This window comes from Loxodonta africana, chromosome 3 (genome assembly GCF_030014295.1).
Source record: "Loxodonta africana isolate mLoxAfr1 chromosome 3, mLoxAfr1.hap2, whole genome shotgun sequence".
NCBI classification, from domain to species: Eukaryota; Metazoa; Chordata; class Mammalia; order Proboscidea; family Elephantidae; genus Loxodonta; species Loxodonta africana.
Window position 1 is genome coordinate 152,484,496 of NC_087344.1, and position 72,089 is coordinate 152,556,584.

A 72,089-nucleotide genomic window follows, 5' to 3' on the forward strand; every position below is an offset into this window, starting at 1 on the left:
GACTACTGTGGTGGTATAATACGTTCTAAAATCAGGTAGCGTGAGGCCTCCTACTTTGTTCTTCTTTTTCAGTAATGTTTTACTTATCTGGGGCCTCTTTCCCTTCCATATGAGGTTGGTAATTTGTCTCTCCGTCTCATTAAAAAATGACATGGGTATTTGGATTGGGATCGCATTGTATCTGTAGATCGCTTTGGGTAGAATAGACATTTTAACAATATTGATAGGATAGTCTTCCTATCCATGAGCAAGGTGTGTTTTTCCACTTAGGTAGGTCTCTTTTGGTTTCTTGCAGTAGTATTTTGCAGTTTTCTTTGTATAGGTCTTTTACGTCTCTGGTTAGATTTATTCCTAAGTATTTTATCTTCTTGGGGGCTATTGTAAATGGTATTGATTTGGTGATTTCCTCTTCAACATTCTCTTTGTTGGTGTAGAGGCATCCAACTGATTTAGGTATGTTTATCTTGTATCCTGATACTTTGCCAAACTCTTCTATTAGTTTTAGTAGTTTTCTTGAGGATTCTTTAGGTTTGTATGTGTATAAGATCATGTCATCAGCAAAAAGAGATCCCTTACTTCTTCTTTGCCAATTTGGATGCCCTTTATTTCGTTAGTAGCCTAATAGCTCTGGCTGGGACCTCCAGTAAAATGTTGACTAGGAGTGACGACAAAGGGCATTCTTGTCTTGTTCCCGATTTAAAGGCAAATGCTTTCAGACTCTGTCCATTTAGGATGATGTTGGCTGTTGGCTTTGTATAAATGCCCTTTATAATGTTTAGGAATTTTCCTTCTATTGCTATTTTGCTGAGAGTTTTTATTATGAATGGATGTTGGACTTTGTCTAATACCTTTTCTGCACCAATTGATAAGATCATGTGGTTCTTGTCTTTTGTTTTATTTAAGTAATGGATTACATTAATTGTTTTTCTAATGTGTTGCACCATCCCTGCATACCTGCTATGAATCCCACTTGGTCATGATGAATTACTTTTTTGATATGTTGTTGAATTCTATTGACTAGAATTTTGTTGAGGGTTTTTGTGTCTAAGTTCATGAGGAATATTGGTCTGTAATTTTCTTTCTTTTTTTCTTTTGTGGTGTCTTCACCTGGTTTTTGGTATCATGTTTATGCTTGCTTCATAGAATGAGTTTGGGAGTATTCCATCCTTTTCTAGTGGTAACTACTGATGTTTTGGTTAGCAGCTGTACCTCTTAGCCACTTTGCCACCAGAGTTTGTTGCCCACTCTTAGTTAATCACTATTCTGATTTCTGTCACCAGGAATTAGTGTTGCCTGCTCTTGGAGTTCACATTAACGAATGTGTATCTTGTAGTGTTTTGTTTTTTTTTTAATCTTGTGGTATCTTACTTTTTAAATTTTGGGGGGGGCAGGGTCAAGCAGCATAGTGTTTTTAAAATATATCCATCCACTAGTCAATTTTCACAATATTAAGGCAAGTTATTCCAAAGTGCGAATACACCAGTATTGACGGGCAATCAGGTTATTTCCAGATTTTCTTTCTGAACAAGGCTGCTATGGATATTCTTGGATGAGTCTTTTGTGGAAGTGTGCATCCGTTTCTCTTAAGGACTTAAGTACTGTTGTCCTGTGTGAGTGGCCGTGATCGTATAGTGGTTAGTACTCTGCGTTGTGGCCGCAGCAACCTCGGTTCGAATCCGAGTCACGGCAAGCAGCTGTAACTTGCTTTGGCAGCCCTAAATTTTAAACGTTGTTACTCTGCCTTTTTTTTTTTTTTTTTTTTTTGGAGCTGAAAGCAGCCTCTCAGGAGTGCAGACAAAGAATTGGTGAATAATAGTTTCCGCCATCCACACACGGAGAGGTGCTTGGGGGCAGGATGAAAATCCTCGAGGGCTGTAACTAAGGCGGCAACGGCAGACTCCTTCGACCTTTCCGTGAGTAGCGGGGAGGACCCTTCTAGAGGATGACCCTGGAGCTCACCATCTCTTTCATAGGTTGGAGGTCTGAACACTTTGGGGAGAGGAGTCAAGGATTCTGCCAGCAAGTACCCTGAGGCTCTGAATCCGACCTGAGTTTAACTCTCGGTAGGACCTTCACACGCAAAGAATATGCTATTTTATTCAAAATTTTAGTATTTAAAAACCAAATTTGTGCTCCCACATAAACAGCGAATAGGACCTATTTTCCAATAACGCATCACCATCTCCCCGCTGCCCCACCCCACTCCCCCCAACCCCGGGTTATGGTTTAGGGGAGAAAAGGGTTTGGGACTGGGAAGTAGGGAGCTTCCGCTGCAGCTCCAAGATCCCAGAAGCAAGCTTTTCCTGTCTCCTGCTGCTCCTCGCGGTTGTTTGCCGCTCTCATCCCCTTCCTCTCACGCTCTTCCTGGGCCAGAGTCAACGGAACCGGGTTCTCAGAGTGACCTGGTCCAGAAGGAATTTGCGGAAATACCCGGGTTTCAGGATTCTTGATTCCCACTTCCGGTGAGTCCTCCCGACCCTGCGCAGGCCCTGTCATTGAAACTCTAGTTTTTTCAGTGGTAAACGTTAGAGACTGCGTCCATAAAATTCTAGACCCAGAGATTACTTTCACACTAAGCCTATAATTAGACCATTAACGCTATCTCCCTAAAGAAAATGATAAAAATATAAGAAAAATAAGAGTTCCAGTGCACGGCTAGCTCAGTTGGTAGAGCATGAGACTCTTAATCTCAAGGTCGTGGGTTCGAGCCCCACGTTGAACGTGTACATTTATCTGTCTACTGTTGCCAACAACTCGATTCTGACTCAGTGACCCTATAGGACAAAGTAAACTGCCCCACAGAGTTTCCAAGGAGCCCTTGTTGAATTCAAATAGCATTGAAGCTCCTAACCACTGCACCACCAGGGCTCCCCCAACACAATTAAACCAAAATTAAACCTGTTGTCCTCCAGTCGATTCCAACTCATAGCAACCCTATGAATTATGAGCTTCTAAATTGCTGTTGCTGACAATGTTGTTGTAAACTTTGGTGAATTATTCCAGGAATTGCTTCCCAATCTGTTTTGAAAGAAGTACAACCAGAACGATCCTTAGAAGAAGGATGGCAAGACTTTGGCTCAATTAGTTTGGACATGTTATTAGAAAGGACTGGTCCCTACAGAAGGAGAGACCAGTCCCTGGAGAAGGACATCATGCTTGGGGAAGGGTCAGTGAAAGAGAGGAAGACCCTCGATAAAATGGGTTGACACAGTGTCTACAACAAAGGGCTCAAACACAGTAATGACTGTGAGGATGGCCCAGGACCCAGCAGTGTGTCCTTCTGTTGTACATACCATAGCCATGAGTGGGAACCCAAGTGACGTGCCTTACAACAGCAACAACATATTTTTGACACACCAGAAATATATGTATGTGTGTGTTAAAAATATACATAACCAAACATATGCTACTCAACAATTTCTACATGTGCTGTTCAGTGACATTGATTACATTCAAGTTGTGCAACCGTTGTCACCATCTTTTTCCAAATCGCTTTGGTGGGAAATGATTTATCATTAAACATAAAAAGTGATTCTCCCGGAACGAGAAACATTGCAGGCAAGTAAAAAACTGTCACGAGGCTTGCAAAGAACTGCCATGAGACCATCTCTCACTTGCCTCCCTGTCTTCCCTGCGAGGCAGTCATGGGTCAGTTCCTCAAAGCCTTCCAGGTCCTCATGAGATACTAGGTTTTATGGTCTCTTCTCCCTCAGGCCATAGCTGCCGACTTTAAAACTGCTTAGCTTTGGTCAGAATTGGTTCCTCAGCAATGGGTTTCCCATATGTCTTGTTGCAGTCAGCAGGCCATCTTTCTTTCCCATGTTTTCCTTTTTGTGTGTGGGATGAAAAGCCAGGCACATTTGGCTACTCATCTTTTTGTTGTCTATGTAAGTAATGCAGAACACCTGGCACGGAGAGCATATTCATTCCTAAGACTTTTGTTGTGATTAATTTTGTCCTTGGCAGCATTTATGTCAAATAGGTTATGTTTTGTTTATTTTCCAAGTTTGTTTTTCCTGATTCCTTTCATTTATGAGAATGAGTTTGCTGTCTGTAGACCTACATCATATTTTGACTGCAAAGCTGCCTATCTGTATATTCACTTGATTCACTCTTTCTTTCACTCAGATCTTTATAAGCACTGAGATAAATTTTCCACCAATCATTGTCATAACCTTTATATTCTTGTCAGAGCCTTCCTATTTCATTAAAATAAAGTTCTGCACCTGACATATGTTTTCAATACCATAAAAGGATTCTCTTTTTCACACAAAAGTCATTGCAATGTTTCTGCAATTTCGAAATGTAGAATTTTTTTTAAGTGTTTTGGAATTAGCATATATGAATGTGTAGCTCAGAGAAGACTGGAAAAACCAAGGGAAGAAAAAAGGAAAGAAAATCCTGTGGAAATTCTGGCTCATGATGCATTAAGAGGTCCATGAAGACTGACTTCCCCGAGATCTCAGGGGCCAGGTGTGATTGTGGGTTAGTGGCCTGCCTTGTGGCTTCAGCAGCCTGTGGTGAACTTTGAGTCACAGCAAATGAATATGCTCTGGTTTGTCTGAGGCTTTTAATATATACTTTTAAAGTCAGTCAATTATTTGTTTAAAAGTAATACAGTAATTCTTTTGTAAAACCCATAAGATGTGAAAAGAAATGAAATTTCCTCTGATTCTCAACTCCAATCTTAAGAGGTAATGCTTGTTAATATTTTGCTATATGGTCTTTTAAAACAATAATACAGATGTAAAACATTATCAATCATACGGATGAAGCAATAATTGATTGAGGTGCTATTAGATGCTGTTTAGCCAAGAGACCCAGGAAATCCTCACTCTCACCCTGACAGTAATCCGTCTACTCTGATCTATGAGATAAAGAATGGTAGCAATGTTGGCAGAGCTTTCATCCCACTCAGGGAATTTTTGTAAACTGAGGCAGTGCGTGTGGCTTACTTAGTCTGAAGTCCTAATATATTCTTTTTTTCCCTCTCCTAAGCCTAAACTGGATATTATCTCATTATCTTAGATATAACTGGATGATAGGGGTCAACAAAAAGAGGTGGTAGGGAGAAAGCAAGGTGGGAGTGGGGGACTCCGCCCTGCACGAGTCAGCCTCAACAGTGATGCATGTTTTGTGAGACAGAGATTAGAGAGAACCTCAACTGGATGCTTTTGCTCCACTCTCCTGAACACTTACGGACCTACAATACCTAGACTGTATTTGAAACAATGAGATTAGTGCTTGTTCAACCTTCAGAAGCTGGCAGCTTGGGTAGAGAAGCTGAGAATTTTCTCAGTACATGTGTCTTTCTATAAACTCCCTTGATTTTCTACTGTCAGACAAACATACGTGAAGTGCCCTGGGAGGAAAACATCACAGAATTACCAAAAAAAAAAAAAAAAAAAAGTACTCTCTGCCCTCCTCATGTGACTCTTCCTGAGAACTTGCAATCTGGTCACTGTGACAGGCATTTCAGACACCTGAGGGATGTCTCTTTAATTTTACCACAAAATCTCTCAAAGTAGGATTTGAATCTAAATAAAATTAACTGAGAACTCATCCTCTAATTTCTTTGACAAGTTTTCATTAGTTACTTGTTTACCCCAGCTCAGAAGACAAGATTTTATAGCAAGCACCACATACCAGCATGGACCAAACAATTCCACAAGCACAATAGAACACCCACTAGCATGAAGTTCCCCCAAATCAAGTCTCAAGGATGCAATGTCTCCTCTAGTTGCCACAGAATAAGAATAAAAATCCATTATTTAAAGTCCTAAATTAACAAAAAATTTAACTTCCCTTTCCAACAGGCTTCCCTTTCCAATTTTTATTTGGCTCAAGATCAGCCATGAAGGTCCCACTGTGGAGAGTGGGTGAGCTCTGGGTTCCTCAGCAGCTGCAGCCTAGGCTCTCCACTGGAATGATGGGAACAGGGTTACCTCTGTCCACACCTCTACAGTCAGGTGAATGCAAGCTCATGTCTCCTGGAAACCACTTCCAGAATTCCAGGAGTCAGGAGAACACAGAAGAACATCACAGAGCCAGCCCCTCATCCACAAAATGCAGAGTGATGCGTAAAACCAACAAGCACTAACATTCGCCAAGTGAAAGTGATGGGTTTGCACTGCTATTAAAATACCAGTTACAGTGTTGCCCAGAAAAGAGCTTTCTCCCAGAATGTGGGGATATTACCAGGTACAACTTCTTTGAAGGGCAATTAGGCTGGAACTAGCAAAATTTGAAATGTGCAAATACTTTGATCAGGCAAGCCCACATCCAAGAATCTATTTGAGAGAAATACTCACACAGGTGATTAACGATATTTGTATAAGCTGTCCCCTGAAGAATTGTTTATGACAATAAACATTAGAACCAAAGTCATGTCTATCAATTAAGAAATGCTTAAATATAAAATGGTCTATCTGTACTCTGAAAGGATATGCAGTTCCTTGAAAGGACAGGGTAGATGACAACGGTGATGATGACGATGCCACTGAAAAGAATTATAATAGCTGACTTCAGTGAGCATTTATTAAGTGTTCAAGTGCTTTACTCACCCCTCTCATTAAAATTTAGGTTAGCCATTGAGGGAAGTACTCCTGTTTGCCCCTTTTTATACATGAAGAAATAGAGACACAAAGAATTGAATAACTTGTTCCAAGTCCCACCGTGGCAGAACCAAGATTTCCTCACAGAGCTTGTAGCTGCACCACAGATAAGGGTGGGGTTTCCTTCTTCTCCATTCTCGGGATTTTTCAGGTTTCCGGGTGTGCACTTGTAACACCCCAGCCTCGGGAAGTGAGAGAATCTGTGCAGGGGCTCTGGAATAAGTAAACTCCGAAGCTCCGTTCGTTTGCTTGGTGGGAAATGTATCCTTTGCCGAGAAATTCCTTCCTCTACTTCCTTAAATGGGACTTGAATCTTCGCGCAGGATATTTTGGAGTCTGATTCAAAGCGGATAGAGGTCCAGGGGCTCTGAGGATAAAAGCCTGTAACAGCCTAAACCTGCTTTTAAACAGCAACGGGGAGCTTCAAATAAAGCTTATCGTCGTCCCTGGGTGGGCTCGAACCACCAATCTTTCGGTTAACAGCCGAACGCGCTAACCGATTGCGCCACAGAGACACAGTGACTATCGCTTGCAAACATGTCTTCTGATGTCAGGAACTGCCCTTTAACCTCAGGCTGGAGACATCTTCGCATCTTTCTGGCCTGCCCCACCCCGCTCTACAAAAACTGGGAGGGAGCGCAAGAGACCGTTAGGGCGAGAGTCACGCCGTTGGACACCCTTGGACGTTGACACCGAGCCGGAATGAGTTAAAGGACTCAAACACCCGCGGCCAGGCGCGGTTGGAGACGCACAGTCGCACCTGCAGGGGAGAAAGCGCGACAAACCGCCGCCCAGCAGGACTCCGGGTTCAGAGGCCGCCGAGATCCGCTCCAGCCTCCAGGCTCGGAGTCCACGGTGCCCCCTGCTCCGTGCCCTGGGCCTTCCCGAGGAATGTTCAGAAAGTGACTAGCCGCGTGCACTGCCCAGTGTATTATTGTCAGGGACAACAAAAGAGTTCCACCTGGAACTCTTCTGAGAACTACTGCCCTTTCTGTTTGGCCAGGAAAGAAGAATACATCTGGTAGTTTCTTTTTCCCTGAGAACGACTAGACTTCAGATTTCTTAGTTTGGACTACCCAGATTCTGGGTCCTTTTGGGTCTATGGTGCTTCCGACTCTTGGGGGTTGATGCTGTCTCGTTCTCTCTCCTATCAAGCTGTAGAAGCTTCAGAAAGATAACTGGATTTGAAAGTAATTGGCTTCTTCTTGTCATTCTAATTGTTCTAGTCTACGTATATAAAAAAAAAAAATGTATAAAGAGCCAATATTCCAAGAAAGGTGAACAGGCTACAACAGGCCTCCAAACAGAATCCCCATAGAAGAAGGGTTATCTTGTATGGAGAAGAGACTCAGGGCGACCAGGCCTCAGGCTCCGTCCTGCCTAGACAGGGATGGAGGAAATTATCAACAGGGAGATTCAGAGGGAAGAGGGACAGGATTGGAAGGAGGAAGAGAAAAGGGGAGGAAGATACCAGCACATATATATTTACTGGCCCCTGCAAAGACTGCTTGTATCTCTGGGCCTCTCCTCCCCACCTTTGCCCCTCAAGGAAGCCTCTCATCCCTCTACCTGTCTCCTGATTCTGGAAATGCTATCATTTTCTACTGGACCTACAAAGCCTAGGCCCAGTCCACTCTAACAGGACCAGTATTGGTCCCTTACAGGTCTCCTTCTGCCAGCCCTTTCTTTTGTGGTCCTAGGAGAGTCAAAAGTATTAAACTATCCCCAGCGAATAGGATATTTAGCCTAGGTCTTGTGAGGCCATCATGCTGAAAGTGATTCCAGCAGTTCCACGTCATGTTTCACTATACTTGTTAATAAAAGAAAAAGAAACTCTTTGGTTGAGGTCATTTGTAAATTGGAAAACAATACTCATATTATTTTGAAATCAGTAACACATGTGACTAAACCCTCATTTGTAAATGCACTGACAAGAATCAGTAACCCATGTGGAAAAGCCCCCGTTTTAAAGGTGGTCTGCTGTACCCTTCTGTTCATCTGCAGCTATGACATGGTAGAGGCTCCCAGGCTAGTCTTCTTAATTTAAACAACCATAGAAATAGATAAAACAAGTGAAGCACCAGTTTGCAGACATTGAACAGAAGCAGCACAAGGCTGTGATCCCTGAGAGAGGGTTGGGAAGAATTCTGATGGTGGTACAGCAAGCTGAAATCCCAGAAGAGCATGGTGTTCACACGAGGAGGCAGAGATCAGAGTTAGGACAGATTAGAGCACCGGAGGGGAGAAAACGTTTTAGAGGCCAGTTTTCAGAAGTCCACCTGTAGGTCTACTGCACGTCATTTGCTGAGTGCTAGGCTGCTCATGTGCAGGAAGGTACTAACCAAAGCTTGCCAGAGGACAGATGCTACTGGGTGGAGAACAGAACAGAACAGAGATCCCAGAGGTCAGTACCAGGCAATGTTGAAATTCAAGCTTTGTTAACAACTCTTGACTGCTCTCAGCATCCAGCTAAGACTCTCTCTTTAAGAGCACAACTCATGCCCTAAGGTAAGGCCTACTCTTGACAGTCCCTAACAAAGCTGCAAACCAAGCCCTGGTAAGAGCTGCAGGGTAGACAGAGTTTGGAGGTTGAGTTCCAACAAGTTAGAGGGTTTTGGTAAGCACCTTGAGCTTTCCACAGATTCACCTTAAAGACTAAATCCAGTCCAACATGAGTCCAAAGTAATCAGCCAGTAGTCATAATGCTTGTTGTTGCTGTTGTGTGCCATCAAATCAATTCCAACTCACAGCAACCCCATATGACACAGTAGAACTGCCCATAAGGTCTCCTAGAACAAAAAATTGATACTCTGGAGAAAGATATCAGAATACACTACAACATATCATTCAAAGTATCCAAATATTAAAAAATACTAGACATGCAAAGAAACATTTTCAAGGGAAAAATAATAGAAACCAGCTCCCAATTCCCAGATGTCCTAGATGTTAGATTTAGCCAACTGCAAAGCAGCTGTTTTACACACACACGGAGAAAACACGATGTCCATGAGAGATCTGATAGACAAGCTCGACAGAGCTGTGAAAACCATCAAAAGGAACTAAACGGAAAGTCTAGGACTGCCCAATGGACTCATAACAGAGTGGCCTAGCAGCAGGCATGTAAATTATGCATGGGCTCAGTGACATGGGCTTCCATTCACAGAGGCTAACCTGGCTACAGCCACTACTGAGTGAGTGCCCAGACAACCAAAAGCAGAGAACAACTCTGAGTCCCTGATATGATGATACCCATCTCCAGTGGAGGTGGGGGCTATCAGCCAGCCACATAATGACAGGTTGACCACATAGGACCTGGGATGGTTAATGTTACATATCAACTTGATTAGGTTATGATTCTCAGTGGTTTGGCAGATGTTGGGCTGATCGCTTTTTCATAATGTAATATTGTGTAACCACCTCCATGATGTGGTCTCATGTGATCAGCCAATCAGTTTTAAGAGGAGCTTTCTCAGGGGTGTGGCCTGCATCCAACACATATGGATAGTCCAGCAAAGCTTATCCCTCCCCCCTCCAGATTGGCTGATATCAGGAGGTGGCCTTTCTAGCCTAGCCAACCCCTCACCTGAGTCACCTTATTAGCATAAATCTTCAGGTGTGTTCTGGAGGTCTATAGAAAACAAAGACACCTCAATTACTCAGCAAATTCCAAGGGTTTAAAGGTATCTCAAGGAGCCCTTGTGGGGCAGTGGTTAAGTGCTGGGGTGCTAACCCACAGGTCGGTGGTTTGAACTCACCAGTCGCTCTGAGGAGAAAGTTGTGGCAATCTGCTTCTGTAAGGATTTACATCCCTAGAAACCTATTGGGCAGTTCTGTCCTGTCCTATAGTGTTATTATGAGTCAGAATTGACCAAATATATTTGGTTTTGTTTGTTTATTTTTGGTTTAGAGATACCAGTCAGAAACCAAAGTCAAAGACAAAATTCTTTGGATGAAGTTAAATTCTTTATCCAATGGTTACGTTTAAAAAAACAAAAAAAACAACTAAAAAACAGTGAATAATACATTAAGAAACTGGAATGTAATGGACGTGGCCAAGTTCTCAGAAAACAGACTGTGGCTGTGTAAGTGTCAGAGCCCTGTCTCATAGCCTCAACCCCTGTGGTCCCTTTTGAGTCACAGGAGATGAGGTCAGTCTGGTTTGTCCGAGTGTATAAACGTTAAACATGGTTAATCGTTTTTTTATTGTAAATCTAACAAATACATGTTTTTGTAAGAAAAGCTTATCAAAAAAGAAGTGTATAAAGAAAATGAAAGTTCTCTTGCCTCCCAAACCCAGCCCCCAGATAAACCACTGCTGAGACACCTTTATATATTACACACAGGAAACTCTGGCAGCTTTGCAGTGTGATAGGTGCTGCTTGGCTCAGGGACCCACAGAGACCCAAGTCCTGCCCTGACAATCACCTGCCCTCCCTGGACCATGAGAAGTGGGTGAAGGCAAAGAAAAGGAAAATAACACTATTGTTTGCATAAGTTTCACCTCACAATAGGAAACTCTGGTAAATGAGGCCGAGTTTGTGGTTTATGCTGTGCCATCGCCCTAAGCCCAAAGTGGATTTTACCTCATTTCCTGAGATGCGAATGAAATGATAGAAGTCAATAAAAGGAGAGGAGCAGAGAGAAAGCGAGACCGGTGAGCCCACTGACACAGGTCAACCGTTCTCAAGTCCTGTCTGAGAAAGGACAGCCTTGAGATTAGTTCTTGGAAACTATGGATGCTAAAGGAGTACTTTCACACTTGTATTGAGATGCTCATAGATAATGCGTCAGAACTGATTGGATGGCAGTGGATTTGAGTTTGGTTTTTTATTGAGATGCTCATAGATACCAGTTGGAATCAACTCCACGGTAATGGGATTGAGGTTTGGAATGGATATGCACTGAGCGGCTCCTAAAGTGGTTCCATGGTGTAATGGTGAGCACTCTGGACTCTGAATCCAGCGATCCGAGTTCAAGTCTCAGAGGGACCTGTTTAATTCAAATGAAGAATTAAAAAAAAAAAAAACTTCTTAAAAGATGAATGAAACGTGTTAGCCCTATTCTGGGTCGTGATCGAGCGAGGAGGGAACAAACAGGAGGGGAGCGCGAGCGGCTCCAGATCTGAGTCCCTTGGCCTTTTGCGTCTTGCAGCCCTGTCTCCTCGTCCTCTCATCTCTACCTCAGAAACGGAGGTCCCAGAAACCCGCAGAAAATAGCTGAGGAAGAAGGAGAGAAAGAAAAGGGAGAAAGTAGGGAATAGAAGGGGAAGTGGGTGTTCACAGCATTTAGAAGGAAATTCAACAAAGATACAGAAGATTTAAAGGACACAATCAGTAAACTTATAGACATATTTAGAACACTCCACCAAACAGCTGCAAAGCACACATTTTTCTCCAGGGCACATGCATTGTTCTCCAGAATAGATCACATCTCAGGCCACAAAGCTACCCTGTAAGGATGGCCAGACTTGTCTCACTTACTTTAGACATTGTTATCAGGAGGGACCAGTCCCTGGAGAAAGACACCATGCTTAGTGAAGGAGAGTCAGGGAAAAATAGAAAGACCCTCGAGGAGATAGATTGACTCAGTGGCTTCAAAAATGGGCTCAAACATAGCAAAGATTGTGGCCATGGCGCAGGACCGGGCAGTGTTTCCTTCTGTTGTACACATGGTCGCTATGAGTGGGAGACGGCCCCATGGCACCTAACAACATAATAACGCATAGGTAAAATATTTCACCCATAAAAAAAAAAAAAAAAAAAAACTGGTTGCAAGAAAGAAAGTAGCATTCAGAGAAAAAAAAAATCTTGGAAATTAAAACCGTAATAGTAGAGTTGTGAGGATAATGTCAAAAATATTTCCAAGGAAACAAAGCAGAAAGAGCAAGGAAGTAAAAACAGGAGAAAAATCAGATGAGTCTAAGAGGTCCAAATGTGAATGACCAGTTCCAGAAAGGGAATAAAGTCAATAAAATAATTCAAGACCCTTTCACACAACTGAAGATTCAAAATACAATAAATGAGTTTCAATGAATGAAACTGAACTTTCAAGAAGGCAACAGGCTTCCTTAATGCGTTGTAATAAAGAAATACAGATAGTGCTGTATCACAAAGAAGACTGGATTTGAAAGGGACTGGTTTCCTTTGTAAACATTTAGAATCAAGTAGAACAATCGTTCTAGCCTACGCATTGAAAGACTTTATTCCGAGAAGCATGCGCAGGCTTCAGCTGTCCGCCGAAGTGGTGCGGGAAGCAGAGAGGCGAAAAACCCCCGCAGTCGGGAGAGACCTAGCAGGGCCCGGCCGCGGGGCTCCGCTCGCCACCTCAACAGTGCGGGGAGGCGGTAGCGGGGGAGGGGCAAAAGGTAGGCGTCACCTCTGGCTCTGGTTGCCGGCCCGCTCATTGGCCGGCTGAGAAGAGTGGGAGGAGGAAAAAGCGGGCAGGGGGCGGGGCATGGGTAAGCGGGAAGAGCGCGTTCCGAGACGTCACTAACGGAGGCGTGTCTTATGTAGACACGGCTGCGCAGTGCCTGCTGGATCTGCATCTTCCGCTTTAAGAAGTTGTGATTGTCCGTGCTGTGGGAAGGAGTCCAGCGTTGTCGTTTGAAATTGAGTGCAGTGGGAACGCAGAGGGGCTGTGAGGGATCGGGACTGAGGATGGCGAAATGACCGTCTGCGGAAGAGTAAGGGGTGTGAGGCTGTGTCCGGGCGGCAGAGGAACAGTTCATATTTATCTGTTCTTGAACACACTAGGATTACGAAAATGGTTTTCTCAGAACGAGACTTATTTATCGGACTTTGGATGTGCTGATCCCCGCGATTTCCCCTATATGTGGAATACTTGACTGCGTAATTTGTGCTTTTGGTGGCTTGCACTCGCGCTTTCCTTTGGCGTCTTTTGCCCTCGAAGGACTGGATGGCTGTGGAATCAACTGTAGTCCTGTATCTGCACTAGGCTTTGGGAGCTCGGGTCTCTGGTTGCATTACATGGCTTTACGTGTCTTTTGGGGGCGTCGGCAGGGCTATGCTTCTAGTGGGCCTCTGGGGAAAGAATTCTTTTTGTTGGTAGACATTGGAGGATTGGTTTCTTGGCCTTCACTGGTCTTCGAGGGGATCGTTTCTCACCTGGTGTCTTCCTCAAGTGCCGGCCCTCTCTGCAAGTCTCCTCTCTTTTATAAAACAGCACCTGGGGGATTAGGGTTAAGACTCACTCTTCTCCGGTGTTACCTAACTGTGGGCCTCCGTAAGAGTTTACAGCCTTGGAAACCCTAAGAGGCAGTTCTGCTCTGTCTTACAGGGTCGCTGTGAGTCGGAATTGACTCCACCCGCGGTGGGTTAATCTTCAAAGACCTTATAACACCAAAGAAGGTCACATTCACAGGTACAGGGGTTGGGATTTCAACGTATCTCTTCAGGGGACACAATGCAATCCTAACACTAGAGGGAGAGAGAATACCATGGCTGATGCTCTTCTTAATGTCAGTAAAAAAAAAAAAAAAATCCTGTCTGTTTTCACAGCCTGAAATCCTGAAACAAGTTCTGGTTGACAAGAAAGCATTTCTTCCTGGGGCTGTTAGTGCCCCCTTCAGTTTTAGACACACCTCATGCAGGGGAACGATCTGCCATCCTGTTCTGGCCACCTTGTACATGTCCACATAGGCCATGTAGGTCAGAACCCAAGTCTTGGTGGAATACCCTGTCCTCCATCCAGGAACATAATATGGACAGTCTTGAGAGGAGCTTGACCCTTTTCTCATCTACCTGGCTTTGCTGTGAGAGGCTGCCACTAGACAGTTTTCCCATCCACCCCCTGCTTCCAGCTAGGTGAGGAACTTTTCACATAGCCCTCCTTAGGGCACAGCCGCAGGATATAAAACTGCTCAGCTGCAGCAAGGCATTGACTCATCAGCAACAGAGAGTCCGATTACTTATGTTGCAGCCATCTGGCCCCCTTTCTGGGTGTCATCTTATGAGAGTGCTATGAGTAGCTGGCACCTTTGACAACTTTTCCTTTCACTGTCCATGTAAATAATAAACTATCTGAATCTAAAAAAGGGTTTTTACTTGTTTATTTTACTGTCTGAATCTGTCATGCCTTGACTCTGCTTTGTCTCGTGCTTGACACCTTATACTCACTTTGAGTTTTGCTGAACCCCCATGCATTGTCGGTTCACCTTAATTGTGTGCTCATGGGTTATCAGGAATGTAAATGAGCCAGCGAGGAACTGCAGTAGACAGACATATACCTTCCTCTGTTCACATTCACACTTTCTTCTCCCTTTGAATTTCACTGACAAAAACACAAGGTCTAAGAAAAAATTATAAATAATTCCAGGACGATGAGAGCAGAACATTAAACCAAGCATGAGGGTCATTCTGAGGTGGGGGTCTCTGTGACTGCACATGTCATGTGCCCATGAAGCTGGCCCTGCGTGGGTTCCAGGGCCAGGTGTCACTAAAAGTTCAAACATCCTCAGGGAGTAGAGAAGCCACAACACAGCACAACTACCCAGAGAAGAACCAGAACCTACAGGAGATGACAGGTGGAGGGTACTTTTGCTTACAGCTTTCCTTCTCTTTCAACGTTCTTCATTAACTACTAATTGAAATGTGTTACCTATGGCTTCATTCATTATTTCAATCCAGACTTAGTCGACGATTTGGGGGCTTCTATTTTTTTTAATTTACCCAGAGCCCACAGTCCTCAGTAGCAGAAAGATTTCTCCTCATAAGATTTCTAGCCTCAGGAAGTTCCAGCTCCTGTTGACTTAAATTCCAGACCCTCAAGTCACATGAAGACACCCAAAGATTGGTGGTCAGTTGCGGGACAGTCAAAGCATTTCATTTGCTTCTCAGGCTTCTATTGCATTACAATACATTCCTACAACTTATGTCTACTTCTTGATTGATTAGCTAGATTTTTTTCCACAGAAATATTGATATTGATATTGCTGTGGAATTGCAGCCTAGAGAAAGGCAAAAAAAAAAAAAAAAAGAAGAAAAGAACATGGATTCTAACCAGCCTGTGAACATGTCAGTCGAATTCAATCGATGAAAGAAATTATCTGCAACCCCTTTATGCTTGAGAATTTCTTGCACAAAAATCAGCCTAAAACCCTAACAAAAAAAGGTGTAAGTTAGAAAAAGTGCCCAGGATTTGGAGAATGCAACACCAATCTTAGTAAAATGACAAACACTTCTAATTTCTCATTGACCTCGGAGTATAAGAATAGGCTTTCTGGTAGAATCACCCTGGATATATATAGCCCTTAGATTCTGGGTCTCAGCCTCAGATCTCCCACCAGTAGGCTATTGTGCTGTGGCCTTGACCTGAATGAAGTCGTCTGCCTCCTAGTTATGTCTTTCCAGACCCTGGGGGACCAAGGACCTACTCTATCTGCTTCAGCCTTGCCACTTGTCTTGGGGAAGTCATGGACCTCAACTTGGAGCTGGAGTCTCTGTCTGTAAATGAGAGGGTGCTTGGAATAGTTTTTAGAGATCCCTCAGGTTCTCTAATTCTACTCAGAAGAATCATGATTTGCTATGTTTCCTTGGCACTTAGTGGTTTTTTGTGCCCCAAAAGATGCTAGGGAGGGCAACGGGGAGGAAAGACAAAGGCAGGTTCAAAGAAAACCAAGTACAAGATGCCAACGGAGTATTCAGGACGTTGAAACTAGAAGCCGTACATCCTACCGGACTGATATATCTCGATGAGGAAGAGCGCTGAACTTTTCTTCCCATGAACATTTCTCCCCAGTGGCAGGAGGTTTCCTCGCCCAAACATAAAATATCTGAAGTAAGACCAAAGTCCATTTTCAGTGCCTTTCCCACGAGAAAACATGAGTTTTCAGAGAGATTAAGGGCATTTCTCAGCCAGAGTTTAAGGGCTAAGTCATGCTCTGGCTCCTTAAGGGAGTAGTTTATGACCCAAAGAAATCAACAGACACAGTAGCTAGGAACTCCTTGGATACTGGATTCCAGGCATATCAGATATACCAAGGTTGTTACAAAGATCTTTGGTCTGGTCTGTGGCTAGGGGCACTACCTCTGGGAAGGCCCCCTTTCCAGTCCTGGAACCACTACTTGCCTTCTGTTTGGCCTTGGGCCAGCTCCTTCAATGTTTCAAGTCTCATATGAAAATAATAAAATTAACCATCTCATAGAGTTATTGTATAGATTAATGGGATGATATAATGCACATAGCATACCGTATGGCACATATTAGGTATGGGAGATAGGAAACAACATCCAGGATAAGATTTTTTCCTTAATTGTGAAAAATAACAAAATAAAAGTGTACAGATTTCTGCTTTGGGCAATGATGGAGTAGCAGAGATGGTGTTACTTTTCCATCTTAAACAAAATATATGTGAAACAGCTCTTTGGAGGCACTGAACCACAGGAAGTGTAGGACAGAGCTGAGACTGAGCCAGTAACAGCCTGTGTTCCCACCAGCCTGAATATCTAACACATGTGACATGAAGGAGAGTTTTCAGAGGGGCAATACCTCAACACTGTGTCCAAATTAGCCTTAGACTAAAGGATGTTCTGAACCTGAATAACAAAGCTTAAAAGCCAGCCTGGAAAGAATCAAATTGTTTCCAAGTAACTTAACTACATCCCAGAGCAAAGTCCAAAAATATTTAAAGAACTAAAAAAAAAAGTACTTAACATAAAAATCATAACATCTAGCATCCAATAAAAATTATCAGGTATGCAAAGAAGTGGAGACCTCGTGCAGGAAAATATGATCCATAACCATGAGAAAAGTCATTCAACAGAAACAGACACAGAAATAACTTATATGATAGAATCGGTAGACGAGATAGTAAAACAGCTACTTCAAACACACTCTATACGTTCAGGAAGATGGAAGAAAGCCTGAGCTTGATGAGGAGAGAAATGAAGGATGTGTTTAAAAAAAAAAAAAAAGGACTCAGCTAAAACTTCTAGAGATGAAAAATACACTGGATGGTTTTAGCAGCAGATTAGACTGCAGGAGTCATGCTATTGTTTGGTGCTGTTGAGTCAGTTCCGACTCATAGTGACCCTATGTACCACAGAACAAAACATTGCCTGGTCCTGCTCCATTTACAATTGTTGTTATGCTTGAGCTCATTGCTGCAGCCACTGTGTCAATCCATTTCATTGAGTGTCTTTCTCTTTTTTATAGGATGACATAGCTATATCGATTATCCAAAATGAAACCGGGGGGGGGGGGTGGGGGGAAGAACTAAAAATGGAAAGAACAAAACATCACTGATGTGTGAGAAAACATCAAGTGGCCTAATATCCATGTAATTGGAGTCCTGGATACAGAGTAGCTGGAGTGGCAGAAAAAAACATTTGAATTGATTTCAACAGTTCCAAGGGGAAGAGGCCTGGTCCCTCGTGGCGGCTGTGGAGACAGTACATAGGGATCTTTCTGTACAACCTGAGGAGCTGCCGGATACCAAAGAGGATACCAAAAAGGTCAATCAAGGGTAGATACAAAGAAAACTAGGCAATGTGCAGGACCTTAAAAGGAGAAGTTGTATGGCCTATGGACTGAGTTAGCCTGAAGAGTAACAGCTGAGAGCTTCTCTTCTCCCTGGCGGTGAAAGATTGCCCAAAACATCTGAGCCAACGCTGAAGGCAAACTTTGGCGAGTTGCTGATAAGGAAGCTGAAATTTGCAGAGTTTAATGGATTTCCTTGGTCTCAGGACTGTTTAGCACTAAATCACGTCCAGTCCTCTCAGCTGTTGATGCTTCAGGACATGAGTGGTGGAATTAGTCACATCTGGAAGGATCTGGGAGTTTACTAGCTCATTATTTCCCTTTCAGTGAGTTCAGCTCACTGAAAGGGAAATAATGATTTGATGTTTGCTTCAAAATTACCCCCAATAAAAATTTTTATAATCTTACAGTGGGAAGAGATTTATACATGAGACACAAACCCCAGAGTCATACATATGACTATATCAAAATTTCAATACAGGCGGGGCCAAGATGGCGGACTAGGTGGACGCTACCGCGGATCCCTCTTGCAACAAAGACTCGGAAAAACAAGTGAATGGATCACATACATAACAATCTAGGAACCCTGAACAACAAACACAGATTTAGAGACGGAGAATGAACAAATACGGAGAGGCAGCAATTGTTTTCAGAGCCTGGAGCCAGCGTACCACTCAGGTGACCTTCGGCGCCCGATTTGGGACAAAGCCCACGGGGGCAGACGGCACAAACAAGGGGCCTAGCCCTAGCCCCCGAACTTATTCCGGGAGGGGGCCCAGCGCGTTCGCGGGCGGTGTGGCGGTGCAACCGGTGGGAGAAGTTCCCGGGAGGCAGTGACTGGTCTTGGAACGGGGAGAGCAGCGTCCCAGCCGGGGAGCCGTCCCGCCCGGATTTAAGAGGGGAGCGGGCGCGGGGAGCTGCACCACCCCCCTGAACTAACCCCGGGAGGGGGCCCAGCCAGTTCGCGCCGGCGGCGTGGTGACTCAGCCGGTGGGAGAAGGCCCCGGGAGACAGTGATGGGTCTTGGAGCGGGAAGAGTGGTGTCCCAGCCGGGACGCGCAGTCACTGCATAGGCGCAGGGAGCTGCTCCGCTGGCCTGAGCTGACCCGGGGGGAGCCCAGCCAGCGGCCCAGCGACGCGGTAGGGGGGACGGGGAGTCCTCGGGCGGCAGTGACTGATTTTGGAGCCGGGAGTGCACCGCCCCAGGCTGGCAGCTGAGGATCTGACCATGACTCCAGGGGGCCAGACCCCCCGGGGGCAATCTCCACACAGACAGCACACATAGGCGATGCGCCCCGGAAATCTCAGATATAATAGTCATTCCAAGCAAGACAAGCAATGCTGGCTATATTCTGAGGAGCTACTCTCCTATCTCTCTGATCCCTCCCCCACCCTCCCCAGGCGGCTTCATTAACATCCGAATAGCCTGAGCCAGAGGGAAAACTCTGATAGGGATCTGACTGCATTTTTTTTTTAGCGGTTTTTCTGGAAAAACTAGTTTTCCAGTGATAGCTCGGAGACAGCAGTCCATATCAAACCACATAAAGAAGCAAACCATGACAGCTTCTCCAACCCCCCAAACAAAAGAATCAAAATCTTTCCCAAATGAAGATACAATCCTGGAATTATCAGATACAGAATATAAAAAACTAATTTACAGAATGCTTCAAGACATCACAAATGAAATAAGGCAAACTGCAGAAAAAGTCAAGGAACACACCAATAAAACTGTTGAAGAACTCAAAAAGATTATTCAAGAACATAGTGGAAAAATTAATAAGTTGCAAGAATCCATAGAGAGACAGCATGTAGAAATCCAAAAGATTAACAATAAAATTATAGAATTAGACAACGCAATAGGAACTCAGAGGAGCAGACTCGAGCAATTAGAATGCAGAGTGGGACATCTGGAGGACCAGGGAATCAACACCAACATAGCTGGAAAAAAATCAGATAAAAGAATTTAAAAAAATGAAGAAATCGTAAGAATCATGTGGGACTCTATCAAGAAGGATAACTTGCGTGTGATTGGAGTCCCAGAACAGGGAGGGGGGACAGAAAACACAGAGAAAATAGTTGAAGAACTCCTGACACAAAACTTCCCTGACATCATGAAAGACAAAAGGATATCTATCCAAGATGCTCATCGAACCCCATTTAAGATTGATCCAAAAAGAAAAACACCAAGACATATTATCATCAAACTTGCCAAAACCAAAGATAAACAGAAAATTTTAAAAGCAGCCAGGGAGAAAAGAAAGGTTTCCTTCAAGGGAGAATCAATAAGAATAAGTTCAGACTACTCAGCAGAAACCATGCAGGCAAGAAGGGAATGGGATGACATATACAGAGCACTGAAGGAGAAAAACTGCCAGCCAAGGATCATATATCCAGCAAAACTCTCTCTGAAATATGAAGGCGAAATTAAGATATTTACAGATAAACACAAGTTTAGAGAATTTGCAAAAACCAAACCAAAGCTACAAGAAATACTAAAGGATATTGTTTGGTCAGAAAACCAATAATATCAGATACCAGCACAATACAAGGTCACAAAACAGAATGTCCTAATATCAACTCAAATAGGGAAATCACAAAAACAAACAAATTAAGATTAATTTAAAAAATAAATAAATAACAATACACATAACAGGGAATCATGGAAGTCAATAGGTAAAAGATCACAATAATCAAAAAGAGGGACTAAATACAGGAGGCATTGAACTGCCAGATGGAGAGTGATACAAGGCGATATAGAACAATACAAGTTAGGTTTTTACTTAGAAAAATAGGGGTAAATAATAAGGTAACCACAAAAAGATATAACAACTCCATAACTCAAGAAAAACGTAACGACTCAACTAACATAAAGTCAAATACTATGAAAATGAGGATCTCACAATTTACTAAGAAAAACGTCTCAGCACAAAAAAGTATGTGGAAAAATGAAATTGCCAACAACACACATGAAAAGGCATCAAAATGACAACACTAAAAACTTATTTATCTATAATTACGCTGAATGTAAATGGACTAAATGCACCAATAAAGAGACAGAGAGTCACGGACTGGATAAAGAAACACGATCCATCTATATGCTGCCTACAAGAGACACACCTTAGACTTAGAGACACAAACAAACTAAAACTCAAAGGATGGAAAAAAAATATCAAGCAAACAATAAGCAAAAAAGAAGAGGAGTAGCAATATTAATTTCTGACAAAATAGACTTTAGACTTAAATCCACCACAAAGGATAAAGAAGGACACTACATAATGATAAAAGGGACAATTGATCAGGAAGACATAACCATATTAAATATTTATGCACCCAATGACAGGGCTGCAAGATACATAAATCAAATTGTAACAGAATTGAAAAGTGAGATAGACACCTCCACAATTATAGTAGGAGACTTCAACACACCACTTTCGGAGAAGGACAGGACATCCAGTAAGAAGCTCAATAGAGACACGGAAGACCTAACTACAACAATCAACCAACTTGACCTCATTGACTTATACAGAACTCTCCACCCAACTGCTGCAAAGTATACTTTTTTTTCTAGCGCACATGGAACATTCTCTAGAATAGACCACATATTAGGTCATAAAACAAACCTTTGCAGAGTCCAAAACATCGAAATATTACAAAGCATCTTCTCAGACCACAAGGCAATAAAACTAGAAATCAATAACAGAAAAACTAGGGAAAAGAAATCAAATTCTTGGAAAATGAACAATACCCTCCTGAAAGAAGACTGGGTTATAGAAGACATCAAGGAGGGAATAAGGAAATTCATAGAATGCAACGAGAATGAAAATACTTCCTATCAAAACCTCTGGGACACAGCAAAAGCAGTGCTCAGAGGCCAATTTATATCGATAAATGCACACATACAAAAAGAAGAAAGAGCCAAAATCAGAGAACTGTCCCTTCAACTTGAACAAATAGAAAGTGAGCAACAAAAGAACCCATCAGGCACCAGAAGAAAACAAATAATAAAAATTAGAGCTGAACTAAATGAATTAGAGAACAGAAAAACAATTGAAAGAATTAACAAAGCCAAGAGCTGGTTCTTCGAAAAAATTAACAGAATTGATAAACCATTGGCTAGACTGACTAAAGAAATACAGGAAAGGAAACAAATAACCCGAATAAGAAACGAGAAGGACCACATCACAACAGAACCAAATGAAATTAAAAGAATCATTTCAGATTACTACAAAAAATTGTACTGTAACAAATTTGAAAACCTAGAAGAAATGGATGAATTCTTGGAAAAACACTACCTACCTAAACTAACACATTCAGAAGTAGAACAACTAAATAGACCCATAACAAAAAAAGAGATTGAAACGGTAATCAAAAAATTTCCAACAAAAAAAAGCCCTGGCCCGGACGGCTTCACTGCAGAGTTCTACCAAACTTTCAGAGAGGAGTTAACACCACTACTACTGAAGGTATTTCAAAGCATAGAAAAGGACGGAATACTACCCAACTCATTCTATGAAGCCACCATCTCCCTGATACCAAAACCAGGTAAAGACAGTACAAACAAAGAAAATTACAGACCTATATCCCTCATGAACATAGATGCAAAAATCCTCAACAAAATTCTAGCCAACAGAATCCAACAACACATCAAAAAAATAATTCACCATGATCAAGTGGGATTTATACCAAGTATGCAAGGCTGGTTTAATATCAGAAAAACCATTAATGTAATCCATCACATAAATAAAACAAAAGATAAAAACCACATGATCTTATCAATTGATGCAGAAAAGGCATTTGACAAAGTCCAACACCCATTTATGATAAAAACTCTTACCAAAATAGGAATTGAAGGAAAATTCCTCAACATAATAAAGGGCATCTATGCAAAGCCAACAGCCAATATCACTCTAAATGGAGAGAACCTGAAAGCATTTCCCTTGAGAACGGGAACCAGACAAGGATGCCCTTTATCACCGCTCTTATTCAACATCGTACTTGAAGTCCTAGCCAGGGCAATTAGGCTAGACAAAGAAATAAAGGGTATCCGGATTGGCAAGGAGGAAGTAAAGTTATCACTATTTGCAGATGACATGATCTTATACACAGAAAACCCTAAGGAATCCTCCAGAAAACTACTGAAACTCATAGAAGAGTTTGGCAGAGTCTCAGGTTATAAAATAAACATACAAAAATCACTTGGATTCCTCTACATCAACAAAAAGAACACCAAAGAGGAAATAACCAAATCAATACCATTCACAGTAGCCCCCAAGAAGATAAAATACTTAGGAATAAATCTTACCAAGGATGTAAAAGACCTATACAAAGAAAACTACAAAGCTCTACTACAAGAAATTCAAAAGGACATACTTAAGTGGAAAAACATACCTTGCTCATGGATAGGAAGACTTAACATAGTAAAAATGTCTATTCTACCAAAAGCCATCTATACATATAACGCACTTCCGATCCAAATTCCAATGTCATATTTTAAGGGGATAGAGAAACAAATCACCAATTTCATATGGAAGGGAAAGAAGCCCCGGATAAGCAAAGCATTACTGAAAAAGAAGAAGAAAGTGGGAGGCCTCACTCTACCTGATTTCAGAAGCTATTATACAGCCACAGTAGTCAAAACAGCCTGGTACTGGTACAACAACAGGCACATAGACCAATGGATCAGAATTGAGAACCCAGATATAAACCCATCCACGTAAAAGCAGCTGATATTTGACAAAGGACCAGTGTCAGTAAATTGGGGAAAAGATAGTCTTTTTAACAAATGGTGCTGGCATAACTGGATATCCATTTGCAAAAGAATGAAACAGGACCCATACCTCACACCATGCACAAAAACTAACTGCAAATGGATCAAAGACCTAAACATAAAGACTAAAACGATAAAGATCATGAAAGAAAAAATAGGGACAACCCTAGGAGCCCTAATACAAGGCATAAACAGAATACAAAAAATTACCAAAAATGATGAAGAGAAACCTGATAACTGGGAGCTCCTAAAAATCAAACATCTATGCTCATCTAAAGACTACACCAAAAGAGTAAAAAGACCACCTACAGACTGGGAAAGAATTTTCAGCTATGACATCTCAGACCAGCCCCTGATCTCCAAAATCTACATGATTCTGTCAAAACTCAACCACAAAAAGACAAACAACCCAATCAAGAAGTGGGCAAAGGATATGAACACACATTTCACTAAAGAAGATATTCAGGCAGCCAACAGATACATGAGAAAATGCTCTCGATCATTAGCCATTAGAGAAATGCAAATTAAAACTACGATGAGATTCCATCTCACACCAGCAAGGCTGGCATTAATCCAAAAAACACAAAATAATAAATGTTGGAGAGGCTGCGGAGAGATTGGAACTCTTATTCACTGCTGGTGGGAATGTAAAATGGTACAACCACTTTGGAAATCTATCTGGCGTTATCTTAAACAGTTAGAAATAGAACTACCATACAACCCAGAAATCCCACTCCTCGGAATATACCCTGGAGATACAAGAGCCTTCACACAAACAGATATATGCACACCCATGTTTATTGCAGCTCTGTTTACAATAGCAAAAAGCTGGAAGCAACCAAGGTGTCCATCAACGGATGAATGGGTAAATAAATTGTGGTATATTCACACAATGGAATACTACGCATCAATAAAGAACAGTGACAAATCTGTGAAACATTTCATAACATGGAGGAACCTGGAAGGCATTATGCTGAGCGAAATTAGTTAGAGGCAAAAGGACAAATATTGTATAAGACCACTATTATAAGATCTTGAGAAATAGTAAAAACTGAGAAGAACACATACTCTTGTGGTTACGAAGGGGGGAGGGAGGGAGGGAGGGAGGGAGGGAGAGGGTTTTTTATTGATTAATCAGTAGATAAGAACTACTTTGGGTGAAGGGAAAGACAACACTCAATACATGGAAGGTCAGCTCAATTGGACTGGACCAAAAGCAAAGAAGTTTCTGGAATAAAATGAATGCTTCAAAGGTCAGCGGAGCAGGGGCGGGGGTCTGGGGAAAATGGTTTGAGGGGACTTCTATGTCAAATGGCAAAATAATTCTATTATGAAAACATTCTGCATCCCACTTTGAAATGTGGCATCTGGGGTCTTAAAGGCTAACAAGTGGCCATCTAAGATGCATCAATTGGTCTCAACCCACCTGGAGCAAAGGAAAATGACGAACACCAAGGTCACACGACAACTAGGAGCCCAAGAGACAGAAAGGGCCACATGAACCAGAGACCTACATCATCCTGAGACCAGAAGAACTAGTTGGTGCCCGGCCACAATCGATGACTGCCCTGACAGGGAGCACAACAGAGAACTCCTGAGGGAACAGGAGATCAGTGGGATGCAGACCCCAAATTCTCATACAAAGACCATACTTAATGGTCTGACTGAGACTAGAGGAATCCCGGCGGCCATGCACCCCAGACCTTCTGTTGGCACAGGACAGGAACCATCCCCGAAGACAACTCATCAGACATGAAAGGGACTGGTCAGCGGGTGGGAGATTGATGCTGATGAAGAGTGAGCTAATTATATCAGGTGGACACTTGAGAGTGTGTTGGCAGCTCTTGTCTGGAGGGGGGATGGGAGGATAGAGAGAGTTGGAAGCTGGCAAAATTGTCATGAAAGGAGAGACTGGAAGGGCTGACTCAATAGGGGAAGAGCAGGTGGGAGTACGGAGTAAGATGTATGTAAACTTATATGTGACAGACTGATTGGATTTGTAAACGTTCACTTGAAGCTTAATAAAAGTTAATAAAAAAAATAACAATCAAAAAATTTTTCAATACAATGAACTTTAAAATCATCTTAATAACAAAGACATTATTTTTATTTAGTACATGTTTTTATCAAAGTAATATATGCCCAAAAGTTTGTTATGAAAAACAGAAGTCCCCGGATCCCTTTCTAATTTCTTGTTCTTCAGAGATAATCACTTTCAACTCATATAACCAATTATCTGGTATTTCTCTCTCTTTGTCTCTAAAGAAATAATGTTACACCTTGTTATTCCAGTTTTCCCCTCCAGGCCCTGCAGACAGGCTGCAAGAGGAAAAATGGTGTGCATTTGGGGGGTGGGTGCACCATCTGCTAGTCAACAGCAAGGGAGCCCACAAGGCCCTTCACTTGGCTTCCACTCACTTGCCAACCAACTTAATCCACTTCACGCGTCCACACAGTGAAAGGAAACTTTGCAAGAACAAATGCCAGGCAAGCAGCTTTGAGATTTATCAGTGGAACCGGGTTCTCCGGTGGGACAGGAAGCGATGGGGGCGCTCCTGAGTGAGGAGCGTAGGTGGTCCACAACCAGCAACTGAAACTGCTGCTGTGAACGCCCAATTCATCTGCCTCCCATTCCCTACCTCCTCCCTTTTTCCTTCCAATTGTCTTCTCTGTTCTTTCCAGTCTCTCCTCCTTCCTCAGCTATTTTCTGAGGGTTTCTGGGACCTCCGTTTCTGAGGAGGAGGCGAGAGGACGAGGGGACCGGGCTGTGAGGCCCAAAAGGCCACGAGGAGCAGGAGTGGCGCGGGGATCTGGAGCAACTCGCGCTCCGCGGAGCCTAGGGCTCCCCTCTTGTCTTCCCTCCTAGCCCAAAACCTTTCTCGCTCTTAAATCACGACCAGGAGGGTGACGCGGACTAGGGGTAACAAATTTAATTCATCATTTAAGGATTTAATAATTTAAAAAAGGAGGAAAGAAAAACCCTTTTAACTACACACTAAGCACCAACCAAGACTCGAATTGGGGGCGCTGAACTCAAAGTCCACGTCTCTCGCCATTACGCTACAGACGTACCTAGCAAAACAGCACGTGCATCACACTTCAAATCGCAATCCTATTGCCACAGAGTTGATTCTGACTCAAATCTATAAGTATCTCAAAACAAGTGTGAAAATACTCCTTTAGCATCCATAGTTTCCACGAATTAATCTCACGTCCTCTCTCAGACAGGACTTGAGGACGGTTGACCTGCGTGAGTGGGCTCACCGGTCTTGCTTTCTCTTTCCTCCCCGCATTTTATTGACTTCTATCATTTCATTTGCATCTCAGGAAATTATCATTTCATTTGCATCTCAGGAATTTAGGTAATATCCGCTTTGGGTTTAGGGCAATGGCATAGCATAAACCACAAACTTGGCCTCATTTACCAGAGTTTCCTGTCTCGAGGGGAAATTTCTGCAAACAATAGTGTTATTTTCCTTTTCTTTGCCTTCACCCACTTCTCATGGTCCAGGGAGGGCAGGTGATTGTCAGGGCAGGACTTGGGTCTTTGTGGGTCCCTAGGTCAAACAGGTGTGCCTCAGGGTTGTACTCTTCCACCGTATCTATTCAATCTATATGCTGAGCAATAATACAAGAAGATGGACTAAATGAAGAACAGGACATCAGGTTTGGAGGAAGACTCATCAACACCCTGCGTTATGCAGGCGACACAACCTTGCTTGTTGAAAGTGAAAGGGACTTGAAGCACTTACTAATGAAGATCACAGACCACACCCTTCAGTATGGATTGCACCTCAACATAAATAAAACAAAAATCCTCACAACTGGACCAATGAGCAACATCATGATAAACAGAGAAAAGACTGAAGTTGTCAAGGATTTCATTTTACTTGGATCCACAATCAACAGCCATGGAAACAGCAGTCAAGAAATCAAAAGATGCATTTCATTGGGTAAATCTGCTGCAAAGTGTTGAAGAGCGAAGATGTCACTTTGAAGACTAAGGTGCACCTGATCCAAGCCATGGTATTTTCAATCGCATCATATGTAAGTGAAAGCTGGACAATGAATAAGGAAGACTGAGGAAGAATTGATGCCTTTGAATTGTGGTGTTGGCGAAAAATATTGAATATACCATGGACTGCCAAAAGAACAAACAAATCAGTTTTAGAAGTACAACCAGAATGCTCCTTAGAAGCAAGGATGGCGAGAATGCAACTTACGTACTTTGGACATGTTTTCAGGAGGGATCCCTGGAGAAGGACATCATGCTTGGCAGAGTACAGGGTCAGCGGAAAAGAGGAAGGCCCTCAATGAGGTGGATTGACACAGTGGTTGCAAAAACGAGCTCAAGCATAACAACGACCGTAAGGATGGCTCAGGACCGGGCAGTGTTTCCTTCTGTTGTGCATAGGGTCGCTATGAGTCGGAACTAACTTGACGGCACCTAACAACAACAAGAACAACAAGGCCAAACAGCATCTATTACACTGCAAAGCTGCCACAGTTTCCTGTGTGTAATATTTAAAGGTGTCTCAGCAGTGGTTTATTTGGGGGCTGGGTTCAGGGGGCAAGAGAACTTTCCTTTTCTTTTAATACACGTCTTTTTTTTTTTTTTTTGGTACATTTTTCTTACAAAAAAACATGTATTTGTTATATTTACAATAAAGTGTTTAAACATGTTTAACATTTATACACTTGGACAAACCAGACTAACTTCATCTGCTGTAACTCAAAAGGGACCACAGGCTGTTAAGGCTATGAGACAAGGCTCTGACACTTACACGGCCACAGTCTGTTTTCTGAGAGCTTGGCCACGTCCGTTACATTCCAGTTTCTTAATATATCATTCACTGTTTTTTAGTTGTTTTCTAAAATGTAACTGTTGGGTAAAGAATTTAACTTCATCCAAAGAATTTTGTCTTTGACCTTAGTATCTGAGCAGTAACTCTAAACCAAAAAACAAACAAACAAACAAAACCAAATATGCTGGTGTCAATTCTGACTCATAATAACCCTATAGGACAGGGTAGAACTGCCCAATAGGTTTCCAAGGATGTAAATTGCCACAACTTTCTCCTTAGAGTGGCTGGTGGGTTCAAACCACCTACCCTTGGGTTAGCACCCCAGCACTAAACCACTGCCCCACAAGGGCTCCTTGAGATACCTTTAAACCCTTGGAATTTGCTGAGTAATTGAGGTGCCTTTATTTTCTATAGACCTCCAGAACACACCTGAAGGTTTACGCTAGTAAGGTGACTCTGGTGGGGGGCTGGCTAGGCTAGAAAGACCACCTCCTGATATCAGCCAATGTGGAGGGTGGAGGGATAAGCTTTGCTGGACTATCCATATGTGTTGGATGCGGGCCACATCCCTGAGAAAGCTCCTCTTAAAACTGATTGGCTGATCACATGAGACCACATCATGGAGGTGGTTACACAATATTACATTATGAAAAAGCAATCAGCCCAACGTCTGCCAAACCACTGAGAATCATAACCTAATCAAGTTGATACGTAACATTAACCATCCTGGGTCCTATGTGGTCAACCTGTCATTATGTGGCTGGCTGATAGCCCCCACCTCCACTGGGGATGGGTATCATATCAGGGACTCAGAGTTGTCCTCTGCTGTTGGCTGTCTGGGCACTCAGTAGTGGCTGGCTGTAGCCAGGTTAGCCTCTGCGAGTGGAAGCCCAAGTCACTGAGCACATGCATAATTTACATTCTGCTGCTAGGCCACTTTGTTTATAAATCCATTGGGCAGTCCTAGTCTTTCCATTTGGCTCCTTTTGATGGCTTTCACAGTTCTGTCGAGCTTGTCTATCAGATCTCTCACTGACATCATGTTTTCTCTGTGTGTGTATAAAACAGCTGCTTTGAAGTTGGCTATATCTAACATCTGGGACATCTTGGAATTGGGAGTTGGTTTCTATTGACTTATTTTTCCCTTGAAAATGTTTCTTTGAATGTCTAGTATTTTTTAATATTTGGATACTTTGAATGATACATTGTAGCATATTCTGATATCTTTCTCCAGAGTACCAATTTTTGTTCTAGGAGACCATACAGGGAAGATCTACTGTGTCACGTAGGGTTGCCGTGAGTTGGAATTGATTTGGTGGCACAAATCAGCAATAACAAGCATTATGATTACTGGCCGATTACTTTGGACTTGTGCTGGACTGGATTTAGGCTTTAAGGTGAATCTGTGGAAAGCTCAAGGTGTTTACCAAAACCCTCTAACTTGTTGGAACTCAACCTCCGAACTCTGTCTACCCTGCAGCTCTTATCAGGGCTTGGTTTGCAGCTTTGTTAGGGACTGTCAAGAGTAGACCTTACTTTAGGGTATGAGTTGTGCTCTTAAAGCACAGCCTTTCTGGAGAGATTCTCAGCTGGGTGCTCAGAGTGGTAAAGAGTTGTTAACAAAGCTTGAATTCTAACATTGCCTGGTACTACTGGCCTCTAGGATCTCTGTTCTGTTCTCCATCCTGTAGCATCTGTCCTCTGGCAAGCCTTGGTTAGTACCTTCCTGCACATGAGCAGCCCAGCACTCAGCAAATGACGTGCAGTAGACCTACAGATGGACTTCTGAAAACTGGCCTCTAAACCATTTTCTCCCTTCCAGTGCTCTAATCTGTCCTAACTCTGATCTCTGCCTCCTCATGTGAGTACCATGCTCTGCTGGGATTTCAGCTTGTTGTACCACCATGAGAATTCTTCCCAACCCTCTCTCAGGGATCAGAGTCTTGCACTGCTACTGCTCAATGTCTGCAAACTGGGGCCTCACTTGTTTTGTCTATTTCAATGGTTGTTTAAATTAAGAAGACTACCTGGGGGCAGTTACCATGTCACAGCTGCAGGTGAACAGAAGGGTGCACAGGCTTCAGCAGACCGCCTTTAAGACGGGGGCTTTTCCACATGGATTACTGATTCTTGTCAGTGCCTTTGCAAATGAGGGTTTAATCACATGTGTTACTGATTTCAAAATAATTTGAGTATTATTTTCCACATTTACAAATGACCTGGACCACGGAGTTTCTTTTTCTTTTATTAACAAGTATAGTGAAACATGATGTGGGGCTGCTGGAATCACTTTCAGGATGATGGCCTCACAAGACTAGGCTAAATATCCTATTCTCTGGGGGTAAAAAAAATTTTTTTCTTTTTTTTTTCTGTGGGTAATTCAATACTTTTGACTCTCCTAGGACCACAAAAGAGAAGGCTTGCAAAAAGAGACCTGTAAGGGACTAACACTAGTTATGTTAGAGTAGACTGAGCCTAGTCTTTGTAGGTTCACCAGAAAATGATAGCATTCCGAGACTCAGGAGACAGGTGGGGGGATGAGAGGCTGTCCTGAGGGGCAAAGGTGAGGCGGAGAGGCCCAGAAAGACAAGCTGTCTTTACTGGGGCTAGTGAATAGATATGTCCTGGGATAGTCCTCACTTTTTCTCTTCCTCCTTCCAATCCTGTCCCTATTCCCTCTAAATCTTCCTTTTGATAATTTTCTCCATCCCTGTCTCTTCTCCATACAAAATAACCTTTCTTTTATGGGGACCCCCTGTGGGGACTTGTTGAAGCCTGTACACCTTTCTTGGAATAATGGCTTTTTATGCATGAAATAGAACAATTAGAATGACAAAAAGAAGCCAATTACTTCCAAATCCAGTTATCTTTGTGAGTCTTCTACAGCCTGATAGGAGAGAGAACGAGACAGCATCAACCCCCAAGAGTAGGAAGCACCATAGACCCAAAAGGACCCAGAATTGGGATAGTCCAAACTAAGAAATCTGAAGTCTAGTCGTTCTCAGGGAAAAAGAAACTACCAGATGTATTCTTCTTTCCTGGCCAAACAGAAGGGGCAGTAGTTCTCAGAAGAGTTCCAGGTGGAACTCTTTTGTTGTCCCTGACAATAATACACTGGGCAGTGCACGCGGCTAGTCACTTTCTGAACATTCCTCGGAAAGGGCCCGGGCACGGAGCAGGGGGCACCGTGGACTCCGAGCCTGGAGGCTGGAGCGGATCTCGGCGGCCTCTGAACCCGGAGTCCTGCTGGGCGGCGGTTTGTCGCGCTTTCTCCCCTGCAGGTGCGACTGTGCGTCTCCAACCGCGCCTGGCCGCGGGTGTTTGAGTCCTTTAACTCATTCCGGCTCGGTGTCAACGTCCAAGGGTGTCCAACGGCGTGACTCTCGCCCTAACGGTCTCTTGCGCTCCCTCCCAGTTTTTGTAGAGCGGGGTGGGGCAGGCCAGAAAGATGCGAAGATGTCTCCAGCCTGAGGTTAAAGGGCAGTTCCTGACATCAGAAGACATGTTTGCAAGCGATAGTCACTGTGTCTCTGTGGCGCAATCGGTTAGCGCGTTCGGCTGTTAACCGAAAGACTGGTGGTTCGAGCCCACCCAGGGACGACGATAAGCTTTATTTGAAGCTCCCCGTTGCTGTTTAAAAGCAGGTTTAGGCTGTTACAGGCTTTTATCCTCAGAGCCCCTGGACCTCTATCCGCTTTGAATCAGACTCCAAAATATCCTGCGCGAAGATTCAAGTCCCATTTAAGGAAGTAGAGGAAGGAATTTCTCGGCAAAGGATACATTTCCCACCAAGCAAACGAACGGAGCTTCGGAGTTTACTTATTCCAGAGCCCCTGCACAGATTCTCTCACTTCCCGAGGCTGGGGTGTTACAAGTGCACACCCGGAAACCTGAAAAATCCCGAGAATGGAGAAGAAGGAAACCCCACCCTTATCTGTGGTGCAGCTACAAGCTCTGTGAGGAAATCTTGGTTCTGCCACGGTGGGACTTGGAACAAGTTATTCAATTCTTTGTGTCTCTATTTCTTCATGTATAAAAAGGGGCAAACAGGAGTACTTCCCTCAATGGCTAACCTAAATTTTAATGAGAGGGGTGCGTAAAGCACTTGAACACTTAATAAATGCTCACTGAAGTCAGCTATTATAATTCTTTTCAGTGGCATCGTCATCATCACCGTTGTCATCTACCCTGTCCTTTCAAGGAACTGCATATCCTTTCAGAGTACAGATAGACCATTTTATATTTAAGCATTTCTTAATTGATAGACATGACTTTGGTTCTAATGTTTATTGTCATAAACAATTCTTCAGGGGACAGCTTATACAAATATCGTTAATCACCTGTGTGAGTATTTCTCTCAAATAGATTCTTGGATATGGGCTTGCCTGATCAAAGTATTTGCACATTTCAAATTTTGCTAGTTCCAGCCTAATTGCCCTTCAAAGAAGTTGTACCTGGTAATATCCCCACATTCTGGGAGAAAGCTCTTTTCTGGGCAACACTGTAACTGGTATTTTAATAGCAGTGCAAACCCATCACTTTCACTTGGCGAATGTTAGTGCTTGTTGGTTTTACGCATCACTCTGCATTTTGTGGATGAGGGGCTGGCTCTGTGATGTTCTTCTGTGTTCTCCTGACTCCTGGAATTCTGGAAAAGTGGTTTCCAGGAGACATGAGCTTGCATTCACCTGACTGTAGAGGTGTGGACAGAGGTAACCCTGTTCCCATCATTCCAGTGGAGAGCCTAGGCTGCAGCTGCTGAGGAACCCAGAGCTCACCCACTCTCCACAGTGGGACCTTCATGGCTGGTCTTGAGCCAAATAAAAATTGGAAAGGGAAGCCTGTTGGAAAGGGAAGTTAAATTTTTTGTTAATTTAGGACTTTAAATAATGGATTTTTATTCTTATTCTGTGGCAACTAGAGGAGACATTGCATCCTTGAGACTTGATTTGGGGGAACTTCATGCTAGTGGGTGTTCTATTGTGCTTGTGGAATTGTTTGGTCCATGCTGGTATGTGGTGCTTGCTATAAAATCTTGTCTTCTGAGCTGGGGTAAACAAGTAACTAATGAAAACTTGTCAAAGAAATTAGAGGATGAGTTCTCAGTTAATTTTATTTAGATTCAAATCCTACTTTGAGAGATTTTGTGGTAAAATTAAAGAGACATCCCTCAGGTGTCTGAAATGCCTGTCACAGTGACCAGATTGCAAGTTCTCAGGAAGAGTCACATGAGGAGGGCAGAGAGTACTTTTTTTTTTTTTTTTTGGTAATTCTGTGATGTTTTCCTCCCAGGGCACTTCACGTATGTTTGTCTGACAGTAGAAAATCAAGGGAGTTTATAGAAAGACACATGTACTGAGAAAATTCTCAGCTTCTCTACCCAAGCTGCCAGCTTCTGAAGGTTGAACAAGCACTAATCTCATTGTTTCAAATACAGTCTAGGTATTGTAGGTCCGTAAGTGTTCAGGAGAGTGGAGCAAAAGCATCCAGTTGAGGTTCTCTCTAATCTCTGTCTCACAAAACATGCATCACTGTTGAGGCTGACTCGTGCAGGGCGGAGTCCCCCACTCCCACCTTGCTTTCTCCCTACCACCTCTTTTTGTTGACCCCTATCATCCAGTTATATCTAAGATAATGAGATAATATCCAGTTTAGGCTTAGGAGAGGGAAAAAAAGAATATATTAGGACTTCAGACTAAGTAAGCCACACGCACTGCCTCAGTTTACAAAAATTCCCTGAGTGGGATGAAAGCTCTGCCAACATTGCTACCATTCTTTATCTCATAGATCAGAGTAGACGGATTACTGTCAGGGTGAGAGTGAGGATTTCCTGGGTCTCTTGGCTAAACAGCATCTAATAGCACCTCAATCAATTATTGCTTCATCCGTATGATTGATAATGTTTTACATCTGTATTATTGTTTTAAAAGACCATATAGCAAAATATTAACAAGCATTACCTCTTAAGATTGGAGTTGAGAATCAGAGGAAATTTCATTTCTTTTCACATCTTATGGGTTTTACGAAAGAATTACTGTATTACTTTTAAACAAATAATTGACTGACTTTAAAAGTATATATTAAAAGCCTCAGACAAACCAGAGCATATTCATTTGCTGTGACTCAAAGTTCACCACAGGCTGCTGAAGCCACAAGGCAGGCCACTAACCCACAATCACACCTGGCCCCTGAGATCTCGGGGAAGTCAGTCTTCATGGACCTCTTAATGCATCATGAGCCAGAATTTCCACAGGATTTTCTTTCCTTTTTTCTTCCCTTGGTTTTTCCAGTCTTCTCTGAGCTACACATTCATATATGCTAATTCCAAAACACTTAAAAAAAATTCTACATTTCGAAATTGCAGAAACATTGCAATGACTTTTGTGTGAAAAAGAGAATCCTTTTATGGTATTGAAAACATGTATCAGGTGCAGAACTTTATTTTAATGAAATAGGAAGGCTCTGACAAGAATATAAAGGTTATGACAATGATTGGTGGAAAACTTATCTCAGTGCTTATAAAGATCTGAGTGAAAGAAAGAGTGAATCAAGTGAATATACAGATAGGCAGCTTTGCAGTCAAAATATGATATAGGTCTACAGACAGCAAACTCATTCTCATAAATGAAAGGAATCAGGAAAAACAAACTTGGAAAATAAACAAAACATAACCTATTTGACATAAATGCTGCCAAGGACAAAATTAATCACAACAAAAGTCTTAGGAATGAATATGCTCTCCGTGCCAGGTGTTCTGCATTACTTACATAGACAACAAAAAGATGAGTAGCCAAATGTGCCTGGCTTTTCATCCCACACACAAAAAGGAAAACATGGGAAAGAAAGATGGCCTGCTGACTGCAACAAGACATATGGGAAACCCATTGTTGAGGAACCAATTCTGACCAAAGCTAAGCAGTTTTAAAGTCGGCAGCTATAGCCTGAGGGTGAAGAGACCATAAAACCTCATATCTCATAAGGACCTGGAAGGCTTTGAGGAACTGTCCCATGACTGCCTCACAGGGAAGACAGGGAGGCAAGAGAGAGATGGGGTCATGGTAGTTCTTTGCAAGCCTCATGACAGTTTTTTACTTGCCTGCAAGGTCTCTCGTTCCGGGAGAATCACTTTTTATGTTTAATGATAAATCATTTCCCACTGAAATGATTTGGAAAAAGATGGTGACAACGGTTGCACAACTTGAAGAATGTAATCAATGTCACTGATCAGTACATGGAGAAATTGTTGAGTAGCATATGTTTTGTTATGTATATTTTCAACAAAGACACAGACACACACGTATATGTATATATATTTCTGGTGTGGTAAAAATATGTTATTGTTGTTGTTAGGCACATCACTTGGGTTCCCACTCATGGCTATGGTATGTACAACAGAACGACACACCGCTGGGTCCTGGGCCATCCTCACAGGCCTTGCTGTGTTTGAGCACATTGTTGCAGCCACTATGTCAGTCCATTTCATCGAGATCCTTCCTGTATTGCACTGACCCTTCTCCAAGCATGATGTCCTTCTCCAGGGACTAGTCCCTTCTAATAATATGTCCAAACCAAGTGAGCCAAAGGAAGTCTCGCCAACCTTGCTTCTAAGGAGCATTCTGGTTGTACATCTTCCAAACATATTTGGAAGTGACTCCTGGAATAATTCGCCAAAGTTTACAACAGCATTGTCAGCAACAGCAGTTTAAAAGCTCATAATTCATAAGGTCGCTATGAGTCGGAATCGACTGGACGACAACCGGTTTAGTTTTTGGGTTAACTCTGTTGGTGGACCCCTGGTGGTACAGTGGTTAAGAGTTTGGCTGCTATTTGAATTCAACAAAGGTTCCTTGGAAACTCTAGGGGGCAGTCTACTTTGTCCTATAGGGTCGCTATGAGTCAGAATCAAGTTGATGGCTACAGTATATATATATATACACACACATATATATACACACACATACATATACATATAAAAATATATTCATTCATTTCATTCATTCTGTTGGTAGCTGAGTAATGAAGATCCATAAAAATGGAAAAGATAAATATACACGCCCAACGTGGGGCTCGAACCCACGACCCTGAGATTAAGAGTCTCATGCTCTACCGACTGAGCTAGCCGGGCGCAGTAGCTTATCCCTTTGTTATATTTTTATCGTTTGCTTTAGGAAGCTAGAGTCACTGGCCTAATTACACGCTTAGTCTAGAATTTAATGGGTCTAGGAATTAAATCCTAGACCCATTAAATTCTAGACGAACGCAGTCGTACATTTTACCACTGAAAAAACCGAGGCTCAGAGACAGCCTGCGCAGGGTCAGGCGGACTCACTGGACGTGTGAATCAAGAATCCTGAAACCCGGGTATTTCCGGAAATTCCTTCTGAACCAGGTCACTCTGAGAACCCGGTTCCGTGGACTTCGGCTCCGGAAGAGCGCTAGGGGAGGGGGACGAGGGCAGCAAACAACCGCGGGGAGCAGGAGGAGCGCGGAAACTGTTGCTCCTGGGACCTTGGAGCTCGAGCCCACGCTCTTGTCTTCCCTGTCCAAAACCCTTTTCTCCCCTAAACCATAACTCGGGGTGGGCCTGGGGGTGGGGGGTGGGATCAGCGGGGAGAGGGCAACGCGTTATTGGAAAATAGGTCCTATTCGCTATTTATTTGGGGGCACAAGTTTGGTTTTTAAATACTAAAATTTTGTGTGGCCTGAATAAAATAGCATTTTCATTGCGTGTGAAGGTCCCACCGAGATTTAAGCTCAGATGGGATTCAGAGCCTCAGGGTACTTGCTGGCAGAATCCTTGACTCCTCTCTCCAAAGTGTTCAGATCTCCAACCTATGAAAGAGATGGTGAGCTCCAGGGTAATCCTCTAGAAGGGTCCTCCCCGCTACTCACGGGAAGGTCGAAGGAGTCTGCCGTTGCCGCCTTAGTTACAGCCCCTGCGGATTTTCATCCTGCCCCGAAGCATCTCTCCGTGTGTGGTTGGTGGAAACTATTATTCACCAATTCTTTGTCTGCACTCCTGAGAGGCTGCCTTCAGCTCCAAAAAAAAAAGCAGAGTAACAAAGTTTAAAATTTAGGGCTGCCAAAGCAAGTTACAGCTGCTTGCCGTGACTCGGATTCGAACCGAGGTTGCTGCGGCCACAACGCAGAGTACTAACCACTATACGATCACGGCTACTCACAGAGAACAACAGTACTTAAGTCCTTAAGAGAAACGGATGCACACTTCCACAAAAGACTCATCCAAGAATATCCATAGCAGCCTTGTTCAGAAAGAAAATCTGGAAATAACCTGATTGCCCGTCAATACTGGTGTATTCGCACTTTGGAATAACTTGCATTAATATTGTGAAAATTAACTAGTGGATGGATATATTTTAAAAACTCTATGCTGCTTGCCCCCCAAAAGAAAAATTTTTCTTTAAAATACTACAAGATGTACATTTACTAAAGTCAACTCCAAGAGCACACAAACCCACTGCCGTCGAGTCGACTCCGACTCACAGAGCCTGGCGGATTTGAACTTCCGGACCTCTTAGTTAGCAGCCCCAGCACTTAACCACTACGCCACGAGGCAACGCTGATCTGTTACGGTGGAAAACAGAATACTGATTAACAAACCCTGGTGGCACAGCTGCTGACCAAAAGGTCAGTAGTTTGAATCCAGCAGGCTCTCCTTGGAATTGTAATGAGGCAGTTCTACTCTATCCTATATGGTTGGTACGAGCTGGAATCGATTGGAAGGCAATGGCTTGGGTTTTCTGGTTTAAGAGTGGGCGGGCAGGGATGTATTGTAAAAGTGTTCTACAAAACTTGCTTGGATGGTGGAAATTTCCTATAACTTGATCTGGGTGATGATTATATTTTTCAAAATGTAGTAAGTCGCCCACTTAAGATTTTTTGCATTTCACACTACTTGTTTTTTTTTTTTTTTTTTTGAGTTATACGTGAAGAGTTAACTGTTGGCCTAATCATGGAGGGCGGAGGATGGACATAAGCCTGCGAAGACCATGCAAGGAGCTTGGATTATATCTTAAACTCACTAAAAAATCAACCTCCTAGTCTAAAAAAGCCACACTAATATTTGAAATATCTCAATCAGAAAAACTGGTATGACCAACATAGTGTATAAAGAAAATATTCTACATCCTAGTTTGGTGAGTAGTGTCTGGGGTCTTAAAAGCTTGTGAGTGGCCGTCTGAGATACTCCACTGGTCTCACCCCATCTGGAGGAAGGGAGACCGAAGAAAGTCAAGGACACAAGGGAAAGATTAGTCCTATCAGACCGCAACTACCACAGCCTCTACCAGACTGAGTCCAGCACAACAAGGTGGTACCCAGCTACCTCCACCAACGGCTCTGACAGGGATCACAATAGAGGGTCCCTGACAGAGCTGGAGAAAAACGTAGAACAAAATTCTAACTCACACACACACACACACAAAATGGCTTACTGGTCTGACAGAGACTGAAGAAATTACAAGAGTATGGCCCCAGGACACACTTACAGCTCAGTACTGAAGTCACTCCTGAGGTCCACCCTTCAGCCAAAGATTAGACAGGGCCATAAAACAAAAGGAGACTAAATGGGCACGCCAGCCCAGGGGCAAGGGCAAGAAGGCAAAAGAGACAGGAAAGCTGATAACAGGGAACCAGGGTGAAGAAGGGGAGAGTGTTGACAAATTGCGGGATTGGCAACCAGTGTCACAAAACAATATGTGTATTGTTTAATGAGACACTATTTTGCCCTGTAAATCATCATCTAAAGTATAGCAAAAAAGAAAGAAAAATGGTTAAGACTACATCATCTCATTAGACTCAGTGAGAGGGGGCATTTCACCTTCTCACTCAAGGGGCAAGTCTATAGTTTCCAGATGACAGGGCCCCAGGTTTGTGCTCTACAGGGTTTCCTTCCCTACTGCTGACTCACAGCTCTGAGACCTGTGGTCTATAGCCTCAAACAGGGGGTGCTGCCAGTGCAACAATTAAAGGCAAACCTCAAGAAGAGGCATTTCGTGCCAAGACAGACGCCAGACACTGCCGAGGTTACAGTGGCCACCACGAAGAGTACAAGCCACTATACGATCGCTGCATGCCATCAACTTGCTCACAGATAATGCACTTCCTTGTATATTTTTTTTACCTAAAAGCATTCAAGATTCTTGGTTGATTTGTCGTGGGACTGCTACAGATGCTTTTACTTTTCTCTCTTTCAAGTCTTCTCTCGGTTCTATCCCTCACTTTCCTCCCTATTCTGTTACATAGTAAAAACCGCTCTCCTCCCAGAGACCCCTGTGTCTCTGCAAGGGCGTCCTGAAGGTCTCGTCCTGCCTGGTCCACGCCTCCCTGCTTTCCCTTGCTCCTCTTCACGGCTCCCCTTCCCCCCTTATTTTCCTCGCTCCCGCCCCAGCGACCACAACCGAATTGCGCGGGAGGCATCCAGCGGCGCGGGCGGACGGGCGGACGGGCGAAGGCCTAGCAGACGACGCGAAGGGACATCCCGGAGCTCACGGGGCTCAGCGTGTCATGGGCCCAATCGGCTCATGCGTGGGTCGCAGACCCTGGGGTCTCCGGGAGTCGCTGGCTTCTGAGCCAGGCGAGGTGAAACGAAAGGCGAAGGCCGTTCTGCTGTCTTCCTAGCTCCGGAATCACCAGATGCACAGGTTTCCAACTTGAAGAACAAAGCGATTTGTCGCCCAAACCCTTCCAGTTTTTCCGGGGCTGTGGAGCCTGCGCATTTGTGCGGCAAAAAGGGGTTGGCAAAGTCTAGTGGTTGGTGAGAAAACCAACAAACCAAAAAAACAAACCCACTGCAGTCAAGTCGATTCTGACTCATAGCGACTCTGATGAGAAAACGCTCCTCATTTAAACAGAAATACCGGCTACTCAAGTTTCTGCGGCGCAACCGGTTAACGCGTTTGACTGTTAACCGAAACAGCCAGGGACTCTGTTCGAGCCCACCCAGAGACGTGTGTGTCCACTCTGCAGATCCTCTCACGTAAAGGCAGAGAGGAGATTTCCCTTACCGTTCTGTCCTCTGTGTTTTAATCCACGACAGGAGGCGCTAATCCAAGGTACTCGCAGATCCTCCCAAAAGAGTCATTGAGAACAAATTAGGGATATGCCTGGGATCCCTGAAATGCTTGAAAGAATAAAATCATCGTCATTAACGAGATTTTCACAGCTTGTTTGTACTATTATTTATTGAACACTGTCATCGTTGTTGTACACGCGTGGCCGATTGTGAAATTATTTCTAGAGGGTACAGTCTGGAAGAGCAAGTGCAGAAAGGCAGTATGCTGGGGCAATCTTAGGGCTCATTTTATTTGTTCGCTGTATTTTAAGAGTTGCTCGCCCTTGTTGCCTGATTTCCAGTGTTTCATAAAATTCCTCTTTTTTTAGTTCAGGAGCCTCTTGGCCACAGTGGTTAAGCGCGCTGGGCTGCTAACCCAAGGGTCCGCAGTCTGAGTCCACCTGGCCCTCCGCGGGAGAAGGATGTGGCAGAGGGAGAAAGATGTGGCAGTCTGCTTCCATAAAGATTACAGCCTTGGAAACCCTGTGGGGCAGTTCTATTCTGTTCTGTAAGGTTGCTATGTGTCGGAACCTACTGGATGGCAACGGGTTTTGTTGTTGTTGTTGTTTTTTGGTTTTGTTTGTTTAGAGAGTGTATTTCAGGCAAGAAGATAAATTTGGTCCCTGCTATTCCATCTTTGCCAAAAGTAGAAGATGTATGTTTAAATGTTTTTAATTTGAGTTCAAAAATTGCATAATTGTATTCATATTCAATTAAATTTTCCAACTTCATTAAAGAGTCGTTTTCTTTATACATATGCCAACACAACAAATTTTTTATACACCTGTGGTGCAACGAGTTCCTTTATGTGGCCTTTTACCTTGGTTCTTTGGAGAAAAAAACTTGAGAGATTTTTTTCTTGAGCCCTAAGGAATTGTCGGGGTCCTGGTGGCTCAGTGGTTCAGAGTTAGGCTGCTAACCAGAAAGTCAGCAGTTTGAATCTACCAACCCCCTTGGAAACACTGCAGGGCAGTTCAACTCTGTTCTATAGGGTGGCTATGAGTTGGAATCCACTTGACCTCAAGGGGTTTGGTATTTTTTAGGAGTTGTTACTTTTTCCCTAGTTCTTTGAAGAAACTACTTGAGATACCTCCAAGGTTGCTTTCTACCCCAGAGAGTTGTTACTTTTGCCCAGGGAAGAAGCTGGTCTCTGCAGGGAGAAAGACCTGGCACTCTACTCCTTTAAAATTACAGCCTAGGAAACCCTATGGGGCAGTTCTACTCTGTCCCATGAGGTTGCTATGAGTACGAATTGACTTAATGCCATTTCACAACATCATGTTGGGTTTAAAATTGTAGATAGACATAGAAATCTCCATTTTGCAAACACTAATATAACAAATTGATACTGGCAGGGATCATTAAGCAGACATTAAAACATTTAAGGATACACACATGCATGCACACACAAGCAGTATATTTATACACTCTCCAAGTATCATCCCACAAACTACCTAATAATTGCAAAGTGAAAAAATGTATCTTTACAGTGGACAGGCACATTTTTAAGCTAAGAATCAATAATAGTGATGAACACACTCACCACTCTTTCCTTCCAGACCCAATGCAGGACAAAGCACACAGCATTACCTATGCAATGTTGTTGTCCAGGAAATGCTGGTGGCGTGGTGGTTTTTTTTAAGTGCAACTGCTGCTATCCAAAAAAGCCAGCAGTTCGAATCCTCCAGGCACTCCTTGGAAACTCTATTGTGCAGTTCTGCCCTGTACTGTAGAGTCACTACCAGTTGGAATTGGCTCAACAAGAATTTTTTTTTTTTTTTTTTGGTTCTTGCCCAGAGTGTTTAGCATGATCAGAATGTAGGGCAAGACAATGGATCTGTCCGCCACAAAAATTTAATGTCATCAAAAACCACAACAACAAAGGAGTAGGAAGGGAGTAGGAAGACAGTTCAGTGTAATTAGGAATAAAGAGATATAAAAATCAAGTGCCATTTAGGAGCCTTGATTGAAGGATGGAAAACAACCCCACCACGACTCTGAATGTGCTCTTGCTCTCACTCCCTGGCTCATGCTCTCTCATTCTCACTCTTGCGATATATTTAAAACAAAGGAGGAATTTTGTATCTGGACACTATGTTAGCTATTAATAAATTAATGTTGACATTCTTAAGTTTGACAATCGTATTATACTGTGGTTATGTAGAATAATGTTCTTAATTTCAGGATATACACTCTGAACGATCTAGAAACTGGTGTTTTTTTTTTGGTCTGAATTTACTAAAGAAATATGTATGTCTGTGTGGGTGTGTGTAGGGACAGAAAGAGCAAATGAATGTCGATTGTTGAACTTAGTTGAACAGTATGAGATGATCATCGCATTATTCTTTCAACTTTTTCTATAGGTTTGAACATTTTCCAAGTAAATAGTTGCTGGGGGTGGGAACAGGATGATTATAAAATACAGCAGGCTGTGAAGATCTGGCGGAATCCTGAACTAAAATTGACTCTTGTAGGTCTCCCTCTTGCAGGAGGATGTGACAGTCCCCACTACCACTCACTGCTACAATAAAACAAAGATCACTAATCTGCTGTACAAACTCATCTGAAGGGATCCCTTCCTGCCACACAGGATTTGGGAGAAGTGTCTCCTTTGCCTTCTTCCATGAATCGGCCTACTCTAGACTGGAAGTCTGGTAAGTTTTAGGCTACTTGGTATGTTTCAAAGTTTCTGAATAAGATGTTCTGCTTTTATACTTGATTGCAAAAGGCAAGTCAATGGTTATGAGAAATTTATTTCCAGGAGAAAAACAAAACAAACAACAACAACAAAACTGGAGGGTAAAGTTATTTGAACCTCCCAGGTTCATCTAGGTATGTTCTCTGTATCTCTGTAGGTTCTCAGCAGAGACCTCTAGGATGGAACTTCTGCTAGACCTGTACAGGAAGGTTTTTCTTTTAGGAGAAGGTTTACAGAGCAAATTAGTTTTTCATTAAACAGTTAGTACACATATTGTTTTATGACATTGCTTAACAACCCCATGACATGTCAATGCTCTCCAATCTCGATCTTGAGTTCCCTATTACCAGCTTTCCTGTCCCCTCCTGCCTTCTAGTCCTTGCCTCTGGGCTGGCGTGCCCCTTTAGTCTGGTTTTGTTTCATGGGCCTATCTAATCTTTGGCTGAAGGGTGAATGGCAGGAATGACTTCATTCCTGAGCTAAAAGGGTGTCCAAGGGCCATACTCCTGGAGTTTCTCCAGGCTCTGTCAGGCCAGTAAGTCTGGTCTTTTTTTGTGGGTTAGAATTTTGTTCTACATTTTTCTTCAGTTCTGCCCTGGACCGTCTATTGTGATCTCTGTTAGAGCAGTCAATGGTGGTAGCTGGCCATCTTCTAGGTGTACTGGACTCAGCCTGATGGAGGCTGTGGTAGCTGTGGTCCATTAGTCCTTTGGACAAATCATTTCCTTGTATCTTTAGTTTTCTTCATTTTCCCTTGCTTCTGGAGGGGTGAGACCAGTGGTGTGTCTTAGATGGCTGTTAACAAGCAGCCTGAATTGTTGTTGGATTAATTTCTCATCCTGTAGCACACACCCTGCTAGTTTATTTGAATATGAGTGGCATAGCTTCCAGCTTCACAGTAAAACACAAGCCCCCACAGTACAACAAACTGACAGACAAGTGGGGTCATCCATGGCCAACAGGTTTCAGCTGAACTTCCAGGCTAAGACATACTAGGAAGAAGGACCTGGCAGTCTACTTCTGAAAAGATTTAGCCTGTGAAAACCTTATGAATAGCAGCAAAACATTGTTTGACATAGTACTGGAAGATGAGCCCCTCAGGTTGGAAGGCACTCAAAAGATGACTGGGGAAGAGCTGCCTCCTCAAAGTAGAGTTGACCTTAATGATATGGATGGAATCAAGCTTTCGGGACCTTCATCTGCTGATGTGGCACGACTCAAAATGAGAAGAAACAGCTGCACACATCCATTAATAATTGAAGCCCAGAATGTACAAAGCATGAACCTAGGAAAATTGGAAGTATTTAAAAATGAAATGGAACACATAAATATTGATATCCTGGGCATTACTGAGCCAAAATGGACTGGTATCCACCATTTCGTATTGGACAGTTATATGGTCTACTATGCTGGGAAGGACAAAAAGAACATTTTAAGATCTATCCTAAAGTATAGTGCTATAAGTGATAGGATAATATCCATACACCTACAAGGAGGACCAGTTAATAAGACTATTATTCAAATTTGTGCCCCACCACTAAGGGCAAAGATGAAGAAATTGAAGATTTTTACCAACTTTCACAGTCTGAAATTGATCTAATATGCAATCAAGATGCATTGAAAATTACTGGAGATTAAAATGCAAAAAACTTTGGAAACAAAGAAGGATTGGCAATTGAGAAATAATGGCCTTGGTGATAGAAACAATGCTGTAGGTAGCATGATAGAATTTTGCAAGACCAACAACTTCTTCATTGCAAATACTTTTTTTCACCAACATAAAAGGCAACTGGCTATACACGTGGACGTCACCAGATGGAATACACAGGAATCAAATCGACTACATCTGAGAAGAGACAATGGAAAAGCTCAATATCATGAGTCAGAACAAGACCAGGGGCCGACTGCGGATCAGATCATCAATTGCTCACATGCAAGTACAGGTTGAAACTGAAGAAAATTAGAAGCAGTAGACAAGAGCCAAAGTGCAACCTTGAGTATATCCCACCTGAATTCAGAGACCATCTCAAGAATAGATTTGACAAGTTGAACACTAATGACTGAAGACCAGACGAGCTGTGGAATGACATCAAGGACATCATACATGAAGAAAGCAGGAGGTCATTAAACAGACTGGAAAGGAAGAAGAGACCAAAATGAATGTCAGAAGAGATTCTGCAACTTGCTCTTGGACATCGAGTAGCTAAAAACAAAAGGAAGAAATGAAGCAAAAGAGTTGAACAGAAGATTTCAAAGGGTAGCTTGAGAAGAAGTAAAGTATTATAGTGACATGTGCAAAGACCTGGAGATGGAAAACCAAATGGGAAAAATACGTGCTGCATTTTTCAAGCTGAAAGAACTGAAGAAAAAATTCAAGCCTAGAGTTGCAAAATTGAAGGGTTCTATGGGGAAAATAATAAACGATTCAGGAAGCATTAAAAGAAGATGGAAGGAATACAGAGTCACTATATCAAAAAGAACTGGTCAGCATTCAACCATTTCAGGAGGTCGCATACGATCAGGAATCAATGGTACTGAAGGAAGAAGTTCAAATTGCACTGAAGATATTGACAAAAAACCAGGCTCTAGGAATTGATGGAATACCATTTGAGATGTTTCAACAAACGGATGCAGCGCTGGAAGTGTTCACTCATCTATGCCAAGAAATTTGGAAGACAGCTACCTAGCCAACCAACTGGAAGAGGTCTGTATTTATGCCTATTCCCAAGAAAGGTGATACTACCAAATGCAGAAACTATGGAACAATACCATTAATATCACAGGCAAGTAAAATCTTTCTTAAGATCATTCAAAAGCAGCTGCAGCAGTATATCGAAACAGAACAGCCGGAAATTCAAGTCGGATTCAGAAGAGAACGTGGAACCAGGGGATATTATTGTTGATGTCAGATGGATCCTGGCTGAAAGCAGAGAATACCAGAAAGATGTTTACTTGTGTTTTATTGACTATGCAAGGACATTCGATTGTGTGGATCATAACAAATTATGAATAACATTGCAAAGAATGGGAATCCCAGTACACTTAATTGTGTTCATGAGAAACCTGTACATAGACCAGAAGGCAGTCATGTACAAGAGAATAAGGGGATATTGCATGGTTTAAAGTCAGGGAAGGTGTATGTCAGGGTTGTATCCTTTCACCATACCTATTCAATCTGTATGCTGAACAAATAATGTGAGAAGCTCGACTATGTAAAGAAGAACATGGCATCAGGATTGGAGACTCATTAACAACCTGCATTATGCAGATGACGTAACCTTGCTTGCTGAAAGTGAAGAGGACTTGAAGCACTTACTGATGAAGATCAAAGACCACAGCCTTCAGTATGGCTGACACCTCAACATAAAGAAAACAAAAATCCTCACAACTGGACCAATAAGCACTATCACCATAAATGGGGAAAAGACTGAAGTTGTCAAGGATTTCATTTTACTTGGATCTGCAATCAACACCCGTGGAAGCAGCAGTCAAGAAATCAAAACATGCATTGCATTCAGCAAATAGGCTACAAAAGACCTCTTTAAAGTGTTGAAAGCGAAGATGTCACCTTGAACACTAAGATGCACCTGACCCAATCCATGGTGTTTTCAATTGCCTCCTGTGCATGTGAAAGCTGGCTGATGAATAAAGAAGACTGAAGAGTAATTGATGCCTTTGAATTGTGGTGTTGGCGAAGAATATTGAACATACCATGGACTGCCAAAAGAAGGAACAAATCTGTCCTGGAAGAAGTAAAACCACAATGCTCCTTAGAAGCAAGGATAGCGAGACTATGTCTCACATACTTTTAATATGTTATCAGGAGGGATCAGTCCCTGGAGAAGGACATCATGCTTGGTAAAGTACACAGTGGCTGCAATAGTGGGCTTAAGCATAACAATGATTGTGAGCATGGCGCAGGCCTGGGCAGTGTTTCGGTCTATTGTACACAGGGTCACTATGAGTCAGAATTGACTCGCTGGCACCTAACTATAGCACACAAATATTTTACCAATAAGTCCAGAGTCACAGACACTTCTTCCTTAATAGGTCCATTCAGCCTAATATCAATGTAACGGACCAGTGTGATGTCTTGTGAAAACGAAAGGAGATCAAGTTTCCTGCAGACTAAATTATGATACAGCACTGGAGAGTTGATGTACCCATGAGGTAGGACAGTGAAGGTGCGTTGACACCCTTACCAGCTGGAGGCAAACTGCTTCTGGTGTTTCTTCCAAACTGGAATTGGGAAAAGGCATTGGCCAGATCAATAGCTATGTACCAGGGACCAGGAGGTGTATAGTTTGCTCAAGCAGTAAAACCACACCTGGAACAGCAGATGCAATTGGAGTCACCACCTGGTGAAGTTTACGATAATCCACTGTTACTCTCTGAGATCTGTCTGTTTTTTGTGGAGGTCAAATAGGTGAGCTGAATGGGGATGTGGTGGGAATCATCAACCCTGCATCCTTCAAATCCTTGATGGTGACAGTAGTCTCTGCAATCACTCCGGGAATGTGGTATTGCTTTTGGTTTATTATTTTCCTAGGTAGGGGCAGTTCTGATGACTTTCACTTGGCTTTTCCTACCAAAATAACCCTTACTCCACTGGTCAGGGATCCAATGTGGTGGTTCTACCAGTTGCTGAGTATATCTACTCCAATTATGCATTCTGGAACTGGGGAAATCACCACAAGATGGGTTAGGGGACACACTGGTCCCACTGTAAGATGAACCTGAGCTAAGATTCCATTAATAAACTGACCTCCATACACTTCCACTCTAACTGGTGGGCCACAGTGATGTTTTGGATCTCCGAGTACTAGTGTCAGTTCAGAGCCAGCATCCAGTAATTGCAAAAAGTCTGATTATTTCCTTTTCTGCAATGAATAATTACTCTTGTAAAAGACTGTAGATCTCTTTGGAGAAGGCTGGGAGGAAGAATAACAGTACAAATTATTGGCAGTGTAGTGGGGTCTTTCCTCAAGTGCATCAGGCCTCCCCTTAATTCAAGGGCTTGTAGGTGTCTAAACTGGCTTAAGTGTGGGAATTGACTGGTCATTTGACCTAGGGTTCTTCCACTTTTGCAGATCAAGGAAACATTTAGGAGATTATCCATCTATTTCACTCATGGGGACACCACGACTAAGTAGCTAAATCATGAATCCATATGAGTCAAACTATTGATTACTGCTTTGACTCAGCTGTCCATTACAGTAACAATGACCTCCTTGTCTTTGTAGGTTGAGTGCTGCCACTTGACCCCTACCACCACGGATTGAAATCATCCCCATTGTTGTTAGGGCAGTTCTTCTGGAATGTAGTGTACCACCTACTGGGTCACAATTTGTACTTCATCTTTTGTGGCTCACTTGGATGTAAGTCTAGTTATAAGTCTAGAAGCAAAAATGGGTGGTGTGGATGTGTTCTGAGAACATTTAGCAATGTCTTGTAAGGCATCTGTTTCTGGCGATACTGCAAGCAATGACTCGGATGCCGGCCCAGGTAATATCTCAGACAAAGACTCTTCAGACACAGCTGGATTTACCTCACATCGGGGTGGAGAGGCTGGTGGTTTTCCAGGAAGAGTGGTTTAGCAGACAAAGATGGAGTAGTCTCTTCAGATGAGAGTGAGAGGGCTGGTTCTGTCAAGTGATTCAGTGGAATTTAGTGGCTCAGTGTCCCCAGCTTCCTGAATATCTGCCTATATGTCCCCATCCCAAGTTTCAGGATCCCACTTCTTCCCAATTAATGCCCTCACTTAACTTCAGACACCATTGGAGGTTGGGAATTCAATTGGCATTGTAAATCAGCCACCCTTATGATAAGACTCTGGGCTTGGTTTTCAACAATATCAGCTCTGTTACTATAAGAAATAAGGCTTTCTTTCAGGGCATATGTGACAACTTTAAGGTCTTTTATGTGACACTTGAGCTGTGACTCAGAAGACCTAAACTCATCTCTTTCTTTCATCACTTTGTCTAGCAAAAGTAGGACCAACCGAACAGCCTCCTTATACTTCAGTTCTGACAAAATTGTAGAAACGTATCAAACATGTGATCACACAGAGCCTCACAAAGTACCAATATATAATCCATTGGTGGTGATATTTTGCATATTTCTATTGCCTCCTTGTGCCAGGGATTAGCAGTGCTCTCTTTACTACCAGAAGCAGAGTCATCAATATCTTTAAGACTAACCAGACCTGAGAACCAATTTGGAAAACTCATTCTTATAATTTTGTCTCTCTAGAATCAGTCTCAGTACCAAAAGTCTTTCACTGGATTAAGTAAAATCAATGAAGTGGGTAGATAGAGAGAGAGATATATTTCATGGGAATGCATTTTGGAGTTATAGAGGCTGGCAAGCCCAAAGTTTGTGGGTTAGGTATAAAGCTGTAGGCTTCTCCTGCCTTGCATAGTTGCAAGGGCTGATGAGCCAACAATCGTCAGGTCAGATGGAAGGCTGTTGGCTCATGGGCTGTGGAGGCTGATGAATCCCAAGATCAGCTGGCAAGCAATATGGTAGGCTGCTGGTTCAAATTCCAAGAACCAGAAGTCAGATGATGATGAGCTGGATGCAGAATCCAGAGTGAGCAAAAGCCATTGAACTTTGCCGGAACATCCATACATATTGGATGCAGTACACACCTCTGAGGAAACTCCTCTTACAACTTATTGGTTTATCACATCAGATCACATCATGAAGGTGATTACATTATATCACAAAATGGAGCATAACTACATCAGTACATAACTGCCAAACTATATCATTACATAACTGCCAAATTACATCATTACATAACTGCCAAACCATTGAAAATCATGGCCCATCCAAGTTGATACACAACTTCAACCATCACAGATCCCTATCTAGAATGCATGCTCTGTGGGATTACAGACACACTATGTATTATACAACACACAGTGCCCAGTAGAGTGTACACACACAACTAGGCATTCAGATAATACTTAAAATCATATACTTCTAAAGATGGACTGGGCATTTATACTCATCAACCCCATCTGATGCCTGAACCTTCCCCCTTCTGCCCTATGAAGAAGTCATCTGCATGTTGTCTTTCAACTTCTATTTTGAAGAAAAAAAAATCAAACTCATTGCCATTGAGTCGATTCTGACTTACAGCGACCCATAGGACAGAGTAGAACTGCCCCACAGAGCTTCCGAGGAGCACCTGGTGGATTCGAAACGCTGACGTTTTGGTTAGCTGCTGTAGCTCTTAACCACTATGCCACCAGGATTTAGAGCTCCTATAAAATGTCAGAGGAAGCAAAGACATAGACTAAGGAGAAACAAAAAAGGCTGGTGAAAGTTCAACCATTTCAAGACATAGCATATGATGAGGAACCGATGGTACTGAAGCAAGAAGTCCAAGCTGCACTGAAGGCATTGGTGAAAAACAAGGCTCCAGGAATTGATGGACTATCAATTGAGATGTTTCAACAAAAGGATGCAGCGCTGGAAGTGCTCACTCATCTATGCCAAGAAATTTGGAAGACAGCTACCTGTCCAACCAACTGGAAGGGATTCATACTTATGCCTATTCCCAAGAAAGGTGATCCACCCAAATGTGGAAATTATAGAACAATATCACATACAAGCAAAATTTTGCTGAAGATTATTCAAAATTGGCTGCAGCAGTATATCATCAGGGAACTGCCAGGAATTCAGGCTGTGTTTAGAAGAGGACATGGAATCAAGGATATCATTGTGGATGTCAGATGGATCCTGGCTGAAAGCATAGAATGCCAGAAGGATGTTTACCTGTGTTTTATTGACTATGCAAAGACATTCCACTGTGTGGATCATAACAAATTATGAATAACATTGCGAAGAATGGGAATTCCAGAACACTTAACTGTGCTCATGAAGAACTTGTATGTAGACTAGGAGGCAGTCAAGAGAAGAGAACAAGGGGTTATTGAGTGAAGTAAAGTCAGAAAAGGTATGCATCAGTGTTGTGTCCTTTCACCATACCTATTCAACCTCTATGCTGAGCAGATAATCCAAGAAGCTGGACTTTATGAAGAAAAGCAGTGCATCAGGATTGGAGGAAGACTCGTAACAACCTGCATTATGCAGATGACACAACCTTGCTTGCTGAAAGTGAAGAGGACTTGAAGCACTTACTGATGAAGATCAAAGACCACAGCCTTCAGTATGGATGACACCTCAACATAAAGAAAACAAAAATCCTTACTGGACCAATAAGCAACATCATGATAAAAGGGGAAAAGATTGAAGTTGTCAAGGATTTCATTTTACTTGGATCTGCAATCAACACCCATGGAAGCAGCAGTCAAGAAATCAAATGACAGGTGTGGAGCCAACATGGTACTATAGACAGGAGCACCACCCCGTTCTCCCACACCAAAGACCCGAAAACCTAAGTAAACAGAGACAGACTCAATCCTGGAACTCTAAGCATCAAATGAAGGGATAAAGAACTCTACCAAGCACCAAATGGAATACGAAACTGAAAGAGAACAGAGAGCAAGGAGAGATATGGAGTGGAGATCCTCTATCAACTAAAGTGGCACTATTCACCATCTTGGACTCCTCAACCACCTAGACTGGCAGACAGGGAGTGTGGGAAGGCAGCTTCAAGAAGCTCCCAGCAGGAGACATAGCACCCAGTAACTAGCCTATATGTTTTCCCACCCACTACCCTTCTTCCCCTTGCTCAGCCTCTGCCATTTCCAGCGGCCCCATGATCACTTGGCTAGGGAGGTGCCGGTCCCTTGCTGCTTGAATTAACCCTGCCCACACCAGCTGGCTCCTTCAGTGCCATTTTTTGTTGCCGTTGTTTCTTTTTTTGGCTTCTCCTCTCTCTCATCGTCTTCCCTTCCATTCTCTTGAACACCTGGCTCTGTGTCCCATCTCCACTCTTTCTTGACAGGCTGCGCAATGCCGCTCAGCTGAGGATCTGCCTCTGGTGGGCTCCCTTGGGGCATTATTTTTCTTTTTCTTCTTCTTTTTTTTCTCTCCTCAGTTTCTTGTTTCTACCTCCCTTCCTTTCCTTCCTCCCAACCACCTGGCATCTTTTTGCTTCTTTTTTGTTCTCTGATTCTTGTCTCTGTCTATATTCCTTCCATACCTTTCTCCCAACTGCCCAGCTGCATGTGCCTTTCTGTCTCCTTTTTTTATCTACTTTTTTACTCTCTCTCTCTTCCTTCCTTTGCTTTCACCTGCCCTCCTAGCTGTGTGTGCTGTATCTGTCCCTTCTTGATGGACTGTGCCTCACTGCCTGTCTGGAAAGCCACTGGATCTTGGCTTCCCCAGGTCTGCACCACACCAACGGCAAGTTCCCTGAGTCCCCCCCCCTTTTTTTGCTCCTGTTTCTATCACTTCTTTCCCACACCTACTTAGATCTGCATATCAAAACCTCTCCCTTCCTTCCTGCCTATCTGCACCATATGCTGAGCATTGCACCCCTGAGCAGCACAGTCATGGTCTACTGGAACCTGCCTGCACTGACCCATGGTCCCACCCTCTATGTGCCACAAATAACCCATCCCAGGCCTTCCCCTTCCACTGGACCTACCCTGCTGCACAATAGCTGAGCTACTGGCCCTGCCTATTGGACAAGGTGGTGAGAACTATCATGCCCACAGATGAGGAAACAACAAAGAACGGCCAGCCCACCTGGTCAGACATAACCAAATAAAACAAAAAAACATGATGAAACAAACAAATCTACAATCAATAAATGAAGAAAGCAACTCCTGAAAGTCCCAAAGGCAGCAGAAAATATCAGAACATATTTAAAAAAAAAAAAAAAAAGGACATGATGGTTCCAGCAGGTGTCCAAAAGAAAGCACCAGATGACCTTACAGTAGAAGAAAAGGCACTGAAACTACCTGATAGGGAATTCAAATCTCTAATACTGAGAGCTATACAAGAGTTGAAGGAGAAAGCAAAGAAAATGTAAGGAAAAAATAGACAAAATCATGGAAAAGGCAGAAAAAATCATGGAAAAAAGACAAAATGATGGAAGAATTCAGAAAATACAGGAGCAAAATGTCAAAATAAATTCACAGCTAGAAATCATACAGAAAAAACGACTAGAAATGCAAAACGTAAACAGCGATATTTCAGAAAAGTAAAGTGTCATAGAAAGTTTGAGGAGCAAGTTTGAGTCAATGGAAGGAAGGGTCAGGAAAATTGAAGACAAATACATGGATACCACTTTGTTTGAAGAAAATTCAGAGAACACAATGAAGAAATCCTGAGAATGGTGTGGGATACAATCGAAAGCAAAAATTTGCAAGTGATCAGAGTTCCAGAACAGAGGGAGAAAATGAAAAACACAGAGAGGATCATTGAAGATTTGCTGACAGAAAACTTCCCCAAGATCATGAAAGATAAAAAGCTGACCATTCAAGGAACTCAACAAACCCTACATACGATAGATCCCAAAAGAAAATCACCAAGGCATATCATCATCACACTTTCTAAAACAAAAGACGAAGAGAGAATCCTGGGAGCAGTTTGAGAAAAATGAAAAGTCACATACAGAGGGGAAACAATAAGACTAAACTCTGATTACTTCACAGAAACCATGCAGGTAAGAAGGCAATGGGATGACATATATAAAACCTTGGAAGAAAAAAATTGCCAGCAAAGAATAATATATCCTGCAAAACCTTGGATCAAACATGATGGTGAAGTTAAGACATTTCCAGATAAACAGAAAATAAGGGACTATGTAAAAATTAAATCAAACTTACAAGAATTATTAAAGAGAGTCCTTCAGTTAGAGAACAGACAACAGCCTGAATCTAGGATGCAAGACCTTACCAGCCAGGTATCAACCTAGGTAATGAACTCTCAAGGATTAATCAAAACTAAATTTTTTTTTTTAAAGATGTACAGGGAAGCGGAGAGGTTAATCTGTAAATGCCAACAATGTCAGAACAACAAAAGAGGAAATAAGCAGTTTAGGTATGAAACTTTCAAATGGAGACGAAGTCGATGTGATACCAAGTAATAAAAGACTGGTTCAAACTTAGGATGATAAGGGTAAATTTCAAGGTAACCACAAAGAAAGTTAAGAAACCTACTCACCAAAATAAAGAAGAAAAACATAAAGTCTCAGTAAACACAAAATCTACAAAAACAAAAGAAAAAAATCCACAAACAAAAGGAACTCAGCAAAGGAGAGTAAGAGGAACAAAGAAAACGCCAGCACCACAAAAAAAAAAAAAAAAGGACTACAAAATGGCAGCAATGAACTCATACCTATTAATAATTACGCCAAACCTAAATGGTCTAAATGCACCCATAAAGAGACAGAGAGTGACAGAATGGAGTAAAAAAAAAAAAGAAAAGAAAAACCCAGGCTCCAACAATATGCTGTCTACAATAGACACACCTTAGAAACAAAGATTTAAACTTATTAAAAATCAAAGGATGGAGAAAAATCTGTCAAGCAAACAGTTACCAAAAAAGATCAGGAGTGGCAATGCTAATCTCAGATAAAACAGACTTTAAAAGAAAATCTATCACAAAAGACAAAGAAAGGCATTATATAATGATTAAAGGGACTATCCATCATGAAGACAAAACTGTAATAAATATCTATGTACCTAATGAGAGGGCCCCAATATACAGAAAACAAACTCTAGCAGCATTGAAAAGAGAAACTGACAGTTTCATAATCATAATAGGAGACTTCAACACGCCACACTCTGTAAAGGACAGAATGTCCAGAAAGAAACTCAACAAAGATACAGAAGATCTAAAGTCCACAATCAGCCCGCTTGACCTCAAAGACATATATAGAACACTCCATCCAACAGTTCCAAAATACACATTCTTTTCCAACGCATGTGGAATATTCTCCAGAATAGACCACATTGTAGGCCATCAAACAATCCTCAACAAAATTCAAAACATTGAGATAAGACAAAGTATCTTCTTTGATTACAGTGCCATCAAAATAGAAGTTAACAACAGGAAAAGAAAAGGAAAAAAATCAAATACATGGAAATTGAATAACACCATGCTTAAAAACCACTTGGTAATAGAAGAAATCACAGATGGTGTCATGGATTGAATAGTGTCCCCCAAAAATATGTCTATCAATTTGGTTAGGCCATGATTCCCAGTATTGTGTGATTGTCCATCATTTTGTCATCTGATGTGATTTTCCTCTCTGTTTTAAATCCTGCCTCTATGATGTTAATGACGGGGGATAGTTGGAAGTTATGTTAATGAGGCAGGACTCAATCTACAAGATTGGATTATCCCTTAAGCCAATTTCTTTTGGGATATAAAAGAGAGAAGCAAGCAGAGAGACCGGCAAACAATATACCACCTAGAAAGCATCACCAGGAGTAGAGCATGTCCTTTGGACCTGGGGTTCCTGCTCGGAGAAGCTCCTAGTCCATGGGAAGATTGATGAGAAGGATCTTCCTCCACAGCCAACAGAGAAAGAAACCCTTCGCCTGTAGCTGGCCCTCTGAATTTGGACTTCTAGCCTACCAGACTGTAAGAAAGTAAATTTCTCTTTGTTAAAGCCATCCACTTGTGGAATTTCTGTTATAGCAGCACTAGTTAACTAAGACAGATGGAATAAAAGATTCCTAGAATCAAATGAGAGTGAAAACACATCATACCAAAACCTTTGAGACACAGCAAAGGCAGTGTTCAGAGGTCAATTTATGGCAATTGATGGACATACCAAAAAAGAAGGGACAAAATCAAAATATTAGCTACACAACTCAAACAAATAGCAGAACAGCAAAAGAAGCCCACAGCCACCAGAAGAAAGGATGTAATAAAGATAAAAGCAGAAATAAACGAAATAGAGAATAGAAAAACAATAGAATGAACAAAACCAAAAGTTGGTTCTTTGAAAGCATCAACAAAATTGACAAACAGTGGCCAAACTGACAAAAGGAAAACAGGAGAGGACACAAATAACCCTAATAAGAAATAAAATAAGGAACATTACAATAGGCCCAACTGAAATAAAAAGGATCCTAACAGAGTATTATGTAAAACTATACTCCAATACATTTGAAAACCTAGATGAAATGGACAAATTTCTAGAAACACACTACCTACCCAAACTAACTCAAACTGATGTTGAAAATCTGAACAGACTCATAACAAAAGAAGAGGTTGATAAGGCAATTTAAAAAAAGCTTCCAACAACAACAACAACAAAAAAGCCCTAACCCAGATGGCTTCACTGGAGAATTCCACCAAACATTCAGAGAAGAGCTTACACCATACTATTCAAACTACTTCAGGACATAGAAAAGGAAGAGATACTTCCAAATTCATTCTATGAAGCCAGCATAACCCTGATATCAAACCCAGACAGAGACACCACAAAAAAAGAAAATTACAGACCAATTTTTATCTCTTATGAATATAGATGCAAAAATTCTCAATAAATTCTAGCCAATAGAATTCAGCATCATATCAAAAATAACACATCATGACAAAGGGGGATTCATACTAGGTATACAAGGATGGTTTAACATTTGAAAATTAATCAACATAATCCACCACATAAATAAAAGAATCACATGATTATCTCAATCGATGCAGAAAAGGCATTCAACAAAGTCCAATAGCCATTCCTGATACAAACTCTTAATAAAATAGATATAGAAGGGAAATTCCTCAACATAATAAAGGGCATCTATATAAAACCACTCCTGGCGGCACAGTGGTTAGCTGCTAGCCCAAAGGTCAGCAGTTCAAATCCTCCAGACGTTCCTTGGAAACCCTATGAAGCAGTTCTACTCTGTCCTATAGGGTCACTGTGAGTTGGAATTGACTCGACAGCAGCAGGTTTTTTTGTTTTTTGTTTTTTATACAAAACCAACAGCCACCATCCTTTTTAATATAGAGAGGCTGAAAATACTCTCCTTGAAAACAGGAACAAGACAAGGATGCCATTTATCACCACTCCTATTTAAAATTGTGCTGGAAGTCCTAGCTAGAGCAATAAGGCAAGAAAAAGAAATAAAGGGTATCCAAATTGGTAATGAAGAAGTTAAAATCTCCCTGTTTACAGATGATATAATACTATACATAGGAAATCCAAAAGACTCCACACACACACACACACAAAAAAAACTGGAACTAATAGAAAGATTCAGCAGAGTAGCAGGATAAAAGACAAACATAAAAAACCAGTTGGATTTCCATAAACTAATAAAGAGAATGATGAAAAGGAAATCAGGAAAGCAATAAAATCTATAATAACCCCTAAAAAAAAAAAAACTTAGGAATAAATCTCACCAGGGATGTACAAGACCTATACAAAATAAACTACAAAACACTACTGCAAGAAACCAAAAGAGATCATACCATGCTCATGGATAGGTAGACTTAACATTGTAAAAACGTCATTTCTACGAGAACAATCGACAAATACAGTGCAACCCCGATGCAAATATCAACAGCATTATTTAAAGAGATGGAAAACTAATCAAAAACTTTATATGGAAAGGGAAGATGCCCCAGGTTAAGTAAACCACTATTGAAGAAGAAAAAATAAAGTAGGAAGACTCGGACTACCTGATTTTAGAACCTACTATGCAGCTACACTAGTCAAAAGAGCCTGGTACTGGTATAACGACAGATACATTGACCAATGTAACAGAATTGAGAACCCAGGTGTAAATCCATCCACCTACAGTCACCTGATCTTTGACAAGATCCCAAAGTTCATTAAATGGGGGAAAAGACAGTCTTTTTAAAAAATGGTGCTGGCAAAACTGAATGTCCATCTGCAAAAAAAAAAAAAAGAAACAGGACCCATACCTCACAATATACACAAAAATTAAGTCAAACCTAATATAAAACCAAAAAATATAAAGATCATAGAAGAAAAAATAGGGTCAACACTAGAGGCCTTAATACACAGCATTAACAGGATACAAACCATAACTAACAACACACAAACTCCAGAAGATAAGCTAGATAACTGGGATCTTCTAAAAATTAAACTTATGTTCATCAAAAGACTTCACCAAAAGAGTAAATAGAGAACCTACTGACTGGGAAAAAATTTTGAGCTCTGCCAATCTGACAAAGGTCTAATCTCTAAAATCTACAGGAAAATCAAACACCTCTACAATAAAAAGACAATCCAATTAAAAAATGGGGAAAGGAAATTAATAGACACTTCACCAAAGAAGACTTTCAAGTGGCTAGCAGACACAGGAAGAAATGTTCGTGATCGCTGGCCATTAAAAAAAATGCAAATCAAAACCACAATGAGATAGCATCTCATACTGGCATCACTGGCACGAATCAAAAAAACAAAAAATAACAAATGTTGGAGAGGCTTTGGGGAGATTGGAACATTTATGTACTGCTGGTGAGAACGCAAAATGGTACAACCATTTTGGAAACCAGTATGGCACTACCTTAGAAAGCTAGAAATAGAAATACCATATGATCCGGCAATCCCATTCCTAGGAATATATCCAAGACAAATAAGTGCTACCACACGAATAGACATAAGCACACCCGTGTTCACTGCAGCATTGTTTACAATAGCAAAAAGATGGAAACAACCTAGATGCCTATCAACACATGAAAGGATAAACAAACTATGGTACATACACACAATGGAGTACTACACAACAGTATAGAACAGTGATGAATCTTCGAAACATCTCACAACATGGATTAATCTGGAGGGCATTATACTGGGTCAAATAAGTCAATCATAAAAGGACAAATATTGCATGAGACCACTATGATAAAAACTCATGAAAAGGTTTACACACAAAGAGAAACAATCTTTGATGGATATGAGGGAAGGCAGGGGTGGGGATAGAAAAACACTAAATAAACAAGAGGTAAGTGGTAAATTTGGTGAAGGGTAAGACAGTACACAATACTGGGGAAGCCAGCATAACTTGCTCAAGGCGAGGTCATGGAAGCTCCATAGACACATCCAAAGTCCCTGAGGGACCAACTCTCTGGGATGTGGGCTATGGGAACCATGGTCTTGGGGAACATATAGCTCAATTGGCATAACTTAGTTTATAAAGAAAATGTTCTACTTTCTGCTTTGGTGAGTAGCGTCTAGGATCTTAAAAGCCTGTAAGCGGCCATCTAAGATATTCCACTAATCTCACCCCTTAGGAAGCAAGGGAAAATGAAGAACACTAAAGATACAAGGGAAAGACTAGTCCAAAGGACTAGCAGACCACAACTACCACTGCCTCCACCAGACTGAGTCCTATACAACTGGATGGTGCCCAGCCACCACTATTGACTGCTCTGACAGGGATCACAATAGAGGGTCCCAGACAGAGCCGGAGAAAAATGTAGAACAAATTCTAACTCAAAAAAAAAACTCCAGACTTCCTGGCCCAACAGAGGCCAGAGAAACCCCAAGAGTATGGCCCCCAGACAACCTCTTAGCTCAATAATGAAGTCACTCTGGAGGTTCACATTTTAGCCTAAGATTAGACAGACCCGTAGAACAAAACAAGACTAAAGGAGCACACCAGCACAGGGGCAAGGACTAGAAGGTAGGAGGGGACAGGAAAGCTGGTAATAGGGAACCCAAGATCCAAAAGGGAGTATTGACATGTCATGGGGTTGTTAACCAATGTCATAAAACAATATATGTACTGTTTAATGAGAAGCTAGTTTGTTCTGTAAACCTTCATCTAAAGTACATTTTAAAATATATATATATATAAAGAAATTGCCACCACAGAATGTTTTGAGAATGCAAGGACAGGTCCCTTAACTGTATTTCTCAAAGACTTGTTAAAGGTAATATCTTCCTGACCATGCCTGGGGATATAGATGTAGGTGAATGAACATGTCTTACGTAATAAATGTCCTGTAGCTTCCTAATCTCCCTATGCCATTAGGTAATTTCCTCTACAATAAATATATCAAAGAAGTTCTGGCATTTCAACTTCATTTACTGTAGACCACTTTGGGTTCAAGTTTTCAGCCAACTGGTTCAAGTGAGCAATTTAGAATCGCTCATAGCTGCTCATACTAACACAATGGCTTCAGAATTTCTACTTAGCACACCTATATCAATAAATAAACCTAGCCTATCCAACATTATATTCCTTCCACCTTGCTTCTACACCCCCTTAGGACCCATTTCCATAGATGCACCACAGGATTTAGGTTCATATATACTGGCAAAAATCTTGCAGTACTTCTGGTTGTATTGCACCGTACTGTGGGTCATCACACTTTGTTCTTTCCCTCTAGAACGTTCCAGGACTTGAGACTAGATCTAAAACAATGAGAAAAAGTAGGAATTGGGTCTGAGGAATAAAAGGCTACTGTTTCTTCCTGGTTTCGAACTGAGGATCTTTCGCGTGTGAGGCAAAGGTGATAACTACACTACAGAAACTAGGCGGTTGCTGTAACTTAACGGTCCATCCATGACAATGTTAAGCCTACCTTCTCTAACTTCTGTGGCTTTTAATGTATGAAATGCAATTTCATTTCCAATTCGACTGGCAGCAGCAAAATGCTAGAAAGGCCCTCAGGAAGCACCGAACAAACCCTTCAGGCAAAGGAGAGTGTGGCTCCCCATAGACCCAAGCTGACAGCATTTGCCTTGACTGGTCATTTCTCTCAAGACTTAGCTTTAATGCGTTTTTGCTATCTCTCTCTTGTTCCTGCTACTTTCCTTTGCGGTTCATGTGAGACCTCAGAACCAGAGTGCGGGGCCCGACGGCCCTTGTTTCGAGGATATGCACAGAACCCTAAGCCAGGGTCTGTCGGGAGGCGCAGTCTCCTTTGTCTAAAGGGTTCGCTCGGTGCTTCCCAAGGCCTTCTTCTAGAACTTTGCCTCTGGCAGTCGAATTTTGAAATGAAATTGAGTTTCATACATTGAAAGCCACAAAAGTTAAAGAAGGCAGGCATAAAGTTTTCACGGATATATCTTTAAGTTCCAGTAACTGCCTAGATTCTGTAGTGCAATGGTTATCATGTTGGCCTCAGACCGGAAACATCTTCAGCCCAAACCTGGCAGAAACAGTTTCTACTTACTCCAATGCTTAAAAAAATAAAAAGCGATGGAGGGGTGGGGAAGAAGAATGCGTGTTGCACCTCTGATTCACAAGAAACATTCCTACTAAGCACTAGGAACCAGAGCTCTTTCCTTTGCTCCAAGTCAGATGGGATAGCTGGCTACAACCAATAAGAAGACTACAAGGCCAGCTTCATGTTAACTTTAGATCTGAAGTCTCTTTTTTGTTGCTGTTAGGTGCAGTCAAGTCAGTTCCAACTCCTAGCAACTCTGTGTACAACAGAATGAAACACTGCCCGGTCCTGGGGCATCCTCAATCCCTTTAGGCTCCCTTTGACGACAGCCTGAATCTTCTCCTTAGGCTGCCACTGAAGACAGTATTATGTCTCTGAAAACCAAGAGGTTTTCTCCCGTGAAGCCACTTGGCTTCCCCTCACCTACAGCACAATTGCCAAAGAGGTTTATTTTCTTGACAGAACCAAAGATTAAGGGTCTCCTACTGTACTAATTCAGCTGGTCAGGGAACAAAAATGAGCCTACGTACATGCTATTTTAAAACATGCTATTTTCAGGAAACCTTCTCGTGCCAGTTCAGAGATCAGAAACTGGAAGGATTCAGTTCATCACCCTCTGAGAGTCAAGTCGCCACTTCACTGACAAGGAAACCGAGGCTCAGAGAATATGCGCTTGGCTGTGCTGCACACAGTGCTAAAGCTAGGCCAGAACTGAACACAGGCCAGTTACCTCATGGCCTGGCTTCACAGCCTAATCCTCCTCCGGGCTGGCAATGGTGAGAGGCCATGAACAGTTGTTGAGAAGCTGGGAGCCATAAGAGCTGCATCCTGCCCTGGGTGCCAGGAAACACCTCCACTCCTGCTCTCCTCATCTCAGAAACCTAACCTTTACTTTCAGAATTGTCATCTAAAAAGGATAAATTTAGAATCTGGGATGTTCTAAAATACAAAAAAAGTTGCAATAATAGTATATTCTTCATATAGATTCACCACTTAACATTTTCCCACACTTGGATTGTCAGTCTCTCTCCATATACATGTATTTGTTGCATCATTTGAGAGTAACTTGCAAACATCACAAGATTATTTCATAGGGCTGCTGTTGCTGCCTCTTCAGGGCCTCTCCTTGAGATCCAGAGAGAGGGCTTTGTTCTTTCCACCAGGTCCCTCTTACACCTTCGTGAACCTAACACCCATTCCTTTCAGCCTGTAGAGAAGCTTCAATCTGTTGGTTTTCCCTGACTGTGGGGGCCAGGGGTCTGTGTGCTGATATGAACCTCTAGCACTGGCTGCCCTCATGGCAGATCCTAGCTGCTTTGGTGGGCAGTGGGGTTTTGGGTCAGCCTGAGCTCCAGAGCTGAACACCTAGGGAGAGGCTCTTCAGAAAAGGGCAGCTACCCTCTTCCCTCCTGCCTGGCTCTGTGTGCCCTGCAGGGACCTAAAAAGGTTCTGACCTTACGGAAAGATGGAGAATCCTTTCCTGTGATGGTGGGCAATGGGATAAATAAATAGGTGGAAAATGGATCAAAAGGAAGAGAAAAAATTTCAAGAGCTTTCCAGGATTGTCTGCATAGGTGCTGTCAAGTAGGTGGCTGCCCTGTGATAGTTGTGCTTAGACTTGACTTGTCCTGGACTTGACCTGGTACTAGCTCTAATCTGAGCCCAAACAGATAAAGACAACCTGATTTGTGGTACATATTAAATTGTGCCTCTCTCAAACCGAAGTAGTAATTGAACTTTTAAATCTATCTAGATTTCCAGTGGAGTCCAAGTATACTATTGATTTTTTTTTCCTCTGTTGCACTTCCATAGAAAGCCATGAGAAAAGGGATACATGAAAAATCTTTCACAAAAGGCAACTGTTTCTGCTTGTTTTCTGTCTGGGAACCAACAGAACCTTTCCTGTGAGAAGAACCAAGATTTCTGAGGGAACAAAATGATGGATCTTATTTAAGGATACTTTTCTCTCTTTAATTCTTTCCCTAATACTGGGTAAAATTCCTTACTTGATGACCTCCAGGTCAGCAAAAAATAAAAGGCAAGGTTCAAGCACTGGAAAATAAGAAACTGGTAGTTGCAGAGGATCTCATTTCTACAGTAAAAAGAATAATCATAAGAGAAAAATCAATAATCATAAAACCAAAAAGACAAAGACAAGAGAAAGAAACAGAAAAAGAGGAAAGGGAGAAAAAGAAAAAATAGAGGAGGGGGCCAAGATGGCCCCTGGAACCCTCTTGCAACAAAGACTGAAAAACAAGTTAATCGATCACATACATGACAATCTATGAACCCTGGCCATCAAACACAAATCTAAAGAGTTGACCTGAGTGACAGGTGAGTGAAAAGCTGCGCCCTGAACCAGCAACCGCTTCTGGAACCCGCGACCCACCCCACAGCCTTGAGGCCCCCGGTTCCCTGGTGCAGAGTGGCGGGGTTGATTGCAGCTTGCTGAGGCGGGCAGGCACGGGACACAGTCCTAAGCCCTAGCCCCCTGGGGTAACCTCAGAGACTCAGCCAGCGCAAGCAGGCTGCACACTGATGGGGATAACGAGAGAACGAACAACCATAGGGAAGCAGCGACTATTTTCGGAGCCTGGAGCCAGCGTCCCAGTCAGAAAACCTTGGCGCTGGGCTTTGGTCTGGGTGCAGGGGAGCTGAGCAGGGCATCATGAGAAGGCACAAACACAGGGCGGAGCCCTAGCCCCCTGAAGTGACCTCGGGGGAAGACCAGCCAGCGATGCGGCTGACAGGAGGAGAAGTCACCGGGAGGCAGCGACTGGTTTTGGAGCTGGGAGTGCGGCATCCCAGCCGGGGAACCTTGGCGCTGGGCTTTGGATTGGGAGCAGAGGAACTAACCACGGCTTCTGAGACAGCACAAGCACAGGACGCGGGCCTGACCCTCGGGGGCAATCTCTACCCAGCCAGCGCACACAGTCCACACGCCCCTCGGGAATCTCAGATAAAACAGTCATCTCAAGCAAGAGAAGTAACTTTGTCTATACTCTGGGGTGCTACTCTTTCCTTTTTACTCTTTCCTATCTATCTGATCCTTACCCTCCCCTTCCCAGGTGGCTTCATTAACACTGGAATTTCCTGGGCTAGAGAGTGAAGTGCTCTGCGTTTTTTTTGTTTTTGTTTTTCTTCTTTGTTTTGTCTTTTCCTAATCCATTCTCCTGGCCTGAGAGAAGCAGCTACAAAAAACCCAGGGCCAAGAGTCCTTCCCTGACTTCCCAAAATTGGACTAAAAATACAGAACCAGCTCCAGCCAAGCATTTGAGATCCACAGTCTTGGGCTTTCATCCCTACAGGGAACAAGGTGGCTTTTATAATGCAAAGGCAATTCTGATAGGGATCTGACTGTAATTGTTTTAGCGGATTACTGGAAAGACAAGTTTCCCAGGTCTGATATCTCCACCTATTAAACAGAGACCTCACTGACCCACAACAGGGAACTGAGGGCTGAAGCTCCACCCAAACCACCTAGCCTCCTGCCATAGGGGTCTGAGGATAGTGACATCTACCAATCTGTAGATGTACATGCATTGGGTGCCTAAGGTACAGCAGCAGAGCCCACCCACCAAAGTGCTTTAGGAATAGAGACACACCTACCTCACTGGCACTTGGGGGAAGCCTGTCAGCATCCTGCCCCTCCTGGAATGTGACCCCTGCTGCTACTAGAATCTAGTGCACACAACTATTACCACTACTCCTCTAAGCAAATAGGTGACAGTCTACTCCACACACTTGGTGACCCAAAATCAGATTCTACTCAAGAATAGTGCATGGACTCTTAGGCTTATATTTCTGGTAAAGGCCCAAACCAGCTGGTAAGAGGACATAAGTGATTCAAAGCCTACAACAATCAAGACAGCGCAATCTAGTAGCCCATCTACGTACATTGAAAGAAAACAAAACAAGATAAATCTCACTGAGCAAATATAAAATATTTTACATTACAATATCTTATAGATGGCTCAGAGACAACAGTCAATATCAAACCACATAAAGAAGCAGACCATGATTGCTTCTACAACTCCCCAAATTAAAGAATAAAAGTCTTTCCCAAATGAAGATACAATCCTGGAATTGCCAGATGCAGAATATAAAAAACTAATTCACAGAATGCTTCAAGACATCAGGGATGGTCTCAGAAATGAAATAAGGCAATCTACACAAAAAGCCAAGGAACACACTGATAAAGCAGTTGAAGAACTCAAAAAGATTATTCAATAACATATTGGAAAAATTGATAAGCTACAAGAATCCGTAGAGAGACAGCATTCAGAAATCCAAAATATTAACAGTAAAATTACAGAATTAGACAACTCAATAGGAAGTCAGAGGAGCAGAATTGAGGAATTGGAATGCAGAGCGGGGCAGTTGGAGGATAAAGCAATTCACACCAATATAGCTGAAGAAAAATCATACAAAAGAATTTTAAAAAAATGAAGAAACCCTAAGAATCATGTGGGACTCTATCAAGAAGAATAACTTGCGTGTGATTGGTGTTCCAGAACAAGGAGGGATAACAGAAAATACCAAGAGAATAGTTGAAGATCTGTTGGCAGAAAACTTCCCTGACATCATGAAAGACAAAAGGATAGCTATCCAAGACGCTCATCGAACCCCATATAAGATTGATCCAAAAAGAAAATCACCAAGACATATTATCATCAAACTTGCCAAAACCAAAGATAAAGACAAAATTTTAAAAGCAGCCAGGGATAAAAGAAAGGTTTCCTACAAAGGAGAATCAATAAGAATAAGTTCAGACTACTTAGCAGAACCCATGCAGGCAAGAAGGCAATGGGATGACATATATAGAGCACTGAAGGAGAAAAACTGCCAGCCAAGGATCATTTATCCAGCAAAACTCTCTCCCAAATATGAAGGTGAAATTAAAACATTTACAGATAAACACAAGCTTAGGGAATTTGCAAAAACCAAACCAAAGCTACAAGAAATGCTAAAGGAAACTGTTTCGTTAAGAAAATCAATAACATCAGATAACAACACAATACAAGGTCACAGAACAGAACATCCTGGTATCAACTCAAAAAAAAAAAAAAAAAAAGGTAATCACAAAAACACATTGAGATTAATTTTAAAAAGAAAAAAATGCTCAAAACGGAATCATTGAAGTCATTATGTAAAAGATCACAAAAATCAAAAAGAGGGACTAAATACAGGAGGCATAGAACTACCATATGGAGAGGAAAACAAGGCGATATACGACGATACAAGTTAGGTTTTTACTTAGAAAAATAGGGGCAAATATTAAGGTAGCCACAAAGAGGACTAACAATTCCATAACTCAAAATAAAAACCAAGAAAAACATAACGACTCAGCAAACATAAATTAGACTACTATGAAAATGAGGAACACACAATTTACAAAGAAAAACATCTCAGCACAAAAAAGTAAGTGGAAAAATGAAATTGTCAACAACACACACAAAAAGGCATCAAAATGACAGCACTAAACACATTCTTATCTATAATTACACGGAATGTAAATGGTCTAAATGCACCAATAAAGAGACAGAGAGTCTCAGACTGGATAAAGAAACCCGATCAGTCTATATGCTGCCTACAAGAGACTTACCTTAGAGATACAAACAAGCTAAAACTCAAAGGGTGGAAAAAAATATATCAAGTAAACAACAATCAAAAAAGAGCAGGAGTAGCAATATTATTTCCGACAAAATGGACTTCAAAGTTAAATCCACCACAAAGGACAAAGAGGGACACTACATAATGATTAAAGGGACAAATGACCAGAAAGATATAACCATATTAAATATTTATGCACTCAATGACAGGGCTGCAAGATACATAAATCAAATTTTAACAGAACTGAAAAGTGAGATATACACTTCCACAATTATAGTAGGAGACTTCAACACACCACTTTCGGAGAAGGACAGGACTTCCAGTAAGAAGCTCAGTAGCGGCACCGAAGACCTAATTGCTACAATCAACCAACTTGATCTCATAGACCTATACAGAACACTCCACCCAACAGCTGCAAAATATACTTTTTTTCTAGTGCACATGGAACATTCTCTAGAATAGATCACATATTAGGTCATAAAACAAACCTTTGCAGAATCCAAAATATCGAAACATTACAAAGCATCTTCTCAGACCACAAGGCCATAAAAGCAGAAATCAATAACAGAAAAATCAGGGAAAAGAAATCAAATACTTGGAAACTGAACAATACCCTGCTCAAAAAAGACTGGGTTATAGAAGACATAAAGGAGGGAATAAAGGAATTCATGGAATGCAACGAGAATGAAAATATTTCCTATCAAAACCTCTGGGACACAGCAAAAGCAGTGCTCAGAGGTCAATTTATATCGATAAATGCACACATACAAAAAGAAGAGCCAAAATCAGAGAACTGTCCCTGCAACTTGAACAAATAGAAAGCAAGCAACAAAAGAATCCATCAGGCACCAGAAGAAAACAAATAATAAAAATTAGAGCTGAACTAAATGAAATAGAGAACAGAAAAACAATTGAAAGAATTAACAAAGTCAAAAGCTGGTTCTTTGAAAAAATTAACAAAATTGATAAACCATTGGCCAGACTGACTAAAGAAATACAGGAAAGGAAACAAATAACCCGAATAAGAAATGAGAAGGACCACATCACAACAGAACCAAATGAAATTAAAAGAATCATTTCAGATTATTATGAAAAATTGTACTCTAACAAATTTGCAAACCTAGAAGAAATGGATGAATTCCTAGAAGAACACTACCTACCTAAACTAACACAATCAGAAGTAGAACAACTAAATAGACCCATAACAAAAAAAGAGATTGATAAGGTAACCAAAAAACTCCCAACCAAAAAAAGCCCTGGCCCGGACAGCTTCACTGCAGAGTTCTACCAAACTTTCAGAGAAGAGTTAATACCACTGCTACTAAAGGTATTTCAAAGCATAGAAAATGATGGAATACTACCTAACTCATTCTATGAAGCCACCATATCCCTGATATCAAAACCAGGTAAAGATACCACAAAAAAAGAAAATTACAGACCTATATCCCTCATGAACATAGATGCAAACATCCTCAACAAAATTCTAGCCAATAGAATTCAACAACATATCAAAAAAATAATCCACCATGACCAAGTGGGATTTATACCAGGTATGCAAGGTTGGTTTAATATTAGAAAAACCATTAATGTAATCCACCATATAAATAAAACAAAAGACAAAAACCACATGATCTTATCAATTGATGCAGAAAAGGCATTCCACAAAGTCCAACACACATTCATGATAAAAACCCTCAGCAAAACAGGAATTGAAGGAAAATTCCTCAACATAATAAAAGACATCTTTTTTTTTATACAAAGCCAACAGCCAACAACATTCTAAATGGAGAGAGCCTGAAGCATTTCCCCTGAGAACGGGAACCAGACAAGGATGCCCTTTATCACCACTCTTATTCAACATTGTGCTAGAGGTCCTAGCCAGAGCAATTAGGCTAGACAAAGAAATAAAGGGCATCCGGATTGGCAAGGAAGAAGTAAAATTATCTCTATTTGCAGATGACATGATCTTATACACAGAAAACCCTAAGGAATCCTCCAGAAAACTACTGAAACTAATAGAAGAGTTCGGCAGAGTCTCAGGTTACAAGGTAAACATAAAAAAAATCACTTGGATTCCTCTACATCAACAAAAAGAACATCGAAGAGGAAATCACCAAATCAATACCATTCACAATAGCCCCCAAGAAGACAAAATACTTGGGAATAAATCTTACCAAAGATGTAAAAGACCTATACAAAGAAAACTACAAAGTACTAGTGCAAGAAACTAAAAGGGACCTACATAAGTGGAAAAACATACCTTGCTCATGGATAGGAAGACTTAACATAGTAAAAATGTCTATTCTACCAAAAGTCATCTATACATACAATGCACTTCCAATCCAAATTCCAATGACATTTTTTAAAGTGATGGAGAAACAAATCACCAACTTCATATGGAAGGGAAAGAAGCCCCGGATAAGTAAAGCATTACTGAAAAAGAAGAAGAAAGTGGGAGGCCTCACTCTACCTGATTTTAGAACATATTATACAGCCACAGTTGTCAAAACAGCCTGGTACTGGTACAACAACAGGCACATAGACCAATGGAACAGAATTGAGAACCCAGATATAAATCCATCCACATATGAGCAGCTGATATTTGACAAAGGCCCAGTGTCAGTTAATTGGGGAAAAAATATTCTTTTTTAACAAATGGTGCTGGCATAACTGGATATCTCTTTGCAAAAAAATGAAACAGGACCCATACCTCACACCATGCACAAAAACTAACTCCAAGTGGATCAAAGACTAAAATGATAAAGATCATGGAAGAAAAAATAGGGACAACGTTAGGAGCCCTAATACAAGGCATAAACAGAATACAAAACATTACCAAAAATGACAAAGAGAAACCAGATAACTGGGAGCTCCTAAAAATCAAACACCTATGCTCATCTAAAGACTTCACCAAAAGAATAAAAAGACCACCTACAGATTGGGAAAAATTTTTCAGCTATGACATCTCCGACCAGCGCCTGATCTCTAAAATCTATACGATTCTGTTAAAACTCAACCACAAAAAGACAAAGAACCCAATCAAAAAGTGGGCAAAGGATATGAACACAAACTTCACTAAAGAAGATATTCAGGCAGCTAACAGATACATGAGAAAATGCTCTCGATCATTAGCCATTAGAGAAATGCAAATTAAAACTACGAGGAGATTCCATCTCTCTCCAACAAGGCTGGCATTAATCCAAAAAACACAAAATAATAAATGTTGGAGAGGCTGCAGAGAGATTGGAACTCTTATACACTGCTGGTGGGAATGTCAGATGGTACAACCACTTTGGAAATCTATCTGGCATTTTCTTAAAAAGTTAGAAATAGAACTACCATACAACCCAGAAATCCCACTCCTCGGAATATGCCCTAGAGAAATAAGAGCCTTTACACGAACAGATATATGCACACCCATGTTTATTGCAGCACTGTTTACAACAGCAAAAAGCTGGAAGCAACCAAGGTGTCCATCAACAGATGAATGGTTAAATAAATTGTGGTATATTCACACAATGGAATACTACACATGGATAAAGAACAGTGACGAATCTGTAAAACATTTCATAACATGGAGGAACCTGGAAGGCATTATGCTGAGTGAAATTAGTCAGATGCAAAAGGACAAATACTGTATAAGACCACTATTATAAGTTCTTGAGAAATAGTATAAACTAAGAAGAACACATTCTTTTGTGGTTACGAGAGGGGGGAGGGAGGGAGAGTGGGAGAGGGTTATTTACTGATTAGTAGATAAGAACTACTTTAGGTGAAGGGAAGGACAATACTCAATACAGGGAAGGTCAGCTCAACTGGACTGGACCAAAAGCAAAGAAGTTTCTGGGATAAACTGAATGCTTCGAAGGTCAGCAGAGCAAGGGCGGCGGTTTGGGGACTATGGCTTAAGGGGACTTCTAAGTCAATTGGCATAATAAACTCTATTATGATAACATTCTGCATCCCGCTTAGAAGTGTGGTGTCTGGGGTCTTAAATGCTACCAAGTGGCCATCTAAGATGCATCAATGAGTCTCAACCCACCTGGATCAAAGCAGAATGAAGAACACCAAGGTCACACGATAACTATGAGCCCAAGAGACAGAAAGGGCCACATGAACCAGAGACCTACGTCATCCTGAGACCAGAAGAACTAGATGGTGCCCGGCCACAACCGATGACTGCCCTGACAGGGAGCACAACAAAGAACCCCTGAGGGAGCAGGAGATCAGTGGGGTGCAGACCCCAAATTCTCATAAAAAGACCATACTTAATGGTCTGACTGAGACTAGAGGAATCCCGGTGGTCATGGTCCCCAAACCTTCTGTTGGCCCAGGACAGGAACCATTCCCGAAGACTACTCATCAGACTTGGAAGGGACTGGACAGTGGGCTGGAGAGAGATGCTGATGAAGAGTGAGCTACTTGTATCAGGTGGACACTTGAGACTGTATTGGCATCTTCTGTCTGGAGGGGAGATGGGGGGGTAGAGAGGGTTAGAAACTGACAAAAGGGTCACGAAAGGAGAGACTGGAAGGGCTGACTCATTAGGGGGAGAGTTAATGGGAGTATGTAGTAAGGTGTATATAAGCTTACATGTGACAGACTGACTTGATTTCACTTAAAGCACAATAAAAATTATTTAAAAAAAAAAGAATAAAGGCAGATGTGGAAACAAACCATTAGAAATGACAACAACAAAAAAAAAAAAGAAAGAAAAAATAGAGCCAACATTACAGTCAGTGTTGCCTGAACATGAGGCCTGCACTAGATAATGTCCTGTAATGCAAGCAGTTAGTGCTCAGCCTCATGGCCTGGTCTTCTGTCCCATTCGAGGATTTAATCAAGGACTGACTTGGGGTGAATCCTCACAATTTTAAAACAGCGAAATATTCTGAGACTTTCAGCCTTGGCTATGGAACTGCTGAAAACATGGAGGGTTGGTTAATATATTTGATGTAAATTTGGTCAGATAGAACAAAGGAAAGTGGAAGGAACA

The 72,089-nt window shown here is 42.0% G+C and overlaps 6 non-coding genes across 6 annotated transcripts; 3 read left to right on the forward strand and 3 right to left on the reverse strand.

Annotated features, from left to right (window-relative positions):
* The first annotated feature begins 1,617 nt into the window (after positions 1-1,617).
* TRNAH-GUG (transfer RNA histidin (anticodon GUG)) lies at positions 1,618-1,689 on the forward strand. Its single transcript has one exon. It is a non-coding gene; the product is annotated as a tRNA-His (tRNA).
* Positions 1,690-2,641: 952 nt separating this feature from the next.
* Positions 2,642-2,722, forward strand: TRNAK-CUU (transfer RNA lysine (anticodon CUU)). The gene has a single exon. It is a non-coding gene; the product is annotated as a tRNA-Lys (tRNA).
* Positions 2,723-7,055: 4,333 nt separating this feature from the next.
* Positions 7,056-7,129, reverse strand: TRNAN-GUU (transfer RNA asparagine (anticodon GUU)). The gene has a single exon. It is a non-coding gene; the product is annotated as a tRNA-Asn (tRNA).
* Positions 7,130-32,208: 25,079 nt separating this feature from the next.
* TRNAN-GUU (transfer RNA asparagine (anticodon GUU)) lies at positions 32,209-32,282 on the forward strand. Its single transcript has one exon. It is a non-coding gene; the product is annotated as a tRNA-Asn (tRNA).
* A 4,452-nt stretch (positions 32,283-36,734) lies between these two features.
* On the reverse strand, positions 36,735-36,807 carry TRNAK-CUU (transfer RNA lysine (anticodon CUU)). The gene has a single exon. It is a non-coding gene; the product is annotated as a tRNA-Lys (tRNA).
* A 978-nt stretch (positions 36,808-37,785) lies between these two features.
* On the reverse strand, positions 37,786-37,857 carry TRNAH-GUG (transfer RNA histidin (anticodon GUG)). Its single transcript has one exon. It is a non-coding gene; the product is annotated as a tRNA-His (tRNA).
* Positions 37,858-72,089: the final 34,232 nt, after the last annotated feature.